Source organism: Leuresthes tenuis, unplaced genomic scaffold (genome assembly GCF_036924035.1).
Source record: "Leuresthes tenuis unplaced genomic scaffold, fLeuTen1.0.hap1 SCAF_2, whole genome shotgun sequence".
NCBI classification, from domain to species: Eukaryota; Metazoa; Chordata; class Actinopteri; order Atheriniformes; family Atherinopsidae; genus Leuresthes; species Leuresthes tenuis.
The window spans coordinates 27,952,008-28,022,079 of NW_027325356.1; the positions used below are offsets into that span (position 1 = coordinate 27,952,008).

General features: G+C 39.9%; 3 protein-coding genes across 3 annotated transcripts; 2 read left to right on the forward strand and 1 right to left on the reverse strand.

Moving 5' to 3' along the window:
* Nucleotides 1-4,252: 4,252 nt before the first annotated feature.
* slc39a1 (solute carrier family 39 member 1) lies at nt 4,253-10,479 on the reverse strand. Its single transcript, XM_072380933.1, has 4 exons — nt 10,198-10,479; nt 8,740-8,870; nt 7,919-8,233; nt 4,253-6,015 (listed from the first exon to the last, which is right to left on the reverse strand). The coding sequence occupies exons 1-4, from the start codon at nt 10,310-10,312 to the stop codon at nt 5,662-5,664; spliced, it is 915 nt and encodes a 304-aa protein (XP_072237034.1). The 5' UTR covers nt 10,313-10,479; the 3' UTR covers nt 4,253-5,661.
* Nucleotides 10,480-15,272: 4,793 nt separating this feature from the next.
* Nucleotides 15,273-20,313, forward strand: tmem208 (transmembrane protein 208). The gene is made up of 6 exons (XM_072380937.1): nt 15,273-15,473; nt 17,368-17,463; nt 18,789-18,848; nt 18,968-19,104; nt 19,514-19,598; nt 19,697-20,313. The coding sequence occupies exons 1-6, from the start codon at nt 15,468-15,470 to the stop codon at nt 19,832-19,834; spliced, it is 522 nt and encodes a 173-aa protein (XP_072237038.1). The 5' UTR covers nt 15,273-15,467; the 3' UTR covers nt 19,835-20,313.
* Nucleotides 20,314-47,485: 27,172 nt separating this feature from the next.
* LOC140302154 (mothers against decapentaplegic homolog 6-like) lies at nt 47,486-68,727 on the forward strand. The gene is made up of 4 exons (XM_072380938.1): nt 47,486-48,883; nt 50,485-50,538; nt 50,971-51,048; nt 67,735-68,727. Exons 1-4 carry the CDS (start codon nt 48,142-48,144, stop codon nt 68,370-68,372), a joined length of 1,512 nt encoding a protein of 503 aa, XP_072237039.1. The 5' UTR covers nt 47,486-48,141; the 3' UTR covers nt 68,373-68,727.
* The last annotated feature ends 1,345 nt before the right edge of the window (nt 68,728-70,072 follow it).

Genomic DNA, 70,072 nt, shown 5'->3' on the forward strand with positions numbered 1-70,072 from the left:
AGTCAAGTATTTGGTTTAGATTAGCCTGGCTTCAATATGATAAATCAATTAGCATTTTTTATACACAATGAAATGAAGGGGGGATAGAAATATTCTTTACTTGTGTACAACTATATTATTTTTCAACAAACTGCATAAAGCCGAGGGGTGGGATAGACAACTGCCGTGTTTTGGATTATACCCTGTTTTGGAGTCCTGTATGTGTATTGCACCTCTGTCGTTAGTTGTACCCTCACAAAATTTTTCTAACATTTCTATAAAAAGAAAAAAATAATAATTCACCAAGGATCACACCAAGATAACAGGGGATATTGTAGCATTTTATATGCTAAAAATACTGCAATTACCATGATCCATGTTTTTGTGTGTGTGTGTGTGTATTGGTTTTTCTGTGTTTGTTGGACCATCCTTGGTTTGCTCTTGTTCTTTGCCTTATTTCAGCATTCTTATTAGTTTTAGTCCCTGTTCTTGCTCAGTAGCACTATCCCAGGTATCCTCAGCCGCCTCACCTGTGCCCTGTCTTTGTTACTCACCTGCATCCATTCATCTAATCAACCATCCCAGCATATGTGCTCCCTGGTTCTCAGTGCTTGTTGCCAGATCACTGTTGTTTGTTTCTGTCACTGGCCTCCTTCTAGTGATTACCTTGTTTCTCTGTAGATACTGTTTGTCCCTCCTTGGTTCTAGTTTAAGTTGTGTTTGTCTTGCTCTAGCAGTGCTTTTAATTTACGTTAAACCTTTTGTTCACCTTCATTTGCCAGTCCTTACCTCCCATCCTCATAGTTCCAGCATTTGGGTCCTCAGCCTCCTGCTTCTCCATGTTCCATGATGGCAAACTTAAACAAAATCCAAACACCTCAAACTAAAGCATTAAATTACATTTTAGAAAACCCACTGCTGAACAAGAAAACACAGCACAATGTTTGAGGAGGTGCACAAGCAATACTTTACTGTTGCACTTTGAGGACACCGACTCCACTGATGGCCGAAAATGCCACATACATCTGTTCACAGACGTCAGTGTTTCTCTATTACGGTCCTCATGACCCACTGCCCTGCATGTTTTTGATGTTTCCTTCCTCCACCACACCTGATTCAAATGATCAGCTCGTCATCAAGCTCTGCAGTGGTCTGACAAGGAGCCGTTCATTGGAATCAGGTGTGGTGGAGGAGGGAAACATCAGAAACAGGCAGGCCAGTGGGTCATGAGGTCCGGAATTGAGAACCACTGACATACATGCAACTGATCTGTCTAATATGGTTAAGGTTTTTATGCTTTCAATTCATGCACTGATTTCCTCTTCACATTCTTTGTTTTGTTGCAAAACAATATATCACATCGCCTCTGGCTGCTGTCACTCGTTCAGAGTGAACATTAAACCTCTTGTGACACGGGAAGGGGAGCGCTCACACTTTCAGCCTCACATTAAACATTCCTCTGCACATTCTTTGAAATCCTCCTCAGAGGGGATCACTTGTTTTGTGTCCCAGATTATGAATGAATTATACATGACTGCACAACATCAGACAGCTGAGCCCCCATTGAAAGTCCAGTCATTAATTATACTAACAGAAAATCTTTTTATTTTATTTTTTCGATTAATTGAGTATTAAATGTGACTAATTTGATCTTTGCTGATGGATGGACTTACAGTTTTGGTGCCACTTTTGCATTTTTGATATGTATATGTCTAACGATGCTGATGGCTCTTTGGATGACATTGTCACTGTTGGGACTGGACTAAACTAAACTAAACTCATGTCACCAAAGTCCAGATTCCCATGTTCTGTTTGACATTATCTACAACATCCATCCATTTTCTATACTCGCTTAATCCATCGGTCGGGTTCACGGGGGGGCTGGAGCCTATCCCAGTGGTCATCGGGCGAAAGGCGGGGTACACCCTGGACAGGTCGCCAGTCCATCACAGGGCCACACAGAGACAGACGAGGCAAACAACCACACACACGCTCACACTCACTCTTAGGGACAATTTTAGAGACATCAATTTTAGAGACATTAATTACCTAACATGCATGTTTTTGGACGGAGAGAACCCCTGCATACATGGGGAGAACATGCAAACTCCACACAGAAAGGCCCCAGTCGGGAATTGAACCTGGAACCCTCTTGCTGTGAGGTGACGGTGCCAACCATTATCTATAAGAACTTTAGATAATTACAATCACTTTCACTAATTTCTTTTATGATTCTTGTTCAAGCATCTCCTGCCACTCTTCATCTCTCCACCAGATGTCCTCAGACTCTCCTTCCTGTCTCAGTTACTTGATTTTCCACACCCATGCTGTTTCTCACCATTAAGAGACTCCTACCTTCTCCTCGCCTGTTTTCCATTGTCTGAGTACATTATATTAAATCTTCTAACCTTCTTTTTTGCCTCATATCAGTCTCATTCCTTACATTACTGTATCTTCTGTGTTTTACAACAATCTTTCATTTGTTTATGTGCTTAATGTTTCCCTTTCTTTGTGTGTTCAGTGATAAAGACTCAGGGTTTAGTAAGTGTTGGGTCAAAAGCAACAGGGTGTGCTTTAAAACAACAGTCTGACAATCTTGGAAATCCATATATACACTATTTTGATAGAGTTTGATGAGAGTAACAAATGTAGATCTGTAAATGTGAAGATGTAGCCAAGAATCAGATTTATCTCTGGGTCAGATTGGAAAAGGCATCAGCCCAAGAGTCAAAATCAGGGGTGCACAATGATATTGGTATATTGGCAGATTAAGACTTGATATCCACCAAAAATCAGCACTCATTTTCAGTGAGGTCGTTTGAGCATTGTTTTCATAAATTTCAAGACATTTTGGTGTGTTTTGAATGAAAACTAGAGTTCTTCTTCTTTTTTTCTTCCCAGAAATTGCAAATTTAGGCCATCACGATGAGAGAGAAAGTAACCACAAGAACATTTTGGAGAAGCATCTTTACATTTAATTGGCACAAATGGTGTCAATCTACTCTTTGTGCGTTTTTATTGCTTTATTGCATGCAGCCCAAGAATGAAGGATGATGGAGCAGCAAAAGAATTTGACAGTATCCATACTCAGGACATAATCTGTATCATTGCTGAGAGAAGAATCTATGTTTCCAGATGAATCCTGCTGCTGGGAAGAGGTTAATGAACTGTGGGTGAACAAATAAAGCGTCCGCAATAAAACTCAATGCTCTGCTGGGTCACCCTCCTCTACACACTGGAGCCTCTGTCTTCCATAACTGGCAGACTTACTGTACTATTGTTCTCCTATCAGCACCTCTCATTAGCGATGTTTATGAATGACCTCCTAATCCCTCTCAGCAACAAACAGGGGTTAACAAGGCCTTTGTCTCTGGGATACAGTTCTGGGCCTTCACGTAAAGAAATTCCTGAAAGTTTTGTCATCCCGAAAAGCAATAAATAGGCCTGGATTGACTCCAATTGCAGCATTAAGATCATGCATTTGTGTCTGCCATTAAAGAATGTAAAGACTGGAGGGAGGCTTTTTTTTTTTTTAAAACCACGAGATCGAGGTCATAAAGAGCACTGTTCAATTGAGCATTGAACAGTGTTATATTAAAATGAACAAAACTCTGATATCCAAGATCTCCAGTGAGTAATGACATTTTGTTTGTATTATAGAATGTTTTACCCTGTCCCAAGAAAGAGACAATCACATAAGGTCACCGCGAGGCCTATAAAAGCTAAAATGCCCTGTAAAAAAGGACCTATTAGTCATCCAAAACACACCTCTGAAGTATAAACCTAAATGTATTTTTATTTGTATTATGGAATCTTTTACCTCTCTTGAGAAAAAGATAAATTACAATTAAGTCACCACTAGGTTTTTAGTTAAAAGACTTTCTAAAAATGCACCTCCTAGTAGTCCTAAACACATATCACTAAAGTATAATCCTGAAAGTATTCCTGTCTTCTTCTTGCTGCTGTGACTTACGGTTCTTATTGGGAGGAGGCCATCAGTCTGAAGGTCAACACTCCCATCTGGTGGTTGGAATATTCTGCTTCCACATTAATAAAACACCCTGAAACACACCACAAACCTACATGCCAGCAGAAACCTGGTGAACAAAGTCTGGTGAAGAAAGGAGTATACTGCAGTTTAACCTAAGAATGCTTTAGATTTGAAAAAGAAGAAGTGAAACTAAGACCTTAGGATATGATCTCACTGACTCACACTTTATCAGATAACTACACACAGCCATCATTTGAAAAATAAAAAACACTTTGCACTCATTTTTAGTGTCTCAGTCTTTTTACTCTCATCAGCTACACAACAGTCACCTCTGTGAAGACATGAATGATCATAAGGCACAAACACTTAAACGTTTTTTTACACTTAAACGAAGCACAATGAGTGATAGACACAAAAGTGAGAAAGAATTAACTTCTTTTTTTCCCCAGGGTAACCCAAAGTGAAACCTACATAAAGAAAACATCTGGCAAAGAATAAGCAGCATACCATGTTGGAATCGGAAGACCAGCTTTTTCGCTGACAGTCACAACACACATTTCTATTTCCTGCCTATTTTCCCCAGTGAGGAAACAATCTGCCCATCACATGACAGACTAAAACAGGAATTGTGATAACAGCTTAATGCTACAACTCCATTTATACTCTCTGTAAATCCCTCTGAGTGTTAGCAAGTTGACATACAAATATGCCGGATTTAATTTGTCTGTCAAAAACAACTCCACAAGTGTCAATAAGAAAGATCATTGTCTCGCTCCGCTGAGATGTGACGAAGTTTAAAATAAATTAAAGCTGTGCTGCGACGAGCAAAAATGTCAGGTTTCACTTTACTGAAATAATTTTGCACTTCTCACTGTGCCGATACTTAAAGCCCCTGTGATTGTCCATAATGAAACAGGAAGTAAATCACTTTGTATTTGACAGCGGTTAGAAGCTCTCCATTATTGTCTCAGTAATGAGAAATAAAAACAGCTTAACATAGAAACCAAATGTGCAATTTTACTAAAAGCAGTAGCGTGTTAGTATTTACAGAGTGAGCTTAGGCCACCAAAGAAACCCTTAGAAAGAAAAACTATCCAGCTGGGCCACAGAACAAACAGTGTGAGGTTTGAAAATAATAGAAAATACTAAATGAAGGCACGGTTATTGTTTTTGGAAACAAAGACATGTCAGACTTCCCTTGTGACTTATGGATATAATGTAAACGTTAAAGAAGTTTTAGTACACTGGCATGTCTGACTTATTACATGGTATCACATATTTACAGCACTGCTCTTCATCTCTAGTTGTTTCCATAATACTGCAAAAGATTAAAAACTGATTTGGTTTGCAGGCACACAGTTTGCTTAAAATAAGGTCAGTGATATTTGAGGACAGATACCCCTTTACTTCTCTACAATAAACCTATTAGGTTCCAATAAAATCTTTCAAAAAAAATGTTTGGATGTTTGCTTCTTCAAAAGCATTTGAAAGCAAGAAAACACCAGCGTGTTGTGGAGCTCCCTTTGAATAAAAAATCTCCACAGTTGGATGTAACAAGGCAGCGATGAGGCCACTCCTTTGTGGTTTTCTACACTAAAGTAACCAACAAACTTGTGAAAGCCGCAGAAGATTGCACAGTATGCACAGGTTTTGTCCTGACAGAGACACACTGCCAGCTGAAATACAAAGCCTCAGCCCAGAAAGGTCAGTGCTGCCATGATGGTGAAGCCCAGCAGGATGAAGAGCACCTTGAGGAGCTGCTGCCCTGCAGAGTTTAGCTCATGTGGGAGGATCTCCATGAAGGTGATGTAAACAAATGTTCCTGCAGCCAGCCCCTCCAGGATGGCCTGAATCAGTGCTCCAGCTGCTAGCTCAGCCTCCATCACGCTGATGCCGATGGCGATGCCTAAGGGTGACATTACGGCGAACACTAAGATGTACAGAGCTACCCACATTGGACGAATGGCGCTCTGGACCAGCTTCACTGACAGGCTGAACACTATGATGCTCTTGTGGACGAGAATGGCAATGCAGATCTCTAATACCTGGAAAACATAAAGAAGATTTCTGGTTATTTCTGCCTCTGACGACAACATGCAATTTAAGATCCTTTACAATAGATGTGTCACCTCTGCAGATTTTTGCTATTCTCTTTATACCATGAAATTCTCCACAACATTAAAACCCCTAACAGGACAAATGAATAACTTTGATTATCTCAGTACAATAAAATGTAATACTGAGTACAGTTTGGATTATAACATGAACGATAATGAAAAGCAAACTGAAAATCAGTAATCAAGGTCAAAAGTTGCAGGTTTGCTACGTTTTTGTCCAATTTGCTGCCCTTTCACACCTGTAACTATGTCCAACAGTGTAATAGTCCAATTGAATGTTTTACCAGCCACACCCTGAGGACAACTCTGGATTATTAAAGCAAAGGGAAATTTAACCAGCATGATTCAACAGAAAACAGATTCTCAGCTGGCGTTAAGGGGATCATTTCAAGCGATTATATTGTGGATGTTTACACCGCGTTGCTTCTTATACTGAGTGGGTCCATGTAACGCAGGCCCATGTTGTGATAAGGTGTTGCAGCCCAGATCCTTTTGGAGCACACTGTTGGCTTTGTTAATACATGGAGAGTATACAGACAAAGCAAACAACTGCTTGATAAGTGACACAGTGTAAAGACTATTTTAAAAAAAACTTGTTTGAACAGCCATGACATCTGAGGTTTGAGTTGTTTCAGATGGGCAAAAGAATGCGGTCCTCTGGCTGCTGCAAAACTTTTAGCTTTAGCTCATTCCTCAAGAAACCAAATGATTCTCCAAACCAAGAGTGCTCAGACTGCTGTCTCAACTCAATTCAAATAAAAACTGAAATATCCCTTTAAGTTGGAACCTCCCACTGCCCAAAACATGCATGTTAGGTTAATGAGTTATGTGACTCTGTGTGGCCCCGTGATGGACTGGCGACTTGTCCAGGATGCACCCTGCCTTTCGCCCAATGACAGCCGGGATACGCTGCAGCCCCCCCGCGACCCGGAATAGGATTAATAGAAAATGGATGGATGTCTATTCTTCATGCTGTGCTGCCTGAGGATCACAATCATTTCATATCAAAACTCAAACTTTACAAATAATATGTTGACTTTGTCAGTGCTAAATGGACTGTACCTGTGTAGGGCTTTTCTCGTCTAGCTGACCACTCAAAGCGCTTTCACACTACAAGCCACATTCACCCCACACAAACCGCACCGACCTTCCGATTGGTAGGCGACTGCTCTTCCTCCTGAGCTACAGTCGCATCTTTGTACTATCTCCAATTAAATAAAAAGGTTTTATGGCTTGCAAATCATTACATTTTACACAGCATCCCAACTGTTATGGAAACTGGGCTTCTTTAATCATTTTAAGTAATTATTTCATGTAAGCAAATAATCTTCCTTTTACTAACATCTTCTTATTGTTTCTAAACGTTAAAACATGAAACAAATACTTTATGCACTTTGTTTTTTTCTTGAAAATGTAACCAAAATTGCAAGGGGAATTCTCAAATTATCAATTAAATGTCTTCATTTCTTAGATAGTAAATTACCAGCTGAACACATATGTAAACAAAGACCAATAGATGAAAAGTCCTGAGGCAATACTGATTGTAGGCTGTCTGCTTAAGCTGTCTTGTGACCAGAAAATCTGACTCATGTGACAGTGTGATTCACTTCTTCTCAAAGAGTTCACAGGATCTAAACTGAAACTTTCTTCATATATACAAGCATGCTGTGAATATGTTTCCAAGCTCATCTGAACAATGCTTTGACAGGACAAAATTTGTGACATAAAACAGTAAAAGAGGAAGCATTGAAATGCAATGTGGGGAGAAAGAAAGTGGAAGAAACAACAAATGTTTCGAGCAAACATCAGCTGAGATACTCTGTCTTTGTACCTTTGACTCAGAGTTCTGCAGGCCGATAGCAAGACCCTCAAAAACTGAATGGAGTGAGAGTGAGAGGAAGAGCATGAACGAACGAAAAGGAGAGTGAGCCTGGAAGTCAACGTGGATGTGGTGGCCGCTGCCCTCCAGGTCAGAGCTTGTGGCTGCTCCATGGCTGTGCCCATGCCCATTCCTGTTTTCCGGTATAAGGGGCGCCCTCTCCTCATGAGCCCCACTAATCTCCCGGCAGTTCAGGACAGTCTTCTCCAGTATGAGGACTGTGAAGAAGCCTGCAGCCATGATGAACTCAGGAAGGGGAAAGCTGGTCTGTTGGAGATCGACACAGAGATTGTAGCATCAGTCTGATATAGTCAAGCAATAAAGATAAATCATTTTTTTACAAAGACACAATTATGAGATCATCAGATTCTGTTTTTTTTATATTTTCTACCGTGTCACAAGATTTTTGAACTTGGGATTGCACATATTTTACATTCTGTCACATTTTTAAAGAACAAAAAACTGCTGTCTTAACCTTTAAGAAAATAAGACCGCAAATAGCTTTATTATTAGCAGTAATCATGGAAAGACCTTATTATTTATTAAATAAATTGACAATTCAGCAGAAAATGTACAAAAAAATTAAAAATTGACAAATACTGTCTGATTCCAGGTTGTCAAATGGTAGATTTATACTAAGAATTGTGCAATACAAATATTTCACACTAAGTATTTCATAATTAGGGTGAAAAATATTGGGATTAATCAAGATCAAAGTTAATAATTCTGTTATTAATTTCCTGAGTTTGTCCACATCTGTTACATGTACATACCTCCACCTTCCGAGCATCTAGCTCTGCGCTGATGTCAGACAGGTAATCTGGGATGATGTCGAGCAAACACGCAGCCAGGAAAACCCCACCGGCAAAACAGCTGATCAAACTCAGAACTGTGCGGTGGATTTCTGATCATTAAAAAGAAAAAACATCTCAAGGTTTCAACACAAACTTAAGTCGGGGCAAACAAAAGAGAAAAAAAAATACAAAGCTCAGTGACGTGCTCCTTGAACTTTATTCATTCCTCAGAAATAGAGTCTATTACTGAATCCTGAATGGTGTATTTTTTTTACCATGCTGTGATCAGTTGAGTAAATAAAACATATCAATATCAAATCAAACGACTGTTTCAGTGGCATCAACGGATCTAACATTAAGTGGCGCAAAGTATTTTCTTTCTTCTAGATGCACTGGAATAAGTTCTTGTAATAACTGTATCACTGTAGATACTATTAAATGTGATAATGTTTTTTGTTTCTTTGTTATTCTATTGTTGTTTCTACTTTGTCTATATCGATCTTTGAGTTTGAATTAAAGGTTGTTCACTCCCTACAAAATTAGAGAAACTGAGAGGGCATCACGTGATAGAGGTCGAAATGACTCATGGATGAAATCAAGAGAAAAATATACTTTCACTTCCATGTAGGAAAGCCAAAGTTCAGCATTCTGACTGTGGAGCTTGGCTTTTTAAACATGAAAATGAATGTGACCACGTGTTTTGAGGCTCTGAACCTCAGGCTTCATCCTGATTAGGTGACTCCTGACAAGGCTGAGAGCAGGGTTGACTCCTGGTAGTGATCACCTATTAATTTGAAGTTTTTTCATGTATAGTTATGTTGTAACAGTGGGGTTAGAACAAGGTAAGACCACCACAAAACATTTTCAATACATTCATAGGGCGTGTTGTTTGGTCAGTGATCAAAGCTTGAAGCACATCCTGTTATTTACCGCTTTATCTCTGCTGTGTAATCACAGTAACCCACATATTGTAAATGGTTTCTTAATGACAGTCGATGAGATCAACAGGAGTTAATTGTCCTTACAACACTATCATCAGCTAAAACATGTGATTCACTTATACATACAGCAGGTTATAGTGTTATCTTCATGCTGTAAATGAGTTTATCTTAGGCGGAGCCTTAGCAGCAAACTTCATTCAAACTTTTCCCAATTTAAGGTTGTTTAGTTTATTAGCCAACAACGCTATATAATAGAAAAAATAAGAAAGCTTTAAATTAATCAACGGCTTCCTCTTTGTAGCTCGGCTTTAGTGTCATTAAGCAACAATGATCTAATCACGGTAAATACTTATCTGTTTAAAAAAAAAGACCCATGTTGTTTGGCTGAGATTAGAAGGAAGCTTTAATGTCTTGGTAACACAGACAATCATTAACACAAATCATACCGCAAACGAGTGCTCATATTCATATATATGTTATATTAAAGTGTACTCACCTGTCCCGTTTGTGTCTCTGAACCATTTCACTCGAGCAGGAATAAATCCAAAAAGAAGAGTTAAAAACAACAAACCAATCAAAGCGCCGATTTTCACCTGAAGCAGGTACTCCATTGTGTATCAGAAACTGTCAGTTCAAGAGTGGGACTCGCTGTCTTCCTGTACAAACATAAAACTAAGTGAAGAAGCGTATCAACGCAATGCTTACATTACGATCGATGGAATGAGCCTCTGTAGTGAAAACAGCCAACTGTAGTGTTGCTACTGGGAAGTATAAGCGCTACGGGTACAGTGGCCGCAGAAGGTCAAAATACTGTTTAAAAACAAGTTAAAACGACTACGCGTTACAAGGTCCCACTCAGTAGGATCATTCACTACAACAATTATGTCAAACCCAAAACATAGCTTTAAAGTTAAACATGTAAGTTAGCTCTTAGTACTGACTCGAACTTATAGATGTATTCATTAATATTTACAAAATCATAATTTTTATTGGTTTTATGGTAATATGCAACATTTTTACATATGATTTCTCACACATAAGCTAATTCTAAGTTGTGTTTTTATGCAATAAAAGAACATTTCTAATCTTTTTGATGTCAGAAATAATTAATCAGTGACAAAAGAGATTTTTGTCGCAAAAAGCTAAAAGTTAATTTAGTTTTGATTACGTTATCTTAAAATCAAATTATTTTCAAACTGTTTACAAGTCATGACCAACAGCTTCATTAAACTATTTAAAGAGTTTGTAGCTTCTGTTTTGTAAATGGTAGATGCACTGCTGTTTTCTGTCCATTTTTATCTTATTTATCGTGTTCTTAAAGCCATCACAAATCTTTTCAGATTTATCAGTGTCTTCAGCAGTCAGATTACTAATAATTTCAGCCAGGGACAATATTTTGATTTCAGACGTGGGGGGGGGGGGGGGGGGGGGGGGCACAAGTATTTGAATAAAAGTCTAACTTTTTCAGTTCACTGTGTTTTCTAGTAGTTCTTCTAGTTTTATATGGCTGCTTTTAAGTTTACTGTTCCCTTGTTTGGTTTGACTGGTTGTAAAGGCTGTGGATGGGTGTGGCTAGTGCTTTGAGGGCACACTCTATAATAACAATAATTTTATTACATTTTATTTATCAGCACTTTCAATAAAACTCAAAGACACTTTACAAGTTTGTTGGTGAGGTTATGCTGCTTTATTGGGAGCCAGTAAAGGTGTTGCACTTAAACTTTGACTTCTAAAGAAATCATGTAGATATCTTGGTTGCGCTGTAAACACACACACACACACACACACACCGATTCAAATGTTATTGTAAATGAAACCTCTGATCTTACAGTCCCTCTAGCTGACGTGACCCAAGCAAAACATACACCCAACTTACAGTGGCAGAGTAACAGGGACTCCTCCGCAACTAGCAGACCGGATTTGCAAGTCCTGGTTCTGTTCACAACCCGATGGAGTGACAGCAGGACGGCTAATCACACAGGAAAAGGCAGAGCCAATCAAGGAGCTTGTGGGGGGTCTAAACTATAGACATTATAAAGAGTTTATATTACATTGTTTATATGTCTATGGTCTAAACTAAGTGAAACAGGCTTAAGCTTGGGTTTTCCGCTTGGTCCTAGAGCTTGACGTGTATCTGTCTACCATAGCGCAACATTGTTTTTGGACGGTAAAAACTGCAGGAAACATGTCCCCTATGCCTTCTTTTTAGATAAAAGAAGCTATTCCAACCCTTCCAAGAAAGCCATACTCTTTCAGTTTTTACATGAACTTTACATTTTGCATATTGACTGAAGCCTGAAGAGTCTGAGATGTAGCTCTTCCATTTTTTGCAGTAGTTCTTCGCCTTGCACAGTCTGACCCTGGGCTGAACTTGCTGGGACATCTGCTCCTTTAAACATTGCTAACTGTCTTGAATTTCTTACACTTGTGAATAATCTTTATTACTATAGTAAAATGAGATTAATTAGAAATATTTGGAATTACCCTTATAACTGAATTGATGGGCAGCAGCAATTGCTTCTCTAAGATCACTGATGATGTCCTTTCTCCTGGAAATTGTGTTAACACACATCTGAATGCTCCAGACCTGCAAACTTTGAAAGAATTCTGCTTTTTAGAGGTACTTAGACTTGCTAATGATCCAGTATTTAAGTGCATTTCGTTAGCAGCACCTGGTTACTACTTACCCCCTTAATTCCTATTAAAGCAATAGAGGTGTACTTAGTTTTTCACATCCTGCTTTTGCATTTTGCCTTCCTTTTGTTCAATAAACAATGACATGGTATAATCTGCCCTGTGTTGTTGATCTGAAATTGGATTTGGCAAATTCTACACCCTGGTAAAGACCAGATACTTTTTTTCAATATGCCCTGATGATGCCCTGAAGTTAAACCTTAGAATTTAAAGAAGGTGTGCTTTCTTTTTAACATGACCAACTGTGGTTCCAGACAGTTCTACAAACAGCTAAGATGCAGCGTAGAACCCTCAAGCTCCCTGGCCTCTGGTAGAGGACCAGAGCTTGAAAAAGGGATAACTGCCCACAAGGGGCTAAGTGGTGAATGTGTATACAGCATATTGAAGACTAAACACAAATAGTATGAAAAAAAATCTCAATATTCAAGGTTAAACCACTGGTTATCAGTCTTCTTGCAATCTCCTTTAGCAATGAGTCATAAGTTTTTGTGCTCCAAAAAAGTGTTCCCCCCTCTAAACTTCTGATGCAGTTTGATTACATATACTGTTTAAGTTGATCCAACATTTCATTTGATATTTTAAGAAAAAGTCCAGAAACAGAAAAAAAATGTATGCCTCAGCACATTTTCATCTTGCAACTCCTCAGATGCATGTGGTTTTCCTGTGTACATAAGGCTGTACATAAAGTACAGACTAGCAAAGTGTTATCTGAGGTTGAATTTGGCAAATTGTACACCCTGGTAAGGACCAGATACTTTTTTTCAATATGCTCTGATAAGTTAAACCTTAGAATTTAAAGAAGGTGTGCTTTCTTTTTAACATGACCACACGCATCAACTGTGGTTCCAGACAGTTCTACAAACAGCTAAGATACAGCGTAGAACCCTCAAGCTCCCTGGCCTCTGGTAGAGGACCAGAGCTTGAAAAAGGGATAACTGCCCACAAGGGGCTAAGTGGTGAATGTGTATACAGCATATTGAAGACTAAACACAAATAATATGAAAAAAAACCCCTCAATATTCAAGGTTAAACCACTGGTTATCAGTCTTCTTGCAATCTCCTTTAGCAATGAGTCATAAGTTTTTGTGCTCCAAAAAAGTGTTCCCCCCTCTAAACTTCTGATGCAGTTTGATTACATATACTGTATCTTTTTAAGTTGATCCAACATTTCATTTGATATTTTAAGAAAAAGTCCAGAAACAGAAAAAAAATGTATGCCTCAGCACATTTTCATCTTGCAACTCCTCAGATGCATGTGGTTTTCCTGTGTACATAAGGCTGTACATAAAGTACAGACTAGCAAAGTGTTATCTGAGGTTGAATTTGGCAAATTGTACACCCTGGTAAGGACCAGATACTTTTTTTCAATATGCTCTGATGATGCCCTGAAGTTAAACCTTAGAATTTAAAGAAGGTGTGCTTTCTTTTTAACATGACCACACGCATCAACTGTGGTTCCAGACAGTTCTACAAACAGCTAAGATACAGCGTAGAACCCTCAAGCTCCCTGGCCTCTGGTAGAGGACCAGGACTTTTTTTCAATATGCTCTGATAAGTTAAACCTTAGAATTTAAAGAAGGTGTCCTTTTAACATGACCACATGGATAGACATGTTGTCATTCATTATTCATACATAAAATCATTACAAATTTCCTTTTCCATATTTGTATTGATTGTAACTTAGAGAAAACTAAGTCTATTCTACTATGGAAAGCAAGTAAAGGTTGCAGGAGGGCACACATTCGGATATATAAATGTAGCAACAGGTTTTCAGCAACAGGTTTTGCTTGATTTTCTTAGATGCCAAGTGCAATAAATATATTCAAAAGTCATGGACATTCAGCTGTTAGACAATTTATATCTTGGCAAGCAAATGGTCAAACTTGGTAAAAAAAAATTAAAATAATACAGAAGAAGGCAGTCATGATAGATTAAGTATTTCCAGGTTACAGCAACAACAAGGAGAAGGAACACAAGAAGCTCAAAGGTAACAAGGAGAAGGAACACAAGAAGCTCAAAGGGTTGAAGGAGGAAGTTGAAAGGATGTGGGAAATGAAAGCAACTTAGGTACCAGTGGTACTTGTAGCGCTGGGGACTGTGATCACAAAACTGGGTGAGTGGCTGCAACAGATCCCAGGAACAACATCAGAGATCTCTATAAAGAAGAGCACAGTTGTAAGAACAGCTCCCAGTAATCTGGTGGAAGATCTGAGCTTGAAAAATGAGAAACTGCCAACAGTGGTGAAAAAAAAATCGAGTGGTGTATCATTATACTATTAAATAAAACAGATTATTGAAGATTAAACACATTTTTCAGCCCTTGCAATATTCTCTTACAAAAAGCTTTATACCTTCTGCTTAGCTGTTAACAGCTTTACAAAAAAGTGTTTCCCCTTAAACTTCGAGTGTTATTTGATTAGATACATCATTCTAATATTTCACCTACAATTTGAGAAAAAGTCCGGAAACAGAAAACAAATGTGTGCATCAGCACATTTTTCTTTTTCACCTCACAATGCCTCAGATGTGGTTTTCCTCTTAACAAAAAGTTGTACATAAAGTAGTTCAAACCACAGCTCTGTTCATTAACTGCCATGAATAATAATATCAACCAGAAAGTCCAAAACAATACATTTACTTTAAAACATTAACTATAATTTAAATTTTCTACTTTCAGGAAGTTTTGTTGTTGTTGTTTCCCACCACTGTAAAATAATCAAACTCATTCTTAAGAGTGCAAACTGAAATTTTGTGGATTTTTAGGACGTTTTCACAACAGTAATTTATAATATATGGCCACTAGATGGCCCCCTGTCTCCAGGTTTTACGAGCGACTTTCGGCTCTTGCAGGAGAACCGGCAGTCAGTCTGTGACGACATCTTTGTGCGCCGGAAATGTAGCCCCTTCATGTCTCTGAATGCTGATGTGTTTCAAGAAATTACATCGCAGGGAGACACAGGAGTTTGATTTTTGATGCGGTAACGTAATAACGAGAAAAAGCGGCGGCTGGTCCGAGGTCCATGACAAAGAAGACGCCGTGGAAGATATCACCGGTAGCGGGAAACAGAGAGAATGGCGGTGAGAGAAGTAGACACATGCAGACACAACAGTGACAAAATTAATCAAACACCGACTGGTCCACTTTAACGCGAGCTTTAAGTATTTATGATGTGAGACCATCATAAGCTGCTGAAGGAGCGAAACACTGGTCTGTTAATTTAAAAGAAAAAGTAGACATAAACCCGAATTCAGGTGACATTTTCATGCACTGAGATCCAGAGCAATCACTTGATTGATGTGTGATGTCATGCAGCTTGTAATAGTACTTCAACTTAAGAGAAGAGGGGATAAAGCTGCCTTATCGTTCCCGATGGGAAATTTATCAGGAGTGTACTGCGATGTCAAAACAGCTGACGATAAACCGTGAAGAAGAGATGTTTTGAAATGAATATTTCACTTGTTCTGTAACATAAAAGATGTAAACATACAAACTTAGGTTTGAATCAAGAACCATATAACATCATCTATTATCCCTCATTCATTCAATAGCCCAATTAATTATTTTCAATAAGCAAACAGTTCATACAGCACAAAAACAATATCATTTTGACATATAAAGTTGTGTTTTCAGTTCAGTTTTAAAGCCAAGAGAAGGTCAAACATATCCAAAAATCTATTTATGTTGTTGGGTTTACGATTTAGTAATAATCGTCATCATTCACTGTGAGTACCCTTACAATTGATAAAACTAGCGCAACATGTCAATCTATTTTCTGTACTCACTTTCTCCAAGTCTTGGTTGGGGGAGTGAGAGTGAGGGTGCAGAGTGTCAATCCGTCACAGGGCCAACACAAAGACAAGCAACCATGCACACTCACACTCACTCCTGGGTCAAACTCCACACAAAAAGGCCCTAACTGCAATTTGAACATAGAAACCTTCTAGCTGTGAGGCAACAGTGCTAATCACAACACCACAGAGCAGCCCACTGCACCATGTCTTTCAATGAAAAGCAAAACATATCAGAGAGATCACAAACAGGATGCAGAGGCACATCTTTTTTCCCCCCTTGTCCCGTCCAGTATTATGGCAGCAGAACTGTAATCTGAATACCTTTTATGCCAAACAGATTTGCTTTGCCAAGGGAAGCTTTATGAATGTAAAGCTCCCTTGGTGCCCATCAGCTGCTTATTTATTTATTTTTGTTACAATATTTAACATGTAATAGAGCCGAACTGGACAGGGAAAGAGGAAGAGCAAAGAAGACGAAACAGAACAAAAATAGAAAGAAAAACCAGACAACCAGCTGCTACACCTGTAAACACAAAACAGACGACAATCCACGGCCTCTTTGGGGAATCCAGCCTTAGCGCCACCAGGAGCACCTGAATGCAGACAAGCAGGGAAAAAACACACAAACAAGCACAAGTAGCAGCAATCGTATACAACACAACTGTGGATATAGATGACTTCAATAACAGGATAACACATTAACTGCTGAGAGAGCATGCTACTGGGCTAATGAATGCATGTGTGTGTGCATAAACATGCAATACACATGACACAGGTCCTACATGATAACTGTGCTTAGTTATGAGTGTATAAGTGTACAGAGCCACAATCCACAGCCCCCACAGTGGCGCAGCAGGCACACCAGGGGGCCAGCAGCCCCCCAGCCACCACAGACCCCACACCACCTCCTGGCCCCTCCTGCCCCGGGCAGCAACCAGGCACCAGGGGTGTGGGAAGACCCCTCCTCTGGCTCTTCAATATTTTCTAATAGTAAGCGAGGCACATCTGATGCAGAGCAAAATGGTTCAGAGAAGTTGTATACCTGTTGAATTAAAGAAGTGAAGAAGTTTTGCCTTCAGGAGGAAGTTTTAGTTTTATATTTGTATTTATGAAGGGCTATTTGATCGGTTGATAAGGTTGACAATGTATTGATGGTGCTGCTGTGTGTATTGCCCAACAGCCCAAAGGAAAAGTTGGCACGAAGGGGAAGAAGCAGATCTATGAGGAGAACGAGGCAACGCTTAAGTTCTACACAAGAGTCATCCTTGGAGCTAATGTAAGAAGAAAAATGAATTTCATGAGACCCCATATTTCCTCTATTCTTTCACTCTATATAGATATGACAGTATAGTAATTGCTCTAACTTTCTAATGTTTTACCCCAAAATTGGCAGTGTTGAATGAAACAAATACAGTTGATATTTTCTTTTTTAAAGAAACTGCAAAACCCTGCTTAAAATGGCAGATTTCTGTAAAAGTAAAAAATGAAAGCAAGAACCTTTTCCATATTATCTTGATATTGCAGCTTTTACAAAGAAGGTGAAATAAATCCTAATCATTTTAGAAAAAACAGGACATGTCTACAACTTTTAAACATCTGGTTTTTATAAGTTTGTACTTTGTTGAGGCATTCTTTGGATTTTCTGACAACAGTCGGTCATTTGAGGAATCAGATTTTTAGCTTGGCACGTCTTGATTTGGCAGCATTTCCCTGCTCTTCCTTCCAAAACATATTGTGTTGGAGTACTGTGAGAGTATTTACTATTCACAGCCTTCTTCAAGCCTTCATCTGGACTGTTAACAGTGATCTTAATTTGATTAAATGACTCCTGCTGATTTTGGTGTATTTTTTGCCTCCTGCCAGATGGTCTTGTGCTGGAACTGACTGGCATTTGGAGCAATTCTTGTTTCCTGCCTGTTTAACTAAAGCTCTTGTCCTCTTCTCAACTTTGGAGGAACATGTTGTTTTTTGGTAGCATCACTGTTGTGCAGCATTTTTCTCCACTCATTGTTAGTTGTCCTGCATTATATGCCCAGTTCATGATTTGAAAGCGCTAAGTAAATGGGTTTTGCCATCACAGGAAAGTAAGAAGTTATCAGAATCATCCCACAGGAAAAGCTAAACTTTATTTTGAGTCCATCAAAATCAACTGATATCAGGAAGAGTAATATTTAACATGGATTTGAAATAGTTGTTTGACTCTAAACATAATCTCGTCCCCAGTTATAAAAGGGTCTGAACACTTCTATCCCATGAATCCGAAATTGCAATAATGCAGTTTTGATTATTGATATGTTCAAAATTCCCCACGACAACCTGAAGGTTGAAACAAACTGATGATTTGGAATAAACCGATGTAAACATTTCAGTGTAGAGCTGCTGATCGGGTACTAATTTAAAAAGGGAAATGGAAATCCTCATTTTTCAAACATTGTTTGTTGGATCTTTAAAGCTGGAACATGGAACAGTTTCCCACCTTTGCCTCAAAGACGATTGAAACAGTTAATGGATTATTAAAAGTAGTTGCCAGTTACTATTTAAAGGGGTTGTCTGTCTGTGAAATGGAGTTATTGCTACAGCACTGTTATACTCTTCTTACAGGTAATATACGCTGCTGTAAATTTCCTGGTTTTCTACAGTTCTTCTACATTTTGGACATGGGTGAGTGAATTTATAAAAAAAAAAAAAAAGCTATTCAAGCCCTCAGCATCCACACGCCTGATGTAAAACTGCGCAACACACCTCCCTTCCTGGCGTTAAACTTGTTCTCCATCCCATAGCTGCTGCTGCTGTTTGCACTCGCCGTGTATGTAGGAAGTTACCGCTCCATGTCGGCCATGGCCAAGCCAGCATTTGCTGAGGATGGAAGTTTGTTGGATGGAGGAATAGACCTAAACATGGAGCAGGGAATGGCAGAGTAAGTAATCCCCAAAATACAAGGCGATTATTTTGAGAAGCTCTTGCTTAAGCCAGCACACATTATAAAAGAACATGACGTTTGGACTCAACTTGGAAATGCTTGTTTGAAGATGGTTTTATGCCTTGTTCAGTTCAAAATTCATGTAACATATGAACGCTACTCATGTCAGTAATGTTAACAGAGAGTTGTACGTGTTGATTGTCTGTTCTTAGAAGAATCAGAGGCTTCCTGATTAGAATGTTAAGAATCACTTAAAATTTTTTTTCTTAAACCAGGTGAATAAAAAGAAGTTCCACCTTTTTGTGTGTTTGTGTTTTTCCTTATTTCTCTGTAGAGTAACTTTTTCAGTGTGCACAGACGCATGTGCTCTTTCAGTGATAATTTATCCACTTTGTTCTGGTTTTAGACACCTCAAGGACGTCATCCTGCTCACTGCAATACTGCAAGTGCTCAGCACAATCTCCTCTTATTTCTGGTATCTTTGGTTGCTGGTAAGAGCTTTTGTAGAAGAAGCCCAGTAGATGTTCCTTCCTTATTTGGTTTAATTCAAGCCTCATCATTTAAATGCTGTCTCTTGTATGTGTGTCAGGCCCCGGCCCGTGCTCTGCACCTGCTGTGGGTGAACTTTCTGGGTCCCTGGTTTATGGCAGAAAGCCCGACGGCACCAGAGGAGGTGAATGAGAAAAAGCAGAGAAGACAGGAGCGCAGACAGATGAAGAGATTCTGATGCTGCAAAGCAGACGGAGACGTATTTTTATACACAGAATCTAATATACAGAAAGTGAGGAACTCATAAGTTATTCAGGAGGAAATTTTGTTATGAAGTTAAATTCAACTGAAACCAGATGTTTTGTTTTCTTTCCGCTGTCTCCTGGAATCTAATTTTCTCCCTAAATTATGAAATGAAATGTTCTCTTTCAGTAATGTCACCGTCCAAATACAATTTGTCTATGTCAAGAGATTTAAGAGTTCTGTTAAGTCACTCATCGCCACCCAAAAACTCAAATGAAATAGTTAAATCAATTTAAACTGTTTTGATTGTTACGTTTTTGTCAGGGCTTTTCTCATCAGTAACTTTGTGTCCCTTCATTTAAAAATGAAGAGACTTTGTTTCTGAGCTGTTCATTCTTATTGAATTCACAGAATATTAAGTTTTAATAGAAAAATGGGAACAATTTTGCAATAAAAGAATCTTCCTCTATTGTGCTGATGTTTTCATCAAAGATGTTTTTTCAAGAAATAAATCTTTTTTTCCAAGTCATTTAAAAACTTTCAATGTAAAACCCCGATTTAAGTCTTAAATCATGGTTACAGTTATTAGGCATAATGTGTAAGTCTGATTGTGACAAAATACATTGTTATTTAACTTTAAAGTAAAACCTTTTTACTTACTTATATAAACACAGTTTTGAGAATATCTGCCAAAATTTATTAGATGTGTTCGTATCTTGATGTGGTTATACTCAACTTTGGTTGAGGCAGAAACGACAGTGTCCCAAATGCTGTTCACAGATATCGTCCTCTTTGGAAATCACGTTTGAGAGAAGTTTTAGTTAGGATTTAAGTCCGGTTTGGAAGGTCCCTATTTGGTCTTTTGGCCATTTGATCTTTAATGTGACGTTGAGAAATTTGGCAGAATTTTTCCTTTTACCTCTCCCTACAGGTGTGGGATTTAACACCACCGTCATAAAAACAAATCTACGGTGAACCCGGCAAATGTACAGCTATACACATTAAATGTTGAAGAGGTGACAAAGATGTCAAGCAACTAATGCAAAACTGTGGTGTAGATCTGGAAACCAAAGATGTCACCTACCGTATCTCAGCTCCCGTGTGCTCCAGGGCAGTTTCAGTGCATAACAAAGATCTGCTTACCTCAAAACCAGTACAAACACATAATTTTTAAGGTTCACAAACATTCCTCGTGTTGCTTTAAGACCTTTGCTGACTCATCAAGCAATAAAGTGGTTAGACGTGATGGAGCATTGTCCTGCATGAATGTAATGTCCTTCTTCAATACAGGAAACTTCTCACTGAACCACTCTTGAAAAAAGTATCTTCTAGAAACTGACAGCAGGTTTGGGTGATGATTTGAGTCCAACTGTCTCTAATTTAGACCACACCAGTACCCAGTCTCCACCCTGCTGGGTCTGACTCGAAGTGCCACCCAGTGTCCATGACAGGATACACATGTGTGCGTGAGACTGATGGGGTGCCGTGTATGTTGACTTCAGAGGGTTTGCTCGCAGCTCCATGTGGATGTTTGTGTATCTGGCGTTTTGTTGTGACATGGCAGTAAACTCTAACTTGACTTGAAGATGTGAGCACTGCAGCCGCCTGAATGATGAGTCGGCTTTAGAGGACAGTTTTTAGGTTGCTTGCTAAAGACTTTAAATACATTACTGGATGTAGACAAATAATGTCAGAAATATTAATCAAATGTAGAGTCACATTAAAGCCACTTAATGCAACACTTCATAACACCTGTAAGTCATTTTTCAATGGCTCTTGAAATGACTCACCTTCTTAAGATTAAATATTAGAGCCGACAGATTTATACACAGCTGACAGCTTAATCCCCAAATGCTGAATATATTTTAAACCTGTCCATGCAGCATCCGTTTCTATCCGGTGAGCCTTGTCCTTGGGGCAAAATGCTGTTTATTATCAAGTCAGCAAAGTTACTCTGTATATCCAGTGATGACAAAGTGAATTTAGGGAGTATGCTGAAGCATTAAAGAGAGTGAGTGGGCTGGCAAAGCCTTGGTATCTTCCAAATATAATTACAGATTTGTCATTATTGTTACATCCACGCTCACCCGACGCAACAAGCTACAACCTGTAGTCTTCAGGTTTAAAGGAGAATCCCTGTGATGGTGTGAAACCAGTTTAAAGGAAGCAAATAAAGTTTGCTTTAACCTAATACATAGACCTATCTAAACAGCTCCTCTTTACTCAGCTTAATACTTTTGCGTCAGTACCCCCTCAGTTTTTTTCAAAGTGACTGCTTTCTCTTAGTTTCTTACCCTCCTTCATACCAGCACTGTGGTCCGATACTGTCTCTATTATAGGGTTATAAACAAAGTAACCAAAATTAGAGCAGCACGGCATCTAGTTGTCAAGGCCAATCCCAGATGTGGGCTTTGAGAGGGACCATGTTGTAGTATAATTTAGTCCTGGGGCCTCTCACTCGCACGTACCCCCCACCCCCCCACCCCCCCCCCCCCCCCCCCAACAAAAAAAAAAACCACACACACACACAAACTCAGAGATGTACTTTGTTGTGCTCTCTATAAGAGGACGTGCAAGAATTTGGATTTATGTGTTATGAGTGTTAGTTTTAAATGTGTATGTATTTCTTAAAATAACGTGCAAATTTCTATCTTTGCTGGTTATTTATGATGGACAGAAAAGAAAAGAGTGGGAGGGCAACATCCTTTTTTACCATGGCTGTAAAGCAGGGTTCTTCCTGACAACGTGTAACAAGGGATTTGGAGCTGAATTCCATCTTCCATGCTTCATGTGTAACTTTGCACAGTTTAACCTGAAAGAAAGCCCAACAATCTAAACCTCATGTTACCGTGAGAGTAAAATAAAGTGTTATACGATCTGAGATTAAAAGCAAAGAGTCAGGGTGATTGAAATGGAGCTCTGTGTCACTTTGGCTTCAGCAGAGCATGATCTTCACATTTTACATCCCATAAGAATTGCAAAGTCAGACAAAACAGGAAATTGGAGGGCATTTGGGCAACAGCCGAGCCTCTGACCCTTGAACTGCAGCACTCCCTGTCTTTGAAGTGAAGAAATAGAATCACAAGCAATTACATGCAATGCAGAGTGTGTTCCCTTGAACGCTCAGCCTCCACTGTGTAAACAGAGTCAGAGCTTCTCTGAGTGTGTTTGGCAGAGTCGTGGGCGTAGTCCTCTTCAAGTCCATCATCTGGGCTCTGTTTCAGCCTTGTTTTGACTAAACTGACCCACACACTGTGCACTGTTTGGGTTTTAGTGAAGGAGCATTGCTGCATGACGCTGATTCTTCATTTGAATTTCTCCTCTTCCAAAGCAATTTTAAAGCAAAATCCAGGTGCTGATTATCTACTTGCTTTCCTTCTCCAATAACAAATAAGCATCAGCATTTCCAGCATCATCTTCCCGTTTAAAGATGTCACCAGCCAGGCAGCGTTCACAGCTCCTGTTGTGGCCTTAAAAGGAAGCTGTCAATTATTCTTGCAGCATTTGACTCCTGTGTGGGTGTGCGAGTGTGTGTGTCTGCTTGTATAAGTCATGTTGTGAGGACATACTTCTGTTTACAAGGTCGCATACTGGCGACCTGCCTCCCTTTGGTAAGGTGCAAAAAACCCAAGTCTCCATTTAACTTTAAGGTTAGAGCTTTGTCTTCGGATAAAGTTAGACAGGTGGTGCGTAGGGTTATGGTTAAGGAATTTAATATAAGTCAATGTAATGTCCTCTAAAGTGACTGAAACACATGTCTTGGTGTTTGAGACTGAAAACATCTCAAGCATTAGTATTAGTGGCAAATGCTCCACCCTCCTGGGAGATTGTCACCTCTGTTAAACATCTCAATCCATCCGCTGCCAGGCTGTCATCTGCTCCTGTTTGTCACCATCTGCAAACCGAAGACGCATCAATGTAAGCACATACTGTAATGTCTTAAATTTTAATGTGCCCAGCTAAAAGCAGATTCATTTAACATATGTTTCCTAACCTTTGATGATGCCCTGGACTTTCCTTTTGGATCATGAGCAGATTTTGAAATATTGGACAGTTAAAGTCAAATATATTGGATATGTCTAATGATAGATTTAGAGTCTGCATATGAACACCTCGTTGAAAATGATCCCTCCTGTTCAGGAGCCTCTCGTTATGAATTCTGCAACCATGAACAGTAAAGGAAGTAGAACTGATCTCAAAGAGCCTTAAAGTTAAAGATGAAACATAATTTTCCATTCTTGTCAATATTTTAAGCAATATTAGTGTATTATGTTTGGTTCTCTATAACTTTATAGGAAAAAGAAATGAGAAAGATGCACTATGCGAAAGAGACTTGTGCTCTCTGATTACTTTTAATAAGGTAATAAGTTTGTTAGGTCTTTTGCTAGTTCACATTCAACATTAAGAAAGGCCAGGTGATGCGAATGGTACAAATGTATATATACTTTTGGCTCCTGTTTGGAAAACTAATAAGAATACTCAGGAATACTGTCTGAAATTCAAAAGCATAGGACATTTAATCATGTTGCAACAAGGGAACATCTACATACAGAGGCTGTGATGAAAATGTTCCAAGATACTAAGTTCTAAACAAGCTTTTATAGGGTAAACAGACAGAGACTTGCATTTTGTTTAGACGAGTCATGAGACATTACCCTCTGCCCTTCTGGGAGCAGACAGTGGTGTTGATTATGCAGAGCCTTTGGAATATCCTCTTCTTGGATCAGAAAGTGACGCTGATACCACTAAGGCTGTGGGACATTCCCTCCTGAGAGGAGAGCATAGTGGCGACCTCTGAGAGCAGCTGTTATTCTCATGCATAGGTACAATAGTTGTAACATAAGCAGTTACACAGAAGTAGAAATGATTATGTGAGCATGAAGGATAAAATTATTCTATAATTTCCCTCCTGTTTATACTTTATGCTTACTGCTCTTCAAAATCAAAAAAGAAAAATTCAAACATATGAAAGGAGTAAAAATTCACACATAAGACATTCCATATAAGTGAATCAGAGTACATCTGTAACATTACACTTCGTTAGGTTTTCGTAGGGTATGTTATAGGCCACTCATTCATGTTCACAGGGCACATGCTTTAGATTTCTGTATCATCACAGTTATCATAGTAGGCATCTGCAGTTGTCAGGACTTGTTGATACATCAATGTCAGACACTATCGGTCTCTGAGCCAGGCCTTAGATGCAATGGATACAACAGGAGCCACACACTGAGCTCAAAGCCATGGCTACTGCAAGAGACACTAACACAGAAGACATTAGTCCGCTAAATCTGCCAAACTATGTTTCAAGTGTTCTGGAGAAAGGATCGTCTCCACCAGAGTTTTCAGCCAATTCCTGGGAGAGTGTGCTCAGCCCTTGGATGGCTCGTAATGCTTCCATCTGTTGCTGTGTTAGTGTTCGTGTGTTACTTTTTGGAATGAAAGTACAGCACATATCTCCAAACATTCTACAAACACCACCTTCTTTGGCAAAAAGCATATCAAGCGCCATTCTATTCTGCCAGGTCATTAAATTGGTTTTGTCTAGTAGTTTAGCCAGTCCATTCATGCCATCACGAGTGTAACTGACAAAACGCTGCTGGTTGTAATACAAGTATAGGTAAAAAAATTTGAATATCATGAAAAAGTTCAATATTGGAAACTCATGGTGTCGCTCCCTAATCAGCTAATTAACTCAAAACACCTGCAAAGGTTTCCTGAGCCTTTAAATGGTCTCTCAGTCTGGGTCAGTGGCTGTTAAAGCACATTGAATTGCCTTGTGTATGAATGGTGCTATATAAATAAAACTGCCTTGCCTTGCCTTGCCTAGGCTACACAATCATGGGGAAGACTGCTAACGTGACAGATGTCCAGAAGACAGTCACTGACACCCTCCACAAGGAGGGTAAGCCACAAAAGGTCACTGCTAACGAAGCTGTTTGTTCACAGAGTGCTGTATCCAAGCATATTCATAGAAAGTTTAGTGGAAGGAAAAAGTGTGGTAGGAAAGGGTGCATCAGCAACAGGGATAACCGCAGCCTTTATAGGAAGCAAAATCCATTCAAGAATTTGGGAGAGCTTCACAAAGAGTGGACTGAGGCTGGAGTTGGCGCATCAAGAGCCACTACACACAGACGAATCCTAGACATGGGCTACAAATGTTGCATTCCTCGTGTCAAGCCACTACTGAACCAGAGAAAAAGAACTGGACTGTTGCTCAGTGGTTGGAAGTTCTCTTTTCAGATGGAAGTAAATTTTGCATGTCATTTGGAAATCAAGGTCCCAAAGTCTGGAGGAAGAGTGGAGAGGCACAGAATCCATGTTGCTTGAAGCCCAGTGTAAAGTTTCCACATTCAGTGAGGATTTGGGTTGCCATGTCATCTGCTGGTGTTGGTCCACTGTGTTTTCTAAAGTCCACAGTCAATGCAGCCTTCTGCTGACAAGCTTTAAGGAGATGCTGATTTAATTTTCCAGCAGGATCTGGCACGTGCCCACACTGCCAAAGGTTACTGTTACTGTGCTTGATTGGCCAGCAAACTTGCCTCGTCAAGAGGAAGATGAGAGACACCAGACCCAACAATGCAGATGACCTGAAGGCTGCTATCAAAGCAAGCTGGGCTTCCATTACACCTCAGCAGTGCCACAGGCTGATCGCCTCCATGTTACGCCGCATTGATGCAGTAATTCATGCAAAAGGAGGCCCACCAAGTATTGAGTGCATAGAAATTAACATACTTTTCAGAAGCCTGACATTTCTGTTTAAAATATCCTTGTAATTTTCTTATTTCCTGAGACACTCCCTTATGAGTTTTCATTATCTGTAAGCCATAATAATCAAAATTACAAGAAATTAAGGCTTGAAATATTTCACTGTAATGAATCTATACAAGTTTCACTTTCTGAAATGAGTGACAGAAAATTGAACTTTTTCACGATATTCAAATTTTTGATCGTTGCCCACCAGAACAGACATTATTCAAACCCAGCTGTTACTTGATTGCAGGCTTTGAATTCATCAGGGACTCCTTGTGGTAATCCAATGGTGTCCTTGTACACGCAATCATCAAACGAACCATGTGGGGCAGAGCACTTCACTCCAGTCTGATGGAGCTTAAATATGGCACTGGGAGCTTGTGGACCATCATTAAGTGGTAACACATAGAAAGGCATAATTAACTGAATTAGGGCACATATTCCCCTCCAATTAGCAGATAGGATAGGTCTCAGTGTATTTCCTCCACACAACCACCAAATGTCAGTGCGAGCAACCCACACATCCTGACTGAGATGTGCGTCATCACCAGGAATGATAGTGACATTAAACCACGACAACTCTCCCATGTACAGTCCATTGCCATCGCGCTGTACACTTGTAATTACCAGTATCAGGAGTGAAGTAGGGTGGATGAACCACAGCTGTCAGGGGGAACAGGTAGTCAAGTCAAGTCAAACTTAGATTTAAAATTTTAATCTCCGCTGGCGATTTGTTCCACTTGTTTGCAGCATAACAGCTAAATGCTGCTCCTCCATGTTTAGTCTGGACTCTGGACTGGACCAGCTGACCTGAGTCCTTGGATCTAAGAGCTCTGCTGGGTTTATATTCTCTGAACATATCACAGATGTATTTTGGGCTTAAACCATTCTGGAATTTGTAAACCATCAGTAGGCTTTTAAAATCTGTTCTGTGACTGACTGGAAGCCAGTATAAAGATTTTAAAACTGGTGTGATGTGTTCAGATCTCTTAGTCCTGGTTAAAACTCTAGCAGCAGCGTTCTGGATGAGCTGCAGATGTTTAATGTTCTTTTTGGGAAGTCCATTTAAAAGACCATTACAGTAATGGAGTCTACTGGAGATGAATGCATGGATGAGTTTCTCCTGGTCTTTTTGGGTGAGAAAACCTTTAATTCTGTTGATGTTTATGAGTTGGTAAAAAGCTGCCTTGGTGACAGCTTTGATTTGGCTGCAGAAAGTCAGATCTGAGTCAATCAACACTCCAAGGTTACGAGCTTGGTCAGTGATTGTAAGGGCCCCAGTCTCCAGATATTTACAGATGCTGACCCTCTTCTCTTTGCTACCAAACAGAATGGTCTCAGTTTTGTCTTCATTTAATTGTAGAAAATTCTCTCTCATCCAGGTGTTTATTTCCTCCAGACACTGACACAGTACATCTGCTGGGCTGCAGTCATCTGGTGACAGAGACACATAAAGTTGTGTATCGTCTGCATAAATGTGATAATTGATGTTAAAGTTCTGTAATATCTGACTCAAAGGGAGCATATACAAGTTAACAGAAGAGGTCCAAAAATTGACCCCTGGGGATTCCACAAGTAATGGCCACTCACTCAGATTCATAGCTGCCAATTGTAACAAAATAACTCTGGCCTTCTAAATAGGACTTGAACCAGTTAAGGACTGCTCCAGAAAGTCCAACCCAGTTTTCCAGCCTGTGCAACAAGATTCTGTGATCTACAGTATCAAATGTAGCGCTGAGATCCAACAGAACCAGGACTGAAACACAACCAGAATCAATATTCAGTCTGATGTTGTTTAACACTTTGACCAGAGCTGTCTCAGTGCTGTGATGACGTCGGAAGCCTGATTTAAAGTTATTGAGACTTCCACTTTCATTCAGAAAGTCGTTGAGCTGGTTAAATACAACTTTCTCAATAATCTTGTATATAAAAGAGAGATTAGAGACAGGTCTGTAGTTGTTCATCATAAGGCGCATTCGGACAGAGAGTTATAAGAGCGCAGTTCTAAGAACTGTCCACCTCGAATTTAATTATAAGAACTGCCCTTCCCCAGGGGAACTGTTTCATTTTGCATTCGCACATAAGTCGGGGACCTTGGTTGGGATTGATGTGACGCAACCGTCTGCGACAGTGACGTGTTACTGTAGCGCCACACTCAACAACAAACCGCGAAAAGTAAAGAGAGAAGAAAACAAAACAACACCACCAAGAAGCTAACATGGAGAGCGAGGAGGCCACCGTGTTTATGGTCTGCATGACGGTAATATTAACCATGGGCGATCACATCAGGCATCTAAGATCAAGGCTGGAAGAGCTCACAGTGAGAGTCAGGAGACGAAGAATTGAGTAGCAGGCGATACTTCTTTGTTTCATGAAGGAAAGAAGGAGAGCAGAGCGCCGCAGACAAAGGAGACAACGTGTGAGTTTAACTTATTAAACATGCGCTGGTTGTGTCCATGTTGTATGACTAAATATTTCAGACAAGGGGCGTAGCTACCAGCCACCAAACACCTACGTCATATGTGTTCCTATGGAACCCAGAAAAGACCATGCCTCGGAGAAGGAGCTAAAATGGTTATAGGAATTGAGGGCCGTGGTCCCGAGTTCCTGTGTGTCTGAATGCACGAAAAAAACGGTCTAGTTCCTGAAAAGGTTATAGGAACTGCAAAAGGTTCCTACAGTGGGAATGCACCTATAGAGGCATCTAGAGTTCTCTTCTTTAGGAGTGGCTTAATGGCAGCTGTCTTTAGTGACTTGAGAAAAATGCCTGATGCCAATGAGCTGTTAACTATTTGTAGGAGATCACTTTCTACTGAGGTAAAAACAGTTTTTAAAAAGTCAGATGGTATTATGTCCAGAGTGCAAGTTGATGATTTCAGATGCTGAACTGAATCTTCTAGGATTTTTAAATCAACAATATTAGATTGTGACATAACGTCAGAGTTATTTCAAGGTTTTAGACACAGATTAGTTTTCTTGCTTGTCTGTGTGGCGTGAATGTTTTGCCTAATTGTTTAGATTTTTTTTGGCTAAAAAAAGTTGGCAACAGTGTTCACTAACAAAGTTAGTGCTCACAAAGATGTGCGTGTGTACCTGTGCATCTCTACCAGAGTTATCACACCCTTTTGTCTTTTCGCACCTGACGGTTTTGGATTGTTATATAAACTGGATTGCGATTATCAGTGCTATAGTGCATCAGGCATGTGGCTATTCCCCTTACCATACTCCATCTTTGTCTTCTTTTATTATGTGAGTTTTGGAAAGGAAAGCCTATCCCCAGGTAGGACAAGGAAATCCAGTACAGAGATACTTCTCTTTTGCAGAGTAATATTGATCATTACCATTGTAGCTGCTAGTGGCAGTGGCATGAGGAAGGTAGTGGTCTCTCCCTCACTCAACTTCACCGTTACCTTGTCTCTCTTGTTGGGTTGGGGTTTGCTGGTTCCCTTTTTTCTATGATGTGCTTCACCTGCTTGATCTGATGAAACAGGTAATGTTAGGTTGGTGTCGCTTGCGTGTGCCTCTTGGATGTGGTTGCTGCAGGGGAAGGCTTTCATTTCCTGTAGCACAAACCATAACAGATGGAAAACAGCAAGAATAGTTAAAACTGTCAGACAACACATTGTACCGCTAAGGCACCACATGCCAGGGTGCCAGGGTCGACCCTATACTCCATCCAAGTAATTTAGCAAACTTTAATCAGGTTTTGACTGGCTTCCTCCCCCTCCATTTCCTCAGAGTGTCGTTGGTTGCTCCACTGAGTCCTGCGACTGGGTGTGCCTTTTGCCTTTAACCCCCAGCGTCAGGAAGTGCTCCTATTGATGTCACTTCCTCTGGATTCAGACTTACACCACTGAGGTGGCAGGTTCTGAGTGTTTACAGCTTACCTGACTGGAGCTTTGCTGAAGTTGATGTGCCTTTTTGCAGTGTGACAGATCAGCAAATTTCACGACAGTTGGAGTGGTGAGAAGAACTTGATATGGACCTTCCCACCTCGGGACCCAATCTCTGGGATCCACCGCAAATATGGGCTACTCGAGTTCCTGTGTTGGAATTGACTTAGCTTACTAGACACTTTTGTTAGTTAACATTTTTGTCATGTAATCAGCCAGAGTTTCCTCAGCTGCTTCATCACTCCCGGTGAGTGGTCTCAGTTGTGGAATGACATAAGGTCTTCCATACATCATCTCAAATGGCGAAATACCTATGCTTGTTGCTACTATGTGCCAGAATCAGAGGAGAAATATTTAGATCAGATACATTTTTTAAAGTCAGGTTAAAGTGATCTCTAAAACAATAAAGGGTAACCTTTACTGCTTTAAGATGACAAACTGTTTGACCTTATTGTTTTTAAATCCTGATATTTTCACATATGTCTTATGGTTTTACTGTCTGGTCTCAGATCTGCTTCAGGATGTAATAATAAAGTCTCAATTTGTAAAACATCTTGTGAAATGCTCTGCCTGTTCATTTGAAATCTTCTGAACTTTAACTCTTTAAGAGAGATGTTGAATCTTAATTTAACAACAAACTTGTATTAGTGTCTAGTTTTAAACACTGTGTTCTTAACTGAATTTATTTTGGACATTTCATTACTTCTTATCTCTTCACTATGATACTTGCATTGAAAATCTGTTTTCAGATTATCCATGTACTTTGATGTCTCTCTCGATCAATTCAATCACCAAATCAATTCTTATCCATTCATATTAAGAATTGCTCTACTAACTTAATGTCTGCTGTCATTGCGAACTCATACTCTAAATAACTATGTGAAACTCTAGTAAGTATAGTCCAACGATCAACCACCAACCAAGCAACAACAACCACAGCTCTAACTTACTCAACATTAATCACCATTAGAGTGAATTTTGTCTCTGTTATTTCATCAAATGCTGTGGATTTAAAGAAAAAGAGCTTATTTTCCTCAGGGCGGGGCCTGTTAAATTAATCAAGGATCTAATTAATTGTACATAACATGCGAAGATCATCTTAGGGTGAGACCATTTACGACAAAGCTAAGGATACCAGGTAAAATGCTAAGAACAAATAAAAAGAAAACTGGCAACATTATGGAGCAGCTGGTGGTTTGGGGGTTATCTGTCATCATAAAGCAAAAGTGTTTGGAGGTTTTAAGCTTTGTGATTCCTTATTTACTGTGATGCTATTCTGCTGATTAGAGTTAGAGACTTTGCTCACAGACCAAGCTTCCAACTTTCTGTTGATTTTTTTCTCTTGTGTGGGGCTGTTAGTAGTGACCTCAAAGCTGATAATGAATAAAATATAATTAATTCCTGTCAATTAAGTTTGGGATCAAACCCACAACATTCTTCCAAAGCCATTTTCTGTCTAAATTCATAAATGTGTCTAACCTTTTGTCCTCCGTGTCAGGCCCACAGTCATCATGGAAAATATGTTTAAATAAAGACATCAACTAAAAATGGCTTTATCTGTATTCTGCATGTGGCTTGAATTTTGTCAGACCTTTTTTTTTAAGTCACGCAGTCCAGTCAATGCCACCTTCGCCACCTCCCGAGGTCCGTCCCTTCTTTTTCTGCAGTCACGAGCCCAGTGTTCCTGGTTACCACAAACGTAGCAAGAGTTTCTGTCACCTTGAGATTTGCCACTTCTTCCGCCTCGTCCACCAGCTCCTCTCTTCCTCTCCTCCGGCCACGTCCCCTGCCATGCTCTGCTTGGAAATACACTCTCCCTCCTCATCTGTTAACATGAAGGCTTTTTTTGTCTTTTTCGTGTGATTAAAGTGACTTTCAGCACATCTATAATGCTCTAAAACGCTACTCAAACGTTCTGTGCGGTAGTCTATCACGTGTGTTTTGTCACAAAGCTGCTGCCTGTACTTCCTGACCTTAAATTTTTTGCTTCCTTTTGTGATAGAGTGATATTAAAACTCAAACTCAGAATAAACTGGAACAAGAGACCACTTTACTAAAAAAAAAAAAAAACATTTTATTTACAATAAAATATAAGGCTTTAAAAAGGTTTAATTGGCAGTGTAAATGCCGGTGCATTACTATGGAGGCCGGGGTAGAGAAATAAATAGCAGGCCAAACTAGCACCATACATTAGTTAAGAAAGCAAAGAAAACACCATAAATAATGGTAATTCACAACACAACAAAACACATACTGAAACACTACTCTCCCAATTAATATGCTTTCTTAGTACAGCCAAATGTCTCAGACAAAGAAAGAAATTTGGTCAGCAAAGAACACCCCAAAAAATAAACAGTGGTTAACACCTCTGATGCTATACTGGTAAAAGAATAACGAAAATAAATGTTAACATAAAATAAAACATTGTCCGAACAAGTTTAGGTAAAAACAATAAGTAAACCTGGTAGGCTGGAGCACAGACCACCCTTTCATCCAATCAGAGACACACATGTGACTGTATAAAGCACAATGTTAACCATCCAAGATATGCATATGAAATTGAATAACCTTTTCTGCTTATATACCTTATATCTTGGCCGTTTTGCTTAAGCAGACACTCCAAGTTTTGTGATCCTCACCAAAGATAACTCAAATAAACAGACAAAGGCTGTTCAAACACTGCTCTCAGGTATGTCAAGTCAAGAAGAGGGACCCAAATAAACTCTCCGCCCCCTTTTTTATAGCCTCTGCACCTTGGCTCAACTCTACTGCCATGCATACTAGTAACACACCATGCCACACTTTACTCTCTGTATTTTTAACTGAGTGACAGTGGAAGTGGCTGTCAGTTCTGGAAGAGGTGTTGGACCTGTCTGTGTTAACTGTCTTAAGTCAGGGTAGACTGGTGCCGTTTGACTTGGGTCTGAGTAAGTTGGGGGGTTTGGCATAGGTCCAAGCGGAGGGTCAAGTCTCGGTCCCTGTCTATTTCTCCTACCTGTTACATTGTCATCTTCTCTGTCAGTTAGAGTTAACACTTCTGTCTTTGTCTCCGTCTTTTTATCTTCTCTGCCTTTTCTTTTTCCTTCCTGTCTTTTCTTTGCCTCTGTCAACATTTTTGTTGTTCTAAAATACTATTATTTTGTCTTTTCTTAGGTTACATTTTTGTCTTTTCTTCTATGTCTTTTACAAATTTCTCACACTCACTTTTTACTAACCTTCCTGAAAACCCGTACTTGTTTTCTATTTTTTTTTCCCCCAAGTACTTTATATTATCTCAATTTCCACAAAACATTCATTTTGCGTCTCCTCTACAACTCCAACAGCTGCAGTTGCCCATTCTTACTTTTTTCTTTTAACGTGCACATGGAGTTATTTATTTAGCTTTATTTCTAAATTAAAGTCCCAAACTTAACCCAGATCTTGTTTATCAAATCTCGACTTTAAATCTGTTGTAGTATGCAAAAATTAATAGAAATCTTTTGTCCTACTTTATGAGTCAGACATCCTGGTGGAGGAAAATTTATCAATGTTCGTGGATCTCGTCACCCCTCACAAAGTCCAGCAGGTCCCTGCCTCTTTTGTCAGCAAACGTCGTGCTGGAGGTCTTTCATTCAGGAACAGTGGCGTGCACAGACTTTTTGAAGTCAGGAAGGAGTGGAAAGAAAAAAAAGGGCACATACAGCGCGTCCTCACCACTGGAGAGGGCACTTTAGCATGTGTTTTGGCTCCTGAGAGGGCAGTTTAGCACACATTTTGGCACCCAAGGGAGCACTTTAACACATGTTTTGGCTCCCAAGAGGGCACTTTAGCATGAATTTTTCAACAATTGGGCCACAAGGGTGGGTGACCACCTAGTGGGAAGAATGCATTACGTTAAAATGCATTAAATTCTGGTACCAACATCCATCCATCTGTGAAAAGGCTGAAGATGATAAAGGAACGATTCCACAACAGAATGATGATCATGAATGGCTGTAGCTCAGGAGGAAGAGCGGTCATCAGCCATTGTCAGAAGGTCATTGGTTTGATTCCCAGCTTCCTTGGAGCACATGTTAAAGTGTCACTGGGCAAGACTCCGAAAGCCCACATTGCCTCCAATGTGTTCATCGGTATGTGAACGTATGTGATAGTAAAAGCGTTGTGTATCCACTAACACTGTGGACACCAAGAAGTGTGGTATGCGTGTGGGTGTGAATAAGTGAATTTGGCTTGTACTGTAAGTAAAGTGCTTTGAGTGGTCAACTAGACTAAGTGCTATATTAAATTAAGTCCATTTACCATATACACTCCAAAATGGAGTTTATACCATGACCCTCACACTTACTCACACCTTAAAGAGAAACCCTGTAGGGTTTTAACTTTTTTTTTTTTTATTCAATCTTTTATTTTTTATCTTTTTTATTCAATTTTTTTTCTAAGTGATGTTACATTGTTACACTATTACATTCACTGAAAACATACCTATCTGTGAGTCACAGCAAAAACAACCACACAGTCACATCGATTATCCCCGATATCCTGCTGTCCCATAGCTCTTTCTTCCCAGATAAAAGCTGCTTTTACATCGTACAACGTATCGGTCAATTCCACATTTACAAGAACATTGGTGTTAATATTAAATGACTACGAATCAGCCACTCTCACCATCACTCAGTTAAAAATCCAGAGAGTAAACTTTTCAATAACCAATTGCAAACAAAAATTAAAAGCCTAATCAGTAGGAATTATTTTCTAGTTTGCCTGTCAATCTCAACTCTCACGAGTAGTTCACAGAACCTAACTTAAAAATAAAGAAACACAGAATATTAGATGTGATACTTAACAAAGAACTAACAAACACAGTGCCCAAACTTAGTCTTTAGGCCTCTTTCCCTTGCTGTTGTTTTTAATCTTTAATTAATTGAAAATAGTGTAATAGTGTAATTGAAAAAATGTGTTTCTCTGATCTTTTGTATGCACACTCCCAGTCCTGAAACTACCCTCGAGTGCCTGGGGGCTGAGATACCACAGTTCCCAAGTTTGGTCTCCAGCCCTGCACCACATCATTTTTTACGTTTTTGTAGGCTTTTGTTGGCATCTTTTTGGCCTCTTCAACATAACAAAAACTTAATGTGTGTGGCTGTACATGGGCAGGGCTCGTATGTAGATCTGTTTGACAGTGGTGTTACATCCCATCATTGAAGGGGGAGCAAAAAGAGCAAAAACAAATCTGCCAAATCCTCCAAAGTGTTACTTCAACTTTATACTTTTTGGAAATCAAGGCATCCCTTTGTCCCTTGGCTCTTCATTTCAGTGGAAGCTTTAACCAAACCTAAACATGCCACAGTAGTAGACTTTTTCTGTCAAACTACAATGCACGTGGGGCTCCATGCAAAACTACTTTTTTGCTAAGATTAGTGTTGATACTCAGCATTATAGTAAACTACTGATGGAAGGAAAATGCTGTAAAACATATCTTAACGCTCTCATTTACTGTGAAGTTAACTTGACACAGGAAGCTACTCAGCACATTTAAAAAAAGACTCAGTTTCACACATCAAAGTCCGTTTATAGGTTTCTTACGGCACCTCCACACAAATGGAGAAATGCAGCTTGAAACTTCCTGAAGCTTTCAGCTTTGATAAATTGTTTGATTAGATGTCACTAACTGCAGCTGAGGCCAAAGCTACAAGGTTGAAAAAAAAGTGGACCTGCACCGCTTGTCTATTGACACGAGGCTGAATTAGCCTCTAATAGCACAATACACTTAAATAGTCCACCAAACTGTTGGCAGCTGAGTTGTATGTTGGGAACGTGGTGGTAGGTGTAAGCTGAAAGGAAAATGCAGAGAATTTGAGTGCGACAGACTGGTTAGCTTCGCCTGTCATGTATTGTTGGTGCAATCATTTGAATGACCTAAACCTGGAAGTGTAAACAGCAGGAGTTTAATTTAGTCATTTCTAATGAAAGATTCTCCAGAAAAAGAGGAAGAAACGACAAGCTTTTACAGAGAAACAGGATAAGGTAAGAACTCTACAACAGACCTGTGAGGTCAACAGGAGGTTTCCTGAAGTCTAATGATTGAGATGCATACCATGTGACCCAGTGAATAAATCAGTGAATCGGGGAAAAATAATAAAATCGTAGCTCCACAACTGAGACATATTTACGGCAAAGATAACCTCCTTTTTCAACCTGGACACTGCAGGAAAATTCCTGGACAAAATTATTGAAACATCCTGAGGATCTCAAGGTTTGTTTTGGTCATCAGCTTCATTAGGTTGTTTTATTACTCGCTGTAGTCTTCCAAATCCTCACCGTCGAAGTTAGGAATTTGAATTAATTAAATCAAATCCTGTTTTGTACATTATATATTTGCCAGCTAAAGATATCCATGAAGCTTCGATGTCATACTTCAACTGAAAACTAATTGATTTAACGGATTTACCTGATTTTGAGAAATATTGAGTATTTCGTCTGTGGATACACATATTTCAAATCTTTTGAAGACCAGCATGCGTATATGTTTCTTTACGTGGAGGCTAATGCAATCCAAAGTGTCTTACTGGTGACCAGCAAGATGAGAACAGGACGGCTCAAATGTTAACAGTGTAGGAGTTGTCAGTTGTAATGTAAATCAATTTAAAACAAATTTAAGAAAATGGAATAACAAGATCAATAATATGGGTTCAAACAGTCCTCCACAGCCCAGTTCAGTCCTCAGATGGCAGTACTTTCTTCCTTTGATCTACAGCTACAGTTGCTTCGTTGTATCTCCATTTTCAGTCAAAAAGTGGATCAAACTGAAGCACATTTCATTTAAGATGACTGCAAAACTAAGTCATCAGGTTCAAGCTTGGTTGTTAACTTATCTGTAATGAACTCAGTATCAGTATACTCTGACTGAGTTGTAATTCTGGGATGGCAAGACTCTAAAAATGGTGCAGCAGGGGCGTCATGGTGACCCTGGTTTTAGGCGCCAACAAGCCACAACTTCCTTATTTGAATCCCACAAGCGACTATTGATGCATTTCACTCCCCATCAACCTCTTTTTTCTCACTTCCCATCATTTCCACATTGTAATCCCTCATAAATGCATAAAAAGCATCAACAGCTCTGCAGCTTACAGTCTGATCCAATAATGTGATGCACCTACTTAGACGCCAGCTTTTTAATGCAACTCATCCTCAGTCAGGATCAGGGACTGGTTTCAATGCGATAATACATAAATTCCCCCTCCGTTTTGTTTGGTTATTTGTTCTTAGATAAATGTCATTAGATAAATAAATACAAGGTTCTCGGTGACTGACAATAGGCATCAGTTGTAGCAGTGGCGCCACTGTCTGCATAGCTCTGGCTGAACCAGGATCAGTGACGGACAGTCTCCATCTCACTGGGTTCCCTTCCTTTTCCTTTGTTTTCATCCCGTTTCCTTCCACGTTTTCTTAGATGCTGTTCCCCCCAATGGAGGCCTAAACAAGCTACAATGCTGTGAAAGTAAACAAACGTGCAAATATCATGTCACACAGCCTTGGCCCTCACCCATGTCAGACTCAGTTTTATGATGATCCCAAGGTTTAGGTGCATGATTCTGGTACTCGCCCAGGCCGCTAGAAAACAAGTTTGGAATTCGATCTATGCTACTCTGATTTAGTAAAATATAATTTTTTTAATGACTTGAACTTATTGCACTAAACTAAAGAATACAAAGTTAATCAGAAACTAACAAGATAGTACAATGACAATGAGCATTCTTGTTGCATCAGGGCCATTTTTATGTCTCATTTTAGACCAACAGATCTCCCATCAGATCTTAAATCCCCAGCACATGGTGTATATTGTTAGAATAACTGTTTACCAAACTGATTTTACGATGCATTCAGGAATATGAATGTCTTTTGTTGTCTTTTGTCATTTTAATAGACAAGACAACATTAGCTCTCATGTTCAAAACACAAGAGCAAAACAAAAGTTACAGCAATGACACGGGACATTTCCCAAAATAGTACATAAGACATTATTTCAGAATGTAACAGAAAACTGTAGAGAAAACACAACAAATTACATAAAAGATGTGATATCCTAGAAAAAAAAAAAAAAAGATAAAGAATTTGCTGTTAGACAATACAATAACATCCAAGAAAGCAATTAAATACACAACAATTTAGAAAACACAAAAACATTTGAGAAAATATAACAAGAAAACAAAAAAATTGATATTCTTAGAAAACAAAACAAAATGTCCTCAAAGATCCAAACCAAAAAGTCAGCGTTTCAGGAAAACTAAAGAAGACCAAAATGAAAAAAAGAATATTAAACAGAATATTTTTTGAAAACCAAACATTAAAAAAAGAACAACATCAAAACCAAACACATTTCAGGAAACACACCTTTTCAAAAATAACACCAAAAGAAAGAAAATGCAACAGCAAAAACAAAAACTCTTCTTGTAAATAATAATATCTCAACAACAAAACATTTGACAAAACAATTTTTTTTTTTTTTTTTTTTTTTCAAATTTTGTATTGCTTTCTGAAAGTTCTTTCTTTGGTTTTGTTTGTTTTGCAACACAGAGTCTCCATATAGGACATTTGAGGAAGACATCAAATAAGAGAAGATTGGAGGGTATGATATGTGACACAGCTCACAGGAAATCCAATCAAAATGTATGGAAGCAAGTACATTTTCCAGCAAGTGTTTCTGTTGAACTGATTGATACAGAAGGATATGGTGAAACCTCAAATGTCCTTTAAGTGTAACAGGATATGAAATCAAGAGGAATTTAAAATGAACAATCTCCAGTGGTCTGGTTCGATGGGGAAATATGATGCATCCAGTGATAATAATTTCCTGATGGCCTGTGGCACATAAAGCATGTAATTGTGATGTTATGTGTGAGATTGAACAATAAGACTCTGTGTTGTGTGTTATTCCACTTTTTTTTCTCATAGAGGCTAGAAACATACTAAAACAGCTGTGTGAGGTCACTTCAGTGCACATAAACACAACTGTTTGTCATTATTTCACCTAAAGTTGTGTTCTAACCTACAGCCAGCATCCAGCAACCTGCATGGCTGTTCACCTGCTTCCATTGACTTTACAATGACGTCTTACATACTTTTTTTTATTTTTATGTAAACCTAGTTTCCAACATTGTATTCCTGATCACTGATCATTTTCCAGAATTTCCAACTCATCCATCCCCACCCACCTCATACTGTTAGACATATAATGGAAGTCTAGATTAATGGTTAATTTCCAGGAAACCCCTGTGTTCTGTCATAAAGTGCTTTCCATTAATTAGTGACTCTGTTTCTCAGAACAGAGTGGGGAGAGGAGACGAGTGATTAATGAGCTAACTACACTCAGCAGCTCGATTAGCCCCAGTAGTGAGCGTGAGAGTTAGACCAGCAGAGACAGGGGAAGAAAAATAAATATGTGGCGACTGAAAAAAACTATGGAAATTCATTTCAAAGGGATAGCTGAAGCTTTTTGAGAGGCTTGATTACGCCTCTCTCTGCTGCCAGGAGTCCAGAACAAATGGAAGAGTGTGTGCTGAACTAGGAAATGTTAACAAGGAGAGTTAGGCGTCTTTATTTTCACTTTCTTAGGATGTAGAGTTTGTTTTGGTGAGGGTTGAGATGAGATACTGCATCAATATTTTTGCACTAAGGGACCTTCAAGCTGAGCACTGTAGGGCTGAAGTGAATTTCAGTTATATTTGCATTTTTACATTTTGTTTTTGAGAGATTTTGGCAGATAGTTTTTACCATTTCACAGAACTATGCTATACTAACTTTGATTCGATCTAACATTATAGTTTAATGTTAGAGAATGAGATGACCATAATCGTCAAATCCTCAGCTAAGAAGAAAGAAGGAGGATAGCTTAGCTTAATAAAAGGACAGCACATTTTCAAATACAGACAATGAATCCTGCTGGAACCCCTGAATCTCACAAAGGAAAACAATAAAGGCTCGCTGTTAACCCATTTACAGCTTTTCATCTAAACTAACAGTCAGCTAGTTTCCGCTCCCTGTCATCATATCTGTATTTCAAAGCTGCCTTTAGCGCAGCTCATATGTGTGAAGTCGGACCTTGAATTATGTAATTTAGGCATTTTGGAATAGTGCACTCACCAACAGACATGAAAATCCTTTAAAGGAGCAGATTGTATTATTTAGGTACATCTAGTGGTGAAGTTGCAGATTGCAACCATGTAAAAACCCACTGTTAATGTGATTTTACAATAATGAAAACATAGTTCTGAACAAAATGTTGTTCTTCTGTCCACAGGTCCCCTTAATCCTACTAACAGGAACTTTAACAAAAAAAGATCAGTAAAGCAAAAAATGTGCGATAGTTACAACTTCTAATATTTAGTTTCATTGGATCAAGAACATGGCCCTGTGATGGACTGGTGACCTGTCCAGGGTGTACCCCGCCTTTCGCCCAATGACTGCTGGGATAGGCTCCAGCCCACCCGCTACCCGACTGACGGATTGACGGTATAGGAAATGGATGGATGGATGGATCAAGAACAACAAAACCCCTTTTTGCACCACTGTGTGAGATATCTTTTCATTACTCAGTTCCAGTCAGGAGTGAAAGCATCTTACTTTCAGTAAGTTTCGGACCAGTTAGTGTCATATAATGGCAGCTATGGGAGGATTGTAACATTAACAATAGTCAACAGTGGTGCGATAACTTCAGTGCTTGTAACAAGTAGCATAAAAATGAGAACTAAGGAGTATTTTTCCACTAACTTTAAAGGATAAAGAACAACTAAAGGTTTTTCTCAGAGGAATATATTTTTGCTCTTCTCCAAAAAAGCTTCAGCTAGAGTTTGACTTTGCCAAATGGTTTTGCTCTGTTTACTCTGATTGGTGCCCATAGATAGATGGTTAATCGAGATTATTTTTTGCCCAAATACATCCCCATGTGATGTTCAGGTTGGCTGAAACGGCCTACAATTACTTAAGTAAAGATATATGCAACCTCTAGTGGTCTTGGGAGCAGCTGCATGTGAACTGTAAACATGGCATCAATGAAGGTGACGATTACGGTTATATTTGTTCAAAGAGTGTATGTTGGTCCTATTCATATCCTTTTCTTACTCTGAGCAAGTGAAGCTATTGGCTAAACCAGGAAAGGAAAAAAATCATATTAGCATTTTGTGTTTACATGGAACCAAGACAATCAATGAAATGATGTCCATGAGGGTGACGGTTGTGTTGGAACAAGTGTCTTTTAACCTTAATCGTGATCTTTATTAATCTTAGCCAACTAGTGTTATTGCCCAAATCCACCAGAAAGTGAAAAAAGTGTTTTAGTAAAAGTGAGGTAAAGTGTCCTTAAAAGCAACTCAGAAGAGAAACAAAATACTGTCATATGTTAGTCTTGAACTCTTGTCATAAGTGTATGAATGACTGGATGATGGCCAACTTCCCTCTCCTTCATCCTTTTGAGATTTTTGTGTCTTCTTAACAGAAAAACTTGAGAATGTGTGATACTTTACAGGACATCTTTATAGGTTATATTAAAGGGTAAAAACAAATTATTGATATGAATGTACCAATTGGGGCTGTCGGATTCATCCAATGCCCTATTCCAAACACTTTCCAGCATCAGCTTCCAAGATTTTGTCTAATATCCTATCTGGTGCATTAGGTTAAGGGCATTGACGTAAATGTGAAAGTCAGGAAGGAAACCTTACCCAGTTTACTGAATAGAAAAACTAACTTCTGGTTGCATTTCTTAGATTTTTTTTTCTTTGAATTTGTAATTCCTAAAATGCCATTGGGAGCTGTATAGTTGACCTTTTGTAACTGGAATTTACAATTTTAGTTAGAAACAGGAACACAACTATCAAAGTTTATATTTTATTAAAGCTTCAATTTATATAGATATCTCTATCTATATACATCTATATATAGAAAATGCTTCCATCAGCAAAAGCACACCATCATACATGTTTCATGTCTGCCAAAAGTCTTTGACAAAGTACATTTGATGCTTAATTTGAAACAATAAAACACTGTTGACAAAGCACATGTGTCCTTCTAACTTGCTTTTTTATGGTGTATTGATTAAAACAAGTGAAGCTTTGAGAAATTAATTAATTGACCTCATGTAACTCTTTGAAAGTAAATTAGTACATTTTCTAAAGAGTTGGCCTATTCCTTGAAGTCAGGAAGAGCTCCAAACAGATAAATATTTTTTGCTGGCTAATGTTACTAACTTGGCAGAGATTGTACGCAGGGATTCCTATGGACATCAGGATAAGGACAGCCTGGCCTGAGTCCAGAGGTCTAGCCAGACATTATCTCCAGCATCCCTTAATGTTTTTATAACGGGGCCTGCTAGTCTCTGCAGTGCTGGCCTGTAAGTGGTTGGGAGTGGGCAGTGGGAGTGTTTGTGCGTGAATGTTTATGTATACATGTATGCGTGTGTGTAAGTGCAGAATAAACTGCCGCCTTGGTGGGGCAACACGCTGTCTGCCATGTGTCTGCTGTAGAGTAGAGCCATTAGAAGAGCAATGAAGCTGATGACATGTTGTTCCTGTGACAGGCCGCCTGGCCCCAGACTTCTATCTGCTGCTGCTGTTGCCGCTGCCGCAGTGGGAGCCCACAGGTCTGCCGCTGGACAGACACAGAGACGCAGGGACGGCGTTTATTTTGGGAGGTGGTTTGGTGCCGGACACCCTGTCTACTCTCCCACCAACCTTTATACACCGCCACCACCACCCTCTGCCCACGCTTTCTCACATACACACACACACCTCTTCGCCATCACACACAACCAGCAGGCTTTTATTTGGCAACAGTAGCCAAACTGATGGCAACTGATACTCTGACATAGATTCAGCTAAAGATTAAGTTCACACACAGAACAACAAAAAAACCCATCATAGCTAAGCTTTATGTTGTATGACTGGTTGAGATTCCAGCCTCCACACACACAACTATGTTGCTGGGATTATTTGTTTAAAGACAGAATTCTTACAAAATTGAGTTTGTTGATCAATTTCATATATATAAATGTTTTAAGTCCTCTCTGCAGCAGAGTGTGTGTTAGTGCAGTGCTGATTAGTATTTCTGATTGGTGCCATGCAGATGTCCTAAATGTTTAAGAAGTAGACGATCATTATTAATGTCCTGATATTAAATCCAGACGGTGACTCTTTCTTCCTTCTTTTCTTGTGATCCTACAGCTGAATCTAATGAAGCCATAAAATGTCCAGAAATGCCTAACTAAGTTAATCTTGTATTAAAAGCTTCCGTTTCAATTGGTGTGGTTAGATGACACTAGAAAAAAACTAATTATTGTGTTAGCCTTACCAAAATTGTACCAGACTAACACAGAAAATGCAGCTTGGGGTTGAATCACTGCATGTATGCGGTCAACTAGACTCAAACTGGCTCTTGGCACTTTGTGCATGTTCCAAAGTTTCTGTCCAGTCCATAGAAAAAGAAAATGTCAAAAACAACAAAGAATAACCACAAGAGAAATCTGGCAACAATTTGTAAAAATTTGAAAAAAGCAAAGCGTTAGTATATATTAATACAGCCAGATTCCCAATAAATCTGCTGTCGTTCACATATTTTTCTGTTGCTTTTGTCAGACTGCTAAACGTGTCAGTAATCCTGCCTGAAAAGCAGCCCATTAAGTCCAGGTAGCAACTTGCAGTTGCTTATAGCATTTCCAGACTGCACAGTGAATTTAGCTTTACTTAGAAGTACAACAATCTGCCACAGAGAAAGTTAGAAGCACACAGTTCAGAGCATGACTGTGGACATACTTCGGTTATTTACCCGTTTCCGCTCCTCTGAACGTAGAATGTTCAGTTCCATGTCTAATCAAATGACACATCGCACAAAAATATGTTGATATGTTCATTCTCATTGTGATGTTAATCTACTCAGCTTGAAGACTATGTGGAAAGACAGAGACTGCAGACAGAGGGGTAACAGTAGAGAAGCAGGATTCCAGTGCTTGTTCACAACAGATGGTGTAATCCTGGTCATCTCACTGAGAAGAAGTGTCTCTGCACCCCAGTTGTTGATCTGTTGGCTGTGAGTTCCTGCCAATGTCTTCCACAGGAAGAATTTACCTGTATTACCTGCTGGCGATGTGTGCCATCATCAGCTAAGTTGTTGCCAAGCTACATAAACAACACTCCAATCAATTGGTCGTGATCTCTGAATATATCTACCACACCTTCCTCTCTGCACTTCAACTTTCTCAATGTTCGTCTGCTGATTTTTGTTCAATATTCTTGTTATCTATCCGTCACAACAGGAAATCTTTAATGATCATTTATACTGCTGCAATATCATTTTCCATTTGTGGGATTAATACAATATAATTGAATTGAAATTCATTTAACTGATTTTACATCTCCAAACTGCTGTATATATACAAAGATAGCTCTTAGAATATAATAGATTAAATATGACATTACTGTGGTGCAGCTTCCATAAATTGAATCGTAATTTTTTAACATAAACATGTATTATACATAAACACACTGATCTTTGTGTATAAGGTTAGTTACATTGAACACTGTGGGACTTGACTTTGAATGTATATCAGATAAGTGGGATATGATATGAAGTGAATAATGTTCAGGTTACTGAACCTCTGACTCAGGTTTATTACCACTCTTGTTTGAACTTTGGTTCTGACCTTTTTCATGTCGTTCTTACTATCAGTATCACAAACTGTAAGACTGTATTCCCAATTAAATCTAAATCACGCATGTACTTTTTATCCAGCACAAAGAATGATGACAATAAGCAGATCTCAAAGTTTTCCTGCTTTGTGTGCATTTAAAACTTCTAGAAAGCAGAAAAAACTCATTGAGTCTATAAGCCACGCCTGATCTTGTCATAAAAAACCTGTTTTTATTTCTCTTTGACAACATGATGCACAGCCAGGTGTTGGATTCTTGGAATGCATTGTACACGCATGTTGCATCCACTTTGATTTATTTATTTGACTCAAATAAGGTAATAACCTGATTTAATTCTTAATTTTTTTCTTTTTAGTATTACAAATGAGTCACAGAAAACAATGTTATAGAGCTTTCTTCCCTCTCTGCATCTCTGCATCCCTGCATCCGATTGAGTTACACAGGGAGGGGGGGGATTTTCAACAGGTGCCCAGTGAAGCTGCACACTCACACACAAATACACAAAAACTGCCTTCCTCTTCATCCTCAACTCTCACCCTCTCTCATCGTAACTTGACTCTCGCTTCCACAGCCAGTCCAGTAGTTGCTCATACACTTTCAGGCTGTGCCCACTGGTGCTGGACCAGCACACACCATGTCACTGATACATGGAGTTAACACTTCACCCAAAACGAACACTATACTGACCCCCACCCGACAGTTATAACGCCAAAGCTTGTAAAATGCTCAATCTGTGGGAGCAGTCATGTTGGCACAGGCATAGGCAGTGGACTTGACACTGGTGGAAACTCTAACCCCCACTTGAAGTGTGCTTATCTCGACCATCACAAGCATTTTGGAGGTTAGTGTATTGCCGTAAGACATACGCAGGAAGAGCCTGGGATTGAACCTCTAACCCTGTAATTACTGGGCAACCTTTACCTGATTAGCTGTCTGTTTTAAAACAAAAAATACTCGACTGTACTGTACAATACCTGCTTTTGATGTTATCACCTGTTAAACAGAAAAGATAATCAAACTCTTTATTTGTCTAATTCCATAAAACTGTGAACCTCTTGGGGAAAATAACTCCTACATCTTTTTCTGTAAAACTAAGGTTTTATTAATCAGGATGTCTGGCACTGAAATAAAAAATGTAAAGGTACACACTCATTTTAAGTCTCACAAGCTGCATGCGGGGAATCTCTGTTATACACAAATCTATATTTGTGCACTTTAGCTCCTAATGTCAGTCTCTAAGGCTAAAAACGAAAGCCTCAACCAATCAAGACACTCAGTTCCTGCATATAATTATCTTACATCTTTAAGTTAATTAGGGTGCTCTATTTATCATCTTGGCTTTATTATTGTAATATGGCTGTCATCTGCTAATTAGGTGCTGTGATTATATGGATTTCATCTATCGATATAGGCTTCAGCATTTACATTTATATGAATAAATGTATCGATATGTTCACTGTTGGTCAGAGTGATTTTAGCTGCTGAACATTTCCAGGGTGAGCACAGCAGAGCAGGATGTTGCGTCTTTAAGAGTTAAGAAACTTGAAACCGTGTTTGCGCAACAATCAGTGCGTCTCCCAGCCGCCAAAGTGTCTAGACTGGCACATGATGGCGGGAATCAACCAATGGCTCCAGAGCTTTCCTCTGGGGCCGAGAGAGAGAGAGAGAGAGAAAGAGAGAGAGAGAGAGAGAGAGAGAGAGAGAGAGAGAGAGAGAAATTGTCAAAGTAGACAGAGAGAAGTGAGGGATTTTGATTTCAACATAAAAGCAAAATGACAGTCAAGGGAAATTTTGCTTTTTGTTGCACGTATCAATAATTTTTCTAGATCAGATGATTACCTTGAAAAGTAGAATTTTCATTCCTATCCATATATCCTATGTATCTGTCTTGCACAGGGTGGGTTCTGTATGCACACATTCATAAAAGCCTCCAAAAACAAATCTAAATGATTTACCATGTTTGTTTGTTTTTAAATGTGTTTGAATTAATTTCCTAGAAATAGCATAGAAAAGAAGTATTCCAAGAAACTTTATTGGAAATGTTAGATTTGTAAAAGAAAAATGTCTCGGCTTTACTCTCCCTAGATTTTCAACCTTTTATTTCAGCTTTTTATGTCACTGTTTCATTTGCTATATAATTAAATTTTATCTAATAAAATATATCCTTCAAACTGGCTATTTCACTGTTGTTTTTTATTTTGAAAATGACAGTCGTGCAATCCGGGTTTTATCCTCTTAGGCTTGACTGTATGTGCGCAGCAGCGTGTGTGCTTGGGCTTGAGCTTGTTTGTGTGTGCGTGTGCTTGTGTGTGCGTCCGAAAAAGACTTGCAGGGGAGTGGAGAGTGGAGTAATTCCAGCTCTCTTTAAAACAACTTCTCAGCACGGAATCCGTCCTGGAGTTTGTCACCGCAGTCCCCGAACATCTCTGTTTCATGCCGGGACACCGGCGCGGAATTGTTGCTCCCAGCTACATAAACGATCGGAATTTCAGTGTTGGGAGGATTTATTTCGGGGTGAATGAAGGACCGAGGGGTTCGCAGAGATCAAGGCGAAACTCTAGAAAACTTTGGGTTCATGATTCTGATGTGTTTCGTTCATGTAAACTGAGCCTGGTCCTTGGGCGGTCTGACTATGTTTCGTGAATTGTGTTCGGGATCTCCAGAGTGTTGGGGAGCTGGAGGCTTTGTGAGAGGGCTGGCAAAAGTTGTGGCTTAATTGAGTTGGCAACAGCAGGTCACTGGGCAGTGACTGTGTGTAGCCTTCTCCTTCTTCAGACGTTCAGTGATGTTAAACGCTACGTATGGTTGAACATTACTTTCTGATGCTGCTGGAGAGCCAGAAAACGGCGACCACCGGCTGCGCATGTTGTGCGCACCGTGCACAAATTCCCGGTCTTTGGCGACAAGTGTAAATCGATGTGGCATCCCCCGAGAGGGGGACGGGACCGACAGGACTCATCTAAAACTGTCTAGGTTGTCGTATGTTCAAGTCGAAACGCTCAGGTCTTGTTCGGCGACTCTGGAGAAGCCGTCTGGTCACCGAGAGCGACGGGCGGGATGGAAGCAGGCGAAGTGAGGGAGGACGGAACGGTCCTTGTGGCAGACACTCAGGAAAGTTCCACAGACATGAGCAGAGGTCGGTGACACACACTGACCCGGCTCCGGGACTCACGGGGGAGGCTGGAGACCTGACGGAGAGCGCGGAGAGGGAGGAAGAGGAGCAGCCTGACGATGACCGGGGTGCCATGTGCGTCCCAGAGCGCAGTGGTTTCCCGCAGGAGCAGGAGGGCGACAGTAGGACGGTGACGTGTTGTTTGTTTGGGGAATGGGATCTCAGACCTCGGAGCCCTTACTGGGCCCAGAGAAAAGATGGAGGTGACCCTTGTCAGTGCGCACCGAGGCGAACGGTTCTGGAGGAGGAACTCGCGAGCACCGCTCATGTTTTTTTAAAAAGACTCAAAGAGAGATCTCTGGACGCCTTGGTGAAGGCTGTAGAGACCAAAGGAGGGATACCGGGCGAGTGCGTCATGGTGCCGAGCATTGAGCTGCGGCTCGGTGCTCATCACATTTCTCCACAGTATCTTTTGTGTAAGCTGTTTCGCTGGAGTGACATGCCGCTTTCAGCCCGACTGAAGTCGCTGTGCCACTGCCAGAGCTTCGGCGTGGTAGACAGTGCCAAGGTGTGCTGCAATCCCTATCACTACAGCCGCTTATGCGGGCCAGGTAAGGACATCAAGATTGAAGGGGCGGGGATGCGGTTGGGGGTTAATTCACAGGGCACTGACTGGACCAAGAAGAGACCCTGCAAAGACTCAAATGATTTAAAATAACTTTGTAGTTCATGTAGTCATTTAATACTTTCTACTCTGCAAATATCCACCTAAATAAGTGTTACTGAACCAAAAGCATCTCATATCTCCAAGAGGGCCCCTGTCACTTCTTTGAATAGCCCTGCATGTCCAACACCAGGTGGAGGACCTTGAAAAAGGGAATCTTATTAAAGATAAAGTGCGTCTGGAATTTAATTCTACTTAAAGTCACCTAAAGATTGATGGATCATCGTATAAACATAGCATGAAATAAATGGGCATTTCCGCTTGATAAAGTTTGCTTGTCCACGGCCTGCGGCTGAGGAAGAATGTCCCTATTTTTTTCGAATAAAGTGTCAATCTCGAAAAAAAAGCACAAGTTAACTTTTTTTTCTGTTTCTCCAGTTGTTGCTGATGATGTTATAAAAACGATTCCGGGTCTTTACATGTATTATTTCAAGCGGAACATGCTGCACAATCTCCCCTTTCATGTTTTACGACCTGCCCTAATTTTATAAACTTTTCATTGCTCAGATTTGTCTTTGGTACATTCCAAACACATTACACACTTATTTAAATTTTTAGCGAAACTTTCCTGCTTCCCAAATCATCCAAATGAAGGCCGTTCTCAAGTTGCACTTCGACTCTTTCCCCTCTGACAAGGAGGTCCTCCTCTTGTTATTTAGGTGAAGGAGTGCCGATAATATACAGTTTGCATAGAGCTGGCGCCAGACTGACTCGCTGGGTATCTGACTGGCTGAGGACTCCGGCAATTACTGGCTCTGCTCTTAAAGGGGCCGCAGCCACAAAGCCATGTCCACTTTTGACTGAAGGGACTATCCCAGCAGCAGCATTACTTAGCTTTTAGAGTTGATTTCATATAAAAGTGATTTTTGAATCACATCTTATTTTGTCTTATGCAAAGTGAATTGAAGATGTTACACAAACAGAAGATAGAATAAAACATGGAAGTGAAGCAAAGGGTGAATCTAATACAGTTGATAAATGTGTATTGACAGATGGAGTGCATGGTTAATTTAAACATATGTTTTGTGAAAAAAAGTGAAGCACAAATAAAATAGAAGCCAAAGATTTCTTTTACAATTGCATTTCGGTGCCATTTGCTAGAAACCATGGTTTTAATAGCCTCCTTGTTTAGAAACGACTGTGTGGGTTTAGAGCTCCACTCTTTGGATGATGCTTGTATTTCTGATGAGTTCCCCCGGATGAATGATTGCAGAAAAATATTGTTCTGCTTTAAGACCCAGGAAGCAAAGTTGTTTGTGATTTAATGACATTTGGAGGATATTATTTTCTTCTCAGTCGACGTATCCCCACTGAAATGACTCTTTCGGTGTATTGACCGTGTCTTTGACAGACACTCATGTGCTTCAGACATATTAAACATATTAAACAGCAACAAAACCAACCTGCAAATTGTAAACGTTCCACATGTTGCTCTCAGTTGTTTATTCTCAGTTGACAGCCATTAACTTTGCCTTGTTTTCTTTTCAGAATCACCTCCTCCTCCATACTCTCTGCCCTGTTCGGATGAACACAAGCCACTGGGTGAGTTTGAAAAAAAAAAGGCTACCACATTACAAACCAGTAAATGACACAGCGTGTGTCGTCACCATCATATTTTTAGACTGGAAACTCGGATTATCTTCGCAAAGCTGCTTGTGTTGAAAGTGACATCTATTATTACCAGTGAGGCTCTGTTTGTGCAAACAGGCACTCGACTCTCAGGCATTCATAGCACAATCCCAAATGGGCAGATGTTTTTGTGGGTTAACTGATCAATGAGCACATTCTATTGCTCTTTGTAAAATCCTTAGGTTTACAAACTTTTTTTGTCACATCAACAGTCCAAAACTAAAAAAATATTTGGAATAACCTAAAAGAATAATCAATCCCTGACACCTATTCTTGATGAACAGCTTTAAGAAAAAGTGGATAATCTCACGCCTCTACTGTATTTTATGCTTTTTTAAAAACCAGACTCTGCTCTGTCTTACACTGAAACTGCGCCCCCCCTCCTCACCAGTCCGCCTCACATCATGCCAAGAGACTACACAGGTGAGTCTCTTCTGTTATTCCTGCTGCAGTACCTGGACACAGTGAACGGGCAGGTGTTTTTGTTCCAGCAATGTATGCCTATCAAAGCTGGTTTGCATCTCTGCAGAAGGAGCCTCTCCCACAGATAAGTTGGGAAGTGCAAGTGGGGGAAAAAAAGTTTTGGAGTTGCGTGACACAGACACACACACACTTATTAATCAAATAACACGCATAACATGCATCCTCTCTGACTGTTTACACAAGAGGGTACATTTTATTTACTGGTGTTATCATGTTGTGCTTTCCTGCTATCTTCAAAGGCTGCTAAGACAACCAAAAACTCCAACACATAAAGCCCCTATTGTAAGAGGCATGGAGGGCTCGGTGGGGGTCTGGGGTCTCACTATTTGGATGCCGCAGCAGTGTAGCCTTTCTGTCTCTCCTTCCTCGTCTGTGCTTTCTCCACAGCAAAATATTTCACCGGGACGAAGCTGCAATAAGATCCCCATGCATACTCCCAATCCCCTTTGCCTCTCTAACCACCCATCCCCCTCTTTCCCTCTTTCTTCCCTCAAATCCCTTCATTCCTCTCTGCAATTGAGCAGTGGAAAGAGGCTGGCACTTTTGGGGGCGGGGGAGCCAAGCCGCTCCGAGCCGAGGCGGCGGTGTAGAGTTTTGTGTGCATGTGTATATGTGGAAAGAGGGGGGCTGAGGGCTGCGTTGGGACAGGAAACAGCCCCCTCTAGATGATGAAACTGGAGCTTTATTTGTTTACGTGCTGGGGTCGGGTGGAGAAGTCCTTGTAGCGTTAGAAGAAACCCACAAACCCACTCAATCAAGCCTCCCTGGGCTCACTTGTGGATGGCGTTGAAAGGTGAATGGACACCTAGAAAGTCTGAGCAGTGTAGTCACGACATCTCGTACCTGTCTGAAGAGTCAGCAGTACACCTTGAATGGAGACTTCTTTGGTTGGTCGTTTGCAGTATTTAACTTCAAACCTTATCTGTAAAGTTGATGCTTAAAGTTAAAGTTATCCATTGAGGTGTTCCCAATGATTGTGTCAACTCTCACAAATTATGACCAAAAATCTGTGGTATTTTTTAAAGCTATTTTTGTGTATGGATGTGTGAGAAAAGGAATCTCTCTGTATATTAAATACAGAATAATGCATTTCCTTGCTGGCATGACTGTTGTAAACTCCTTAATCATTACTGCAAACCAACAAAATGAGAAGAAAAAGTGTTATAGCTGGAATCCACATCCAAAAATCATTCAGTCTGTTCAGTCAAGGCCACAAGTCAGTCAGAAGTTAAGATCTAGGTTTGATTTTGAGGCATCTCCAAGCCAAGAAGTGAGAAAGGGAGCCTTCTATTGTCTGCCTGTTGAAATGAGCGGAAATACATTGGTCTTCTTACGAGATGCGGTGTGTGTATTCAAGTCTGGGTGTGTGTGTGTGGTCTCTGATCCCCTGCCCCCCTCACCAGAACACTGGAGCCGAGAAGCGGAGCTCAGGCCAAAAGCATAAGTAGGAGCTAGAATTGGATAAACAGAGGCAGCCAAGAAATCTGCATGTAGCTTTTGTTGTTAACTTTGACAGGTTATAGGACTCCTGTTTGGAGCGGGAGCTGGGCGAATAACAGGAAATTAAGCTTAACGTGCAGCCTACACTAACATATATCAAAGAACCTACCGTAGCTTTTTTTCCCCAAAGCCTTGATGTTGGTTTAAATGAATCATTGTTTTGTGCAAGTAATCCTCTGGTTTATCATCTAGAGCCTGTGATGTTTTCTTTAGAACAAAAACAAGCACTGAACATGTGCTGAAGCACTTTAGCATCCTCTATTATTGCTTTAAAGCAGCCATGTAGCTTAGCTTTAAAGAAAATGAAGAAACATCAGGGTGCGGTCCATACATACCTTTGCCCTGGCCTCTTTTATCATTCAGTCAGTTGACGTTCCCTTTAAACCGCAGCAAACAGACCTGCTTTGACAAAGGGAAAGGCTTCTGGAAGTTTTGTGCGCTTATATCGACATGGATCGTCTATGACTCCAACAAAATGTGTCATTCAGCTGCTTATTGTCAGTGTGTGTGTCAGTGTGTTTGTGTGTGTTCGTGTGACAGGCGGAGAGACAGGGAGGAATTTTTGTCTGACTCTGTGATAAGATCGTCTCAGAGTGCACACATAGGGGCTCTATCAGAACAAAAACACACACATACCCGTTCACCCATCACGCGATTTGTTGGGTGGGATGAATAGTTCTGCCTTTTTTTTACCTTCTCAGCAGATCTACAACTGAGAGCTACATGTATGTTTGATATTGTATTTTAAAAAGCTTGTCTTGCCTTTTCACTAATTACTTAATCTGTCTGCGCTAGTTATATTTAGTATGTCCTCGGTGATGATAAACAAATTACTGAAATTTGTTGCTCTCACCATAATTTGACTACTGTTTCAAAGAAAATGCAATTTGGCACCAAAAATAATAAGCCTGATGAATATGGTGAAATTTTAAGGCAATCCTCGATATATGACACATTCTCACTCCAGACTTTTCACATGCTGATTGGTCAGAAGTCCTTGTTGTCACATTTGGATGCACTTTGTAAAGCTTTTTCAACATTAAAAGTAGTGATCTACACCTGCATCTTGTTGCAAAAAAGTCCCTAATCTGAGGTTCGAGGGTTGGTGGAGGGACCAAGCACAGGTCTTTCCACCAAGAGACGTGTGTTTGTGCCCCATGCGATTTGAAAAAGTTTGCCAAAAGGGTACATTGTGCATTAAAGATCTAGTGTGTAACCATTATGGGGATCTGTTGGCAGGAAGGCAACACAATATCAGTTGGTATGTCTTCATTAGAGTAGAGTTAAATGAAAATTGTTCAAATTGTAGTGTTTTCACGAGATTTTAATGAGCCACTCATATCAACAGACAGCACAGATCATCTTACTTGTAGTCTGTGATGTTGCAGCAGCATGTTTTTAACATGGATCTAAACACTGGCTCAAGAGAGGGCCTTTCACATTTTTGTGGCCACAGAAGATTCTCCTTTACATTTACGAGGTGAGAGCAAGGCAGGGGTGTTAAATTGGTTGTGATCTGCAGCTTTGTTGCTAGATGTCAGAAAGTCCCACACACCTCTCCTTCAGAAAGTGACACCAAGGGATCGTAACCCAGTATGTGAGACAGAGTTGATACGATTTATAGTTGGAACTATGGGACTAACTTTAAAGGTTCTTTTTGTCCAAATGCCCATACTTGCAGTAATAGATCTTCGCAGCTGATACAGGCACACTACACATTTCATTCATTTATATTCCATACTCGATCTATCACGTTCAGCTTTGCAGCATGCATCTAAGTTCATATTCCACCTTTGTTTTCTGATTTGTTTTGAGTATCCCATCCGCATGTTGCTGCTAACATTATATTTCACACCGTCTGTTAACGGTACATGGCATCATTTTTTATTTTATGCGTTTGAAAGTCTTGAGGAACAAGGCCAAACAGTTAGTGATGAACTGGTACCGTCAAACATTTGTTCACCTTGTCGTCATTAAGCTCTGGCTTTTCAACATGTGGAAACAAGTAAAGCGATGATACTTAGTGGACATTAGTGTGGCCTGGATGCACTAAAATGAGACAAAAGGACTGCTCCTTCTCTGCCCTCAGTAATCATATTTTGGGGGCTTGTTTGCTTAAGCAGAGTGAGGTATCAGCCAAACATCCTGTCTCGAAGCCCTGTCTGCACTCGCTGCAGCATTAACCTCATGAATTGGCCCTTTGACTGATGTGGCACGGCCCAGGAATGTTTGGAAATTAGGAAGGTGAGGGGGAGTCGGGTCTTGAAGTGAAAGAAGTGGGAGGGGGATAAGGGGGTCTATCTAGGGAGAGTGACATCGGATACATGTTTGAACATATCGCTGTTAATACTTAAGAAACACATGGAACTGAGCTGACATTCTTGGAGGTTTGGAAGAGTTGTAAGAGTTTGACTGCTGTGTTCGTGAGTTTAGTCCAGTAAGTGTGAAGCTCTCCAGGTCAGTGCAGGTGAACACAGTTGAACAAGGTTTTGTAAATAATCTACCGAGGCCCTGCTTTCATGTAAAGGTTTTGCTCATCGAAGCATGAGCTTTAACTGAGACACCTTTTCAGATAAAAAAGGTTCAAATGTAGTTTTCAAGTGTATCGACATCTTAAAATTAGGGAAGATAAATTCACATTTTGCTGTGTCCAGTGAGAATAGGTTTGTCTAAGTCTGGATGGGTCCTCCCAGTGACCTGAACCTCCAGTGTGTTTGCTGGCACGTGTACAACACTTGCCTGACTGAGACACATAAGACTATGGAATTCAACATCAAGCGCTGGCCCATTAAACATTTGCCATTTCCTCAAATATTTTCCATCATGGCTCTTTTTCACTGTAAGCAGTGTGGGCACCCTAGATCGCAGCACACAACTTACTTAGAGATTTGTAATGTCAGATTGTCTGTCCTTTCGCAGCTTTGGTTTGGTTGGTTTCAACATTTGAAGCTGAACATCAGAATCAGAAAGATTCTTGCCACTCAGAAGCTACCGCCCCAATTCCAATAATTTGTTTGTAAAAAAAAAAATTCTCATTAACCACATATCAAATGTTTGAAGTGAGACATTTTACTATTTTCCATGAAAATATATAAGCTCCTCTTTAATTTGACGGTGGCAACAGGTCTAAAAAATGCTGGGACAGGGCCATTTTCCCCATGTGTAGCATCCCTTCTTCTTTTAACAACAGTCTGTTAACATCTACGAACTAGGATTCTAGCTGCTCAACGGATCTGGGTCTTCTTTATTGTTATTTTGATGCCCAAATGTTTTTAATCGGTGAATGGACTGGACTGCAGGCAGAAAAGTCCAGCATCTGGAATCTTCTACTATGAAACAATGCTGTTGTAATAGACAGTGCCTTGTTGAAATATGCACGACCTTCCCTGAAAAAGGTGTGTTAGAAAAAGCTGGATCAGAGCATATGTACCTGTGTACATCTTACAGCATTGACCGTGCCTTTCCAGGAGGGCAAGATCCCAGTTCCATAGGCGCTATAACACCCCCGTACCATCGGAAATGAAGGCTCTTGAGCTGAGTGCTGACAACACGGACGATCCCCCTCCTCTTTAGTCCAGAAGATGTGGCATTAATGATTTACAAAAAATATTTACAATTTGGACTCATTCGACTGCTGAACAGTTTTCCACTTTGCTTCAGTCCATTTTAAATGAGCTGTAGCCCAAAGAATCTTGTGGTGTTTCCGAATCATGCAAACTGTGTTCACAGACAATGATTTCTGGAAGTGTTCCTGAGCCCATGCAGTGATTTTCAGAATTATGACTGTTTTTAATGCAGTGCTGCCTGGGGGCCTGATGATCACATGTACCCTGGTTTCTGGATGTGTTTCTTGCACACAGAGATGTCTCCAGATTCTTCAAAGCTTTTTATGTTAAGGCTATTCAATGTTATGTACTGTAGATGATGAAATATTCAGTGTTTACAGTTTTACGTTGAGCAACATTATTCTTAAATTGTTCCACAATTTGTCGACAGTTTTTCTGCAGATTGCTGAACTTCTGCCCATCTTTACCTCTGAAAGACTCTTTGAGGTCCTTTTTGAAATACCCAATCATGTTGCCATTTAAAATAATAAGCTGCAACATGTTTGTCCAGCTGTAAGTGCCACTTACTGTCCTGAAATTGCAGCAATAGAAATTTAAGGTTAGATTTCTTATTTTCCAAGATTGTTTAAGAGCAGTTAGAGAAGATGGAGGTGAGATTATATATATTTAAATATTCTTTAGTTTCTGCATTTGTCACAAGTTCAACATGTTTATGTCCCGGTATGCAAATAATTGTAAATAATATGATATAGTTTATACTGAACTCTACAGTCCCACTATAAACCCTTTATTATTTAGGGTAGCTCTCTCACATGTCCACCATATTTTGCATAAAAAATGGAATATCAGAAAGATATTTTTCTTAATTTGGCATGACCTTTTACTGACACAACTACTGATTCTGTTGACCACTACGTTATATGTTGTTGTGGCATATTTGACAGGTTGTAAATATGAGGTAGTATAAACCATTGAGAAAGTTAGCATTTAAGGTCAAGGTTGTGGTGAAATGTCTCAAACTCAAAGCATTCACACCAGACACAGAGGTTTGTGTCCCATGTGGGACCACTACTTTGTGCTGTTTTACTTCCATTATCGATATTTAGGTTGGGTTTGGACAGCAAAAAGGTAATGTTTAACTACATGTTAGATGAAAAACTCCATCTGCAATAAATCTCTCCTCATTTGTCTCAGTTATGCTGTTAATCTACCTCTTTCCACCAAAGTTCCATTTGTGAGCTCTTTTTTAACCTTTTAGACAATTGATCAGTGTTGTTGTTTTTCTGGTGTGAAAAAGTAAGAGAAACTGATCCTTTTCACCTCATTTTCTTAAACGCAGCTCGAAGACAGATTGATTTATGTGTGTGTCAACGATTTTTAGCTCTTTTCAGATGTGATAGTTTGGATTATTGGCGTCATCATTTTGTCTGTCAGTTTCTCATGACTTGATTCACCCAAATCTGACAGTGATGGAAAGCTCCACAGTACGTGTTTGACATATAATGCACAAGTTCAGATTTTCTTAATCTTCAATGATAACACAATTAATATAAGCCTGACAAGCATGCGGTGGCTGTGTGTCACATACCAGCAGTGGATGGTAGCAATTTAAAATGTCCCTTTTCAAGCTTTGAGCATGTTCAAGTTCAAGCTTGTTGAACAGGTTTGTAATAAAGGACTCACACTGGGTGAAAACGTAATTATGGATGAAGAACTTTTATCTTTGTTACTCTGTTGTCAGGAGCAACGCCTTATGGTGATCAGAAGTTTCTGAATACATGACAGAAGTTAAAACTTCCCAGACACAGCGGACGCTCCCGCCTTCATCCAGAAAATGGTCTGTTCTGACATTTAAAGGGGATTTCACGCGTCTGGATACTGACGTGCCATATTGGTTTCTTACTTGGAAAGGTTTTATTGCTCTTTCAGTAACGAGATTAGGTGTTGTTAACTCAATTTACCAGGGTTTACTGTCTGTTCTGTAGTCTCTGCTGTCCACTTTGTGTAAGTCTAATCTTGTCTCAGAGCAAAATAAGGCCTTTTTCTATGTTTCTACAATGCACATGAAAATGTAACTCCAAAGAGTAACACAGTGTCTCTGTATTTCATGAAGTAGTCACATATAGACTGTAAACCAGGTGAAAAAGATTGTATTTGGTGGTTGGAGGGTTTGGCATATGGCACTATGCATCAGGCTGCCAAGATCAAGGGCCAAGATTGAGTCCTCTCCTAATCACTAGTGCTTTCAATTAATTCTAGTTCGTCTTTTTTATTTTCGCTTGATGTTCCTTCACAGTTTTACACATTGGAAAGAATTAGGTTTTTAAAAATGACATGGTTATGGTCAGTTATTCAAGATGAGGCTGTTAAGGTTAGAAAAAACAACACGGCTAATATTGTATAGCATCAAAATATCCTTTTCCTGGATTACTGGTGGCCAAGTCCCGCACTCTCAGCTAAACACACAAAATTACGTCAGATGTCTCATTGAAACACATTATATTGAAAGTAATGCTGGGTAGCACAAAAGATAAACAAATGTTTTCATCAACATGATGACAAAAGTCTCTGTTACATGACTGTTTCAAGTTTTGCTGTGAGACAGAGCAGAGAGGCAACATTATAAATAAAACTAAAAACGCATATTAGAGCAATAGCCATAGTTTTTTTTTCCATATTATTTAGCTCAGGGACTGTTAAATACCTAAATGCAGCACCTAATAATGGAAAGTAAAGCTGTAGTAGGATAGTGACGCAGCAACGACAGCTCATCATTTATAATACAGAAAGCTGAGTCCTCTCCTATACAAAATACAGAAAGCTGGTTCTTGGGTGAACATATTCCTGAGTTAAACACTTTACTAGCAGAGGTGCAGATGCACAGATTAAGCTGTTAAGAGTGTGCTTTTCTCCCATATTTTACTATGCCCAAGTCCTTCTCGCTGATTTTAACCCAGTTTTTCTGCTGTGTTACTTTGTCGTCATTACAGTACTACTCATCAGAATGTTCTTTACATAATGCAGAATATTCACCTCTGTGTTTGGTTGCCCACACTCTTTTGCTCTCCCTCTTTATGTCTTTGTAACTTGTATTCCTCCTCCTTCTCTTTCAGTCTATGTTGTCAGGCAATCACAATTTAAAATAAGGTTTAAATTACAGGACTGGCTGTGGCTTTCTGTTGTTCCCTCAGAGTTTTTGCCAACTCGCAATTTGGCTTTTAATGGAACCCTGCCATGCTGCTGAACCTAAAGATTCTTTGCAGATGTCGGCAGGCTCTGACTATGAAATGCAACAAACTGTCGCCTGTGCTGTGAGCTCTGAATGCAATGTAGAGTTTCAACAAAAACTTTGTTTAATTAACATTTTAGTCGTTTCCAGAACATGTAGCTGCCTACTGTCGGTGAGAACAAATGGTTGCGTCTGTGCAAAGCTTTCACCCACTGAAAACCACACTGACAGTGTTTAATCCGCTGACTGTTGAAAAATGTCATCTCAGTGAGGTTGAAATATGTTAGTTTGTTCTGCTCTATTTTCATATTAAGATATGTCAAAAGTTCTATTTTGTGTCCCCTCTTGACTGTGTGAGTCATGAGTCTTAGTTGTGCATTGTGCAGCGCCTCTTCACGGCAGTTTCACATTCAGATAATTCATCCAAATCAAGTTTGAGGAGGAATTTCATAATTCCTTATTCATAGTGGAACAAATGGATCTATTCCACCAATAAATGAGTGTAATTATGTTGTGAGGAGTGAAGGCCATATATTGGGACCACGTGAGGCTCAATGAGAGACTTGTCAACTTGACCCCTGTGACTGGCTGAGCGGGGGGAGGAAGTGTTGAGGAAGAGGGCCTGTCCAGGAATGTGTTGGGAGGGGAGACTTGTCAACTAGAGACCTCTGCTACTCTGAGTTTGCTCCTGTCCCTCTATTCAGATTCAATTAATCTTGTGTTTCAGTAATTCGAGCAATCTCAGCAATAATTTATTTGTAAAGCTGCAATATCTTCATGAAAGAGTTAAATGTCTTAATAAAGGCTGATTTATATATCTGTTTAGATGTCATAATTCATGCAACTGTCCTGGATATCATTCCAGGTACATGCAGAGCTGCATGTAGAGTAGCTTCACAGACGCCATAAGGATTAAGAGGGAGCTGTGTGGACCAAATGGCAGAAAATTGTGGAATTTCCTCCAAAATGATCACCTGATTTGGAACTTGCCTGTTTTATGGGTACAATGACAACAAGAACTTGGCATGACAGCTAATGGATGGCATTAGACATGACAGCTGAGTTGTCGGAGATGTAGGGATATTTTCAAAACTTGAGGTATTTCCCTGGCCTGAGTTGTTCGGCGCTTTGATGTTGAAGCAGAAATGCAGGAAACTAGTTACTTTCTCTCTTCCTTTTGGAGGAGCTTTCTGCCTCCAAGATCTTCCCCGGAATTTTACAAGGACACACACTAACTTTCCTGTAACTCAAAGGCCCTTCGGGTTCAAGGAACACATCCGGATGGCAGTACATATCTTGTGTTACTGAATGAAAAACATGACTATGTGCATTCTGTTTCATCACTTGATCAAGTTTACAATGGAAAACACAGGACGAAGGAAATGTGTGTGTGCAAGAATGTGTTTGTGAGCGAGAGCCCCAGTTATGTTCGACTGTAAAGGCCTTGTCTGGCGATAAGGTAGCTCACTGATGGCAGAGATAGTCGAGACGCCAGCTTAAATGTGGCTTGCTGGATTGAAGTTGCCCAGTAATGATAGTTGTCTCAAACAACATAGAATCTACCATTTGTAGGCAGGGAGGGGTGTTTGTTTTTTTCCCCTTATTTGATTTTATTTCTACTTTTGGGGGGTTTTGGCAGGAAACAGGAGGAAATGGAACCATAACAAAGCATCTTAGATGCGACCGACAGTGGTCAGTGGCTAAATTCTATTCTCCCCTCTCGTCCCCCCGTCCCCCTCACACCTCCTTCCCCTCCTCTTCCCTCTCCCCAACCCACCCACTTCTTTCAGCACAGTGGAAGAGTCTAATAACTGGTGGGGAATCTAATCCTTGGCACTGGATGAAAGACGAGGGTCTCCCTCCCTCCCTCTTTTTCTCACAGTCTCTTTCTTTCTCTTCATTTTTTCCGTGGATGTTGGTTATGCTTGGCAAGTTCTCTGCCTCTTTTTCCCTGCTCCTCTACTTCCACTCTTTCCCTCCCCTGTTTCATTCCTTTCTGTGCAGGTTAAGGTTAGCAGGAAGAAACCACTGCTGCTCAGGCTGGTGAGAGAGGAAAAGCAGGCAATTAAAAGGAGTGGTTAAACATTAAGGCAAACATGTTTGTTATTATTTGGTTTATTTAAGTTGAGAATTAGAGGAAGATAAAGACAACTTTCATGATTTTTTATTATGTCTAAATCTACAGTCTGTTCGCTTAGCATCATGACTGGAAGTACGGGGAAAACAGCAAGCATGTGTATTTCCAAAGATAATTATCCACCTACTATCACCTTTAAAACTCACTAATTAACATGTTGCATCCTGTTAATTACTGATTTCCAAAAAGAATACAACAGAAAGTTATCACTCGTGACCAGCCAACCTGTTCTTATTCTTAAGGCATCAAATGATACGGGGTCTGTGATACGATCAAGTTGTCCTTTGGTGTGATACTCAAAAAAAGGAGCAAATGCAGCCTCATGTTATAAAGCGATGCAGTTGTGTGACAGAGTGTAAAATATGTATGTTGGTCCATGGAAATCTACTTAGAAATGTAAAAGTAAAGTCTCTAAAGTTGTACAATAGCTGCATTTTCCTTCTATAGTTCTATGCTGTAATACAGCACCCTTCGCAATACTGATGACATTTCCACTCCTGTGGCAGCATGACGACATTGGTGCTCGCAAAATAAAGATGTCAGTTGGCTCTCTTGACTAGGAAACAACCATTGGATTTGGAATTGGTGGGTGGTGTTAAACCTCTGCCCTTCAAGTGTGAGGTTGCTGGTTAAAATCCTGTCCTGCACAATCTTTTCCACAGTCATTTCACTTTTGTACCTCTGCTGTACATCTGTGATTACTTACTACTCTACTATTCCCAACTACTAATGGTAACTGTCAGGAGCTGAAAGTACATGGTTATGGTTAGATTAATGTGTGTAATTAGAAAGAAAATTAAAAATTAAAAGAAAATGGTTAAGGTTAAAAATAATAAATATTTATATACATATTACACAGTGTTATACTTTTATACACTGCCCTACACAAAACTATTGCCCACTGAAAAACTCATCTCACAATTTTTAAGCCTGGATTGTGCAACTTCTGTTGAGACTGAGCTGCATACAGTCTGCACTAGGAGGTAGAAGGGGTTGTAGGTGGAATGAATCACAGGTCTTCAGTCCTAGAAGAGATTCTGAATTTTCGCAAATTTTTGTATTGTAGACCACAGTTTGTGTTTCTCGTGAGTCCTGCTGAATTTTCACTCTCACTTTTTAGTGTGGTTTCATCATAAAACTTGAGAGGATTAGACACAAAACTACTGGGCCTGGGTGAAAAGGTGAAAAGATTTTAGTTTAAAATACACCCTCTCATAACATCAACCTTACACAAAGAAACAAAACTGCTAAAGGGTACCCAGTGCATGAAAGTCTGATGCCACCAGCTCCCTTATGACACTGGAAGTGTTTAATAAAGAAATAGCAAATAACCTGCCTTAAAACTGCAAGCTGTTATTATTTCATGTGAAATTCAGTACAGATTATACAAAAGCTATAAGAGAAGTGAGATGTTATTGCATTGTATTCAATATGTAAAATATCTATTCCTTTGTTATCAATTCAGTTGTGACAAGACTAGAAAACAAGAGAAATATGAGGAAACTGAAGGAGGAAAGATGATTGTTGTTGTCATCGTCTGAAGTCCAGATATAACTGTCAGTGGGGAGCCAACAGGAAGCAATGTCTGATTCCTGAACTTTGATCACCATTGTTTTTTTCATTTAGAAAAACTACCCCATAAATTCAAGTAGCAGATTCTCATGATATCACAGCTTGTCATCAGTTTTTTCATGCACCATTCATCTCACCACCTTTGTGTAGGCCTTCTCTTAAAACAGCTGTGAAGTTTAGTGGACGCTTCAATGAGATTGGCACTAAGAGACAGTGATTTTGAAATTAAATAACAAAGGCTACTTATCTAATTGGTAAACAGAGCTGTTAAATGGCGGTTGGCTTAAATGCTTGCAAGACGCTGTAATTGCTGCCAGCCCTCACATACAGATGCAGGCATGCACATTCACATCACAGACACGCACAGTGTTTCGACTTCCTCCGCTCGAACATAAACACGCTGATAACCTCTAGTTTGAACCCCTCTTTAAAAATTCCATTGAAGAAGTCGGTTGCCCTCCCTCCCTCCTGCTCTTCCCGCCTCCTCCCTCTTCCTCCCTCCCCAGTTGTTCTCACACGAGCTTGTTATACCTTTGGTTGGATGATAGCCAGATTGAACGTGATGACACTAAGGGCTGTGTCAGAGACATTAAACATGTCTCGCAGTTCCCCTCAGACTGTCAAACACTGATTAAAACAGTGATTTAGTGTTTTATCAGTGCATCCTTGGGGGGGCGGGTAAAAATCAGCCTGAAGACAGCAGCGTCAAATGTATTTATCATCACTTTTTTGACAGTAAAATATGGAGAAAAAATAAGTGGACAGAGACACTTTAAAAACAAATCACTCTGCACAAACAAAACTTAAAACTATGAAGCACTGAAAACGTTTAGCATAAGAAATTAAATGTGTTAAGACAAGCTATAAAGATTTTAAAATAAGATAATCATAGATATTGATTATTTCAACATTTAGCAGAGCGAAAGGTTTCTGAGAGTTTTCTATTTTTTCATTATCTGTGGACGCTGTTTTATTTACAATATGCTATGTGTGCAATGAAATGAGCTTAAGAGCAACAAATTTATCAAAGTAATTCATTACACACCATAACAGAAATGAAAGTGTGCTATATGTCTTAAAAAACCTCAAAAGTCCCAGTTTGTTTCGTGTTTTCTTTGGGAATTAATTTGATCATGAGCTCATAAAGTCTCCCTGTGTTCCCCCAGACATGTTTGTGTTGCCTTATTACAGGGAAGAGCACGGCTTGTAAAAGTGTGTGAGTGTGTGTGTGTGTGTGTGTGTGTGTGAGAGAGAGATAGAAAGATCCTGCTAGCTGAGCAGCCTGCTCTCTTATTGGAGAGCTGTAAAAACTCCAGACCGCAGGAGTTGCCAGCCTGGAATTCACTAATGACACATGTGGGCCTCAGATGAGAAGTGCAATTTTGTGTGCGAGTGCATGTGTGTGTGTTATAGACGCACTGTTTGGATCAGAAGGCTCAATTTGTGAGTGCATGTGCATGTATGAGGCCCCATCTTATCTTTTATTGTGTGTGTGCGTGTGTGTGTGTGTGTGTGTGTGTGTGTGTGTGTGTGCGTGCGTGCGTGCGTATATTTGTGCACAAACATTCATCTCCCCCTGCTTGTACCAACAACCCCCATGTATTTCTGTCCCCCTGAAATGAAAATGGCGGCTGTGCAAACACAGCACACCTAACCTAATCTAGGTCCTGGTTTCGCCCAAAAGCAGCTTGTTAATGGGTGAAGGGCTGCCACCATTCTGGCCCCTGGTGGATGAAGAGGGGGTGTTTGCTGGAATATGAAAGGAATGGGGCCACAGGCACATGGGTCTTTAAATCCTCTGTGTCAATAGAGTCTCTGGAGCAAAATAATGGCATCACTCTGTGTGGGAGTTAATGTGAGCTGATAGCATGAGGGCCGGGGGGTCAGGGGTTCATGGGCTTGTGCTAGGTTGACAGAGAGCTGAATGCTTTCAACCCCCAACTCCCCTCTCTTTTGCACTAAACCTCCTCTTTAACTCCGGACGTGAAGGAGAGTTACAGAGGGTGACGCTGAGCGATGTCAGTGGAGGAAGTCGGGTGATCAGTGTTGACAGTTTTAGTGTCCTTTTCCAAATATGACAGATGGGTGACAAATTAAAGGGAAAAGCTTGACTAAATGCCAAACAAAGTTACAACAAGTGGTTCCATTCATAACATAAAGGGATTATCGAATGGTGAAAATTAAGTCTATCAAATACTGTTGAGTAAGTACCACTCAGGTACAGTACTGTTCAAAACAAAAAAAAAAACAGTCATCAGCCAACCCTCACGTCTTATATTTTGCTTCCATGGAGCCAGACTTTCTTTTAATCTTTTAAAGTGGTATTTAGAAATAATTCTCCAGGCTTTCGGAAGGTCCTTCATAGTTTTTCTTTAAACATTGGCTGCTTTTTTTATTTATATTTAGTCCAATCTGGGTACTTGGGTCTCTTTCAGACCAGTCTTTGTTTGTTGAGCCATGTGACGATCAGTACCGTAATATGCTCAGCTGAGTCAAGCTACAGTTGGAATTTGACTCCTATTCAACTGGACCACCGTCCATGTCGCAGTGCACATGCACAGGAGAAAATTACTTGCCAAAATACATCCAACAATTTGATTTTGTGGACTTTAATACTGTGTGAGAAAACGTTCAAGGCATTCTGCTGCTTCTAACTTTCTCGCTGGATGATTAGCATACATGTAAGTGTAGCCAAACTCACTGAACAGATGTTGCCTTTAAGTCACATTTTGTCAGATGATACTGCGCTTATAAGAATCAGGATTATATTAGAGCAGACGACATGCCAACAGTTGTCACTAAGGCACATCTGGAGCATCTGTGGACTGCTGTCTCTCTGTGTGTTCTTGGTGAGTTCACCTCATCTCTTGTAGAATTGGCCTTGCGGCTGTCAGGGATAGGACTCACAATGATTGGCTGTTAAGCATAGCCAATTAGAGCACAAGAAGAATTTGACTTGTCACACACAACCTCTTCTCACGTACCATCTTTATTTCTCAACAAAATGGCCGTGTTGTGTGAAGAAACTGGAGACTAACTTATAATCATGACTCAAAAGAGAGCAGCTCTGTATCACATTACTCAGAAACACAAAGCATGTTGACATCTTTTCTTTTCGTTTTTGTTTTAATTAGTTTTCAATTACTTCCAGTTTTCCTCACTGAATAATGTATATACAATAACCCCCATCTGCAAAGACAAGCTATGTCTTCTCGTGCAGACATTGTATGTCCTGGCTGGGAGTTTGAAGGCATTTTTGGGGTGATATTTTGTTTGTTCAGACAGTGGCAATGTGAGAAGACCCAGCAAGGAGCCTCTGGTTGCTACCAGTTCTTCACATTGCTTTGGTGTATAAGAGCTTTAAGACAGAAAAATTGGCCCAAGGTGGGAGGATTTATATGGGAACTTGCTAAAACTTTGCTTGTTTATCACAAGTTGGCCCTGTCCCTACAACCCACTTCATTTTCCTCTTAATGAAACTATGATTTGAAAACCTAATAAGACAAAGAACTAACAACTGAGATTATAAACCTATTAAGAAAATGTTTGCTGATTTAATAAATTCTGCAAAAAGTAGGGTTATTTTCTTGTATCCTTCTCTTTCTTTTGTCTCCCTCTGTTGGTCATTAGCAAGAATACAAGCTACAGACACTACCTCATTGGCCTCATTTTTCATACCCAGATGCTGCATCTGTCCATTTTTATAGTTTATGTGGTAGACATTTAATCATGTCATTTGTTTATGATATTATGTAAAGATAAGCACTGCAGCATTCTGTTTGTATTTTTATCTTGCTTTATTACCATAAACAGTAGTCTCAGCAGCCATTAGATCACAAACTATTTGGGCACCTTTGAGAAAGTGTGACTTTTGAGCAACGATATGGTTATTTTTATTTTACCACGCGTGTATTGAGACACAAGGACTTTATATATAATTCTTAATAGAAAAAAAAAACAATCTTAAGGGGAATTGCAAAAAGAATGGAGAAAGTGAACCTTTCTAAATGAAGAATTATGAGGTCTGTGGGTGAAACAGTTGGTCTGAACTTTGCACATGAAGCTGTGGGAGCTTTTTGTTTGTTTGCCCTGTGGAATGAACAACATTTCAAATGAAAGCATTCTACCACTTTCTGCTGTTCTGAGCTGAAATATTTTATTGTTGTCAGGAATGCATGTGTTCAGTTTAGGAAACTATGGGTGGTCTCACAACGTCCAATCCCACTCCCCCACATTCGAAGGTCTCGATGATCAGTAACCCTTGATACCCAAAAGAAATGGGACACCCAAGCATAAATGGAAACACACTAAATGAAAGGGTGGGGCAGAGTGGTAGGACGAAGGGAAGGGATGGAATTTTGCTTGTTTTGTTTTGAGTAGACACAAAGGGAGTCCATGCAAAGGTTATTCTTGAAAGTAATTTATTGAAACAAATGAACACAAACAGACCAGGGAAGAAGAATCTAAGCTCTAGAAGCCTGAAAAACTCTGGTGAACCAGAGCACCTGATGACTCTCGTGTTAGGCAGTTTTCTTCTGACTTTGGTAAGATAACAAGATGACCTGATGTGCACAGTTAATGATGCAAACATTTATTCTTCCACCTCTCTTCTTTCTTGTCAGACACTGGTACCTCCCTCGGCTCCTCGACCTCCGGCGGACATCGCTCTCACTGGTGCAGTGTTGCCTACTGGGAGCAGCGCACCCGCGTGGGTCGCCTTTATCCAGCCTACGAGCCCTCGCTCAGCATCTTCTATGACCTACCTCAGGGCACCGGCCTCTGCCTCGGCCAGCTCCACGCCAACGCCTACCACAGCCGCCGGGATGACCCAGGCAGCCACGGCACATCGGGCCTTCACAGACATCACAGCCACGGTGGTGGAGGGAACGGAAGCAGCAGTGTGCAACAGATTCGCAGTAAAATCGGTTTCGGCATCGCACTGAGCCGTGAGCCGGACGGAGTGTGGGTGTACAATCGGAGTCAGCATCCCGTGTTTGTCCACTCACCCACTCTGGACCCACCCAGTGCTCGAGGACTGAGTGTGGAAAGGGTGATGCCGGGCTTCTCCCTCAAGGTGTTTGATTATGAGTGTTCCAGCTGGATGACGGAGCACGGCGTGAAGCCTGAGACCCAGGAGGGGCCCTGGGACCCCCATAGTGTCCGCATCAGTTTTGCTAAAGGATGGGGCCCCTGCTACTCCAGACAGTTCATCACCTCCTGTCCTTGCTGGCTGGAGGTGCTTCTCAATAACCACAGATAGCACAGAGACTCTCACAGACTCATCACAGGAGGTGTCCCAACTCAGTACCCTAATTGTAATCTACCTAGATTTAATATAAAATTTATATATTATATAAAATATATTATACATGTAAATACTTGAGTCATTTTTACGATGCAATTATTTATGTATAGTGTACTGTGTATATGGACAAAATAAAAAAGGAACAAGAATATGCACTTTGATTCTATATATGCATTACAGAATTTAATTTTTGTCTTTTTGCAAACATAAACTGTAAAATTAAGACAAACTTGGTTTATGTTCTCATAATTTAGCAAATCCATCAGAACGTATGCCACACACACTTTGTCAATAAAGTATTTGTATTTAATTAAGGTTTCTGTGGTGGTCTTGAGTGCTACTGCCTGAGTGATTGTTTGTCTACTATTACAGGATTATAATTAAGGATTATAATCTCTCCTTATTAATAGGATTGATGAACGGTTTTCTTATCACATTCTAAAAAGTCATATGATGCTATATTCCTCTCAGAGAGGACAGATTGGCTGAGACTGGCAGAGATATGGCTGTGATTCATATACATTTCATACTGATCTAACTATTAAGTGACCACTTATGGCTTTTGGAAGAGATTATTGTGATCCTGGAAGGGACAGCTCATCCCATCAGGCAAGAAAAGTTACATTAGAGCAAAGAAGATAGCTCAAAACAACTTAGTATTGACTTCTAGTCTGCTCAGTTTCAAGCAGAACTCAGGCAGGATGAGGACCCAAATGCACGACTTGCAGACCAACAGTATTTATCGACCTAAAGTGTCCACAGGGGTAACTAAAAATCACAGAGATGCTGGAAAAACTGATTGGCAAAGTAACAACAGAAAACACTGCACGGGGGCAGGAAAAAAACAACACCAAGAAAACAGAGCAAGAGGGAAAAAACAGAGCATGAGTGAAGAAAAATAAATAATTAAATCAATGCCGTATTGATGATACTTTACACACAGGGAGCAAAAGTGACAATCTGGCAAAGAATAGATGAAACCTGGAAGAATATATACTGAACACAGACACAACAACGAGACACAGGTGAGATACATGAGCATTAATTAGAGGGAGAACCCTGACGGAGACAGAGAAGAGGAAAACAGGAAACAGAATGACATGCCACAATAAAACAGGAAACATAACACACAGGGACTTGACAATAGTGACTTATCTTTCTAAGGTGACAAATTGGTCCAAATTATGCCAGCAAAATGTCCTCGACAACAGAACAGAGCCACTGGATTCCTTCACTGAAGAGGTCAAGGGTTCAGGTTTTTCCTTAAATTTGTCACTCATCTGTGCATCTTCTGTTTACTTTGCAGATTTCAATGTTTATAGGACGGTCGCAGGCTTTCATTCTTTATGTTGGGGTAAGCTAAACATCTCCTGTCTTCAGCTTAACCCTGAATGGATAAATATGGAAATGGTGCTGGTTTTAGAATATTTTTAGATTTTTATTTTAAAAGAGTAGTTTTAATGTTTTCTGTGCTGTTAAGGTCACGAGCCGTTCAGACGTTCTGGCCTGGAAGCACTTTGGGAAAGAAAACAGCAAAATACGTTTTGCCAATACTAAGTCACCAAATACTTGTCGCAAGATTTACTTGTTAAATTGTGCAATTCAAACACCGTTTAGCTGATTACATGAGGTGAATTTAGTCTGTGTTTTATGTT

What these genes read in the sequence shown, in the direction of transcription:
- slc39a1 (XM_072380933.1), bottom strand. Translation starts at nt 10,312, where the DNA reads ATGGAGTACCTGCTTCAGGTGAAAATCGGCGCTTTGATTGGTTTGTTG. An exon ending in CAGAGACACAAACGGGACAG is followed by an intron (nt 8,871 to 10,197) that starts GTGAGTACACTT and finishes TTTAATGATCAG; the next exon opens with AAATCCACCGCACAGTTCTG. An exon ending in TAGATGCTCGGAAGGTGGAG is followed by an intron (nt 8,234 to 8,739) that starts GTATGTACATGT and finishes GATCTCCAACAG; the next exon opens with ACCAGCTTTCCCCTTCCTGA.
- tmem208 (XM_072380937.1), top strand. An exon ending in CTTCTACATTTTGGACATGG is followed by an intron (nt 18,849 to 18,967) that starts GTGAGTGAATTT and finishes TCCATCCCATAG; the next exon opens with CTGCTGCTGCTGTTTGCACT. An exon ending in TCTGGTATCTTTGGTTGCTG is followed by an intron (nt 19,599 to 19,696) that starts GTAAGAGCTTTT and finishes TATGTGTGTCAG; the next exon opens with GCCCCGGCCCGTGCTCTGCA.
- LOC140302154 (XM_072380938.1), top strand. Translation starts at nt 48,142, where the DNA reads ATGTTCAAGTCGAAACGCTCAGGTCTTGTTCGGCGACTCTGGAGAAGC. An exon ending in CAGCCGCTTATGCGGGCCAG is followed by an intron (nt 48,884 to 50,484) that starts GTAAGGACATCA and finishes TTTTCTTTTCAG; the next exon opens with AATCACCTCCTCCTCCATAC. An exon ending in GGATGAACACAAGCCACTGG is followed by an intron (nt 50,539 to 50,970) that starts GTGAGTTTGAAA and finishes TTTAAAAACCAG; the next exon opens with ACTCTGCTCTGTCTTACACT.